This window comes from Zea mays, chromosome 5 (genome assembly GCF_902167145.1).
Source record: "Zea mays cultivar B73 chromosome 5, Zm-B73-REFERENCE-NAM-5.0, whole genome shotgun sequence".
NCBI classification, from domain to species: domain Eukaryota; kingdom Viridiplantae; phylum Streptophyta; class Magnoliopsida; order Poales; family Poaceae; genus Zea; species Zea mays.
The window spans coordinates 1,516,561-1,577,508 of record NC_050100.1 but is presented as its reverse complement, the minus strand read 5'-3'; the positions used below and the strand labels follow the sequence as shown (position 1 = coordinate 1,577,508).

Below are 60,948 nucleotides of genomic sequence, written 5' to 3'. Positions count from 1 at the left end.
TTGGTATGTGTGGTTTCTACAAATGTTTGAGAACAGGCGCAGAGGAGCGAGACATGCTCAGCCATAACAGCAGACACCCCAAGAGGAGGCAGCCCACAGCAGCATTTGCCACCGCCACCCCCGATGACCATTGAGCAGATGTTCCTGATGAAGACGCAAGCAGTTTAGGCAATTGGTCAGACCTTAGCAGCAATGCAGCAGGTGCAGCAGCAGCCACCACAGCCTCTAGTGCAAGTCCAGATGCCACAGGTGCCCAGAGACAAGCGGGCAAAGTTCACGAGGGGCCATCCCCCTGTCTTTGCCCACTCTACTGATCCCATGGACGCGGAAGATTACCTGCGTACCGTGGAGCATGAGTTGCACACTGCCCAGTGCAACGACCGTGAGAAGGTGTTGTATGGTCCCCGACGGCTGAGGGGAGCAACACAGTCTTGGTGGGAGTCTTACCTCGCCACCCATGCCAACCCTGAAGCCATTATTTGGGAGGAGTTCAGGGACAACTTCCGTTGCTACCATGTGCCCGAAGGACTAATGATAGTGAGGAAGGAGGAGTTTCTCGCCCTGAAGCAAGGTCCCCTGTCCGTCAGTGAGTACAGGGATAAGTTTTTGCAGCTGTCACGTTATGCCCTAGAGGACATTAACTCGGATGCTAAGAGGCAGTACCTCTTTCTGGGAGGATTGGTTGATCCCCTCCATTATCAGCTGATGAATCATACTTTCCCCACCTTCCAGCATTTGATTGACAAAGCAATCATGACTGAAAGGAAGTGTCGGGAGATGGAGGATAGGAAGCGCAAGATTGGTGGTCCTCAGGCCGGGAGTAGCAGTCGTCCCCGCTACTCAGGCAACTCACCCCAGCAATTCAAGCAAGGTCACCAGCATCAGCGTCAACACCAGCACCAGCACCAGCACCAGTACCAAAGGCAGTTTCCTCAGCAGTAGCAGCAGTAGTATCGTTAGAGCACCCAACCTAGAGGAAATCAGTACCAGCGTCAGAACAACTAGGCAGCTCGTCTTTCTGTCCCAGCAACCAACCAGAATGGCCAAGTAGCCCCAGCACAAGTAGGAGGTCATGCATGCTTATACTGTGGAGAACAAAATCATTGGGCGAAGAATTGTCCCAAGAAAGCAGCTCAGCAGCCGTCAGCAGCCAATGCCCCAGCAAGACAAGGAGCGCCACAGCAGGCATCAGGAGTCCGTGGTCAGGCCTACAACTGTGGAAAGGTGAACCACCTGGAGGCCGAAGCAATCCAGGATGCTCAGGACATGGCAGTAGGTATGTTTCCAGTCGAATCCTACCCAACAAAAGTACTATTTGATATTGATGCCACACATTTTTTTATTTTTGCATCTTGGGTAGAATCATATAACATCCCCATAGAACCAATGATTCCACCTTTAAGAGTTAATTCAGTTAGGGGAAAAGTTCAGTCCAATAGGATTTGTCCGAACCTAATGATTGAAATAAGGGGGGTAGACTTCCCCGCTAGCCTAGTAGTAATGGGAGCTCAAGGGTTATATGTCATCCTATGGATGAATTGGCTACACAGAAATCAAGCCACTGTCAGTTGCGACAAGAGAACAATTAAGTTGGTGTCACCATTTATCAGTAGATGACAAAGAGTCCAATTCGATTGAGGCAATTAGAATTGTGTCAGAATTCTCCGATGTATTCCCCGAAGAGTTACCAGGCATGCCACCTGAAAGGACAGTTGAATTTGCCATAGAGCTTATCCCCGGCACCGCCCCTATTTCCAAGAGAGCTTATCGAGTGTCCGGACCAGAGTTGGTAGAACTCAAGAAGCAAATTGATGAGTTGTTGGAGAAAGGCTACATCAGACCAAGTACCTCACCTTGGGCAGCCCCAGTATTATTTGTGGAGAAGAAGGATGGCACGAAGAGGATGTGCATTGATTACAGAGCTTTGAATGAAGTCACTGTCAAGAACAAGTACCCCCTACCTCGAATTGAAGACTTATTTGATCAGTTGAGAGGAGTCAGTGTATTCTCAAAGATAGATTTGAGGTAAGGTTACTGAAGGGAAATAGGGTCAAACCTTTTCCTAAATGTTTTTGGTGGTTGAAACGCCCAACACAAATAATTTGACTAACTAGTTTGCTCTATATTATATATTCTACAGGTGCCAAAGGTTCAACACAAACCAATAAAAAGATCTAAGTTAGGGTTCAAAAGAAAGGAGCAAAAGAAACCGAAGAGAACCCTGGTCTGGCGCACCAGACTGTCCGGTGTGCCACCGGACAGTGTCCGGTGACCAGGGCCGTACTCCTTCAAACTTGCCACCTTCGGGAATTTGGAAAGTCACTCCGCTATAATTCACCGGACTGTCCGGTGTGCCAGCGGAGCAACGACTAAGAAGCGCAACGGTCGACTCCAAAGGTCGCCTGCAACGTGAACAGTGCGTGGACAGTTCGCACAGAGTTATAGCAGCGCTAGAAGGCGCACCGGACAGTGAACAGTGACTGTCCGGTGCGTCACCGGACTGTCCGGTGTCCCAAGCTGTCAGAGCTCCAACGGTCGAAACCGTCAGAACCCTAACAGTTGGGTGACGTGGCTGGTGCACCGGACAGTGTCTGGTGGCGCACCGGACTGTCCGGTGCTCCCATCGACAGACAGCCTCCCCAACGGTTGGTTTGGTGGTTGGGGCTATAAATACCCCAACCACCACCACTTCAAGCATCCAAGTTTTTCAGACTTCACATTCAATACAAGAGCTAGTGCAATCAATACAAGACACAATTCAATAGAATCAAAGCCTCTCCGAGTCCCAAATCCACTCCGACCAATTAGTGACTAGAGAGAGAGTTTTGCTCGTGTTCTTTGAGCTCTTATTCTTGGATCGCTTTCTTCTTTCCCATTCTTGTTCTTCAAACACTTGTAATCAAGGGAAGAGACACCAAGTTGTGGTGGTCCTTGTGAGGGGTCTAAGTGACCCATTTGATTGAGAAGAAAGCTCACTCGGTCTAAGTGACCATTTGAGAGAGGGAAAGGGTTGAAAGAGACCCGGTCTTTGTGACCACCTCAACGGGAACTAGGTTCTTTGGAACCGAACCTCGGTAAAACAAATCACCGTGTTCATCCGCTTTATTTCTTGGTTGATTTGTTTTCCCTCTCTTTCGGACTCGGATTTAACTCTAACATTAACCCCAGCTATATGGCCTACGGACATTATAGCGCTCGGAGATCGTCTAAGCGACACTGGCATTGGATACCTCTATATGTATTTCCTCCGTTATGCCCCTGGGCCCACATGTCGGGGCTCAAGACCCTTGTACGTGCTCCCCTTGAGCTATAAAAGGGAGAGCATACGACATTACAAGGCTCACTCAGACCCAACTTAGGCTCAAGCACACTTGGACTCTCAGACTCACAAGTTTATACAAGCTCTCAAGCTCAATACAACACATAGTGGAGTAGGGTATTACGCTCCGGCGGCCCAAACCACTCTAACCCTTGTGTGTTGTTGTGTTCTTCCCGATTCTATCTAGCAGGCAAAACGATTAGCCCCCTCCTCATTTTAGGATTTAGGGCGGATGCGTTCCGCCACCCGCTGATTTGGCAAAGTCCACCAAGGTTTCCAAGACGGGCGCCAAATCTGAGGCTAACATCGCGGCTGAGAAGGCGAAGAAACCGTTGGCGGCCAATTCGACCGCGGATGTCGGTGCCAAGCCGACCAAATCAGGCAAGAAGGCGCCGGTGCTTGGCGACGCTAAGGCAAAAGCCCATGCGACTGTCGTCAGCAAGGAGGAGTTGGCGGCGGAGGTGGAGGTTAAGGAGGACGTGGTGTTGACCAAGCAGGCAGAGGAAGGCACCGACGACCTCATCTCTGAGTTCCAGGACCTGCCCAGTCGGCTGCAGGAGACGCTGATGTCGGACCTAGCACGCCTCTCGCAGCACTCCAAGGCGTACCTGTTTGCGGCGAACGCCGGGATCACCGACGGCGTGCGCCCGATCCTCGACAGCCGGTGGGCGGCGGTGGCCGCCTCCACAATATCAGTGGCGGTGCTGCTGCTACTGCCGCTCTTCATGTTCATCGCGTTGGTGCGGCGCATGGGCCCGTACCTGCCGCTCCTCCACCACACGCTGCTGCTGGCGCAGGCGTACCTCGCCATCTACTTCGCGACGCTCGCACTCACCGCGGTCGCTGCGCTTCGTCCACGCGATCTCCCCCGCCGCCTACGCCTGGACGCAGGCCACACAGTCACTCGGCTTCATGGCCTACCTCGTGCTCTAGATGGTAGACCTCGTCGCCGTCTTCTCGGGCACCACCTCCCCCGAGGACGACGACAACGGGGATGCCGCCAAGGCCTTCGGGCTCGTGCAGATGGTGGTCGGCCTCGCCGTCGGCGTGCACTACTACGTCGTCGTCTTCCACCGTGCCGCGGCAAGGGCCGCGCCCCGCGCCAACTGACGCGTGTACGCCATGTACGCGGTCTGCTTCGCAATCGTGTGCGCCTGCGCGCGCCGAGAGGAGGAAGAAGGCCTACCTCGCGGGCACCGACCGCGCTGCCGAGGAGTGGAAGAAGAGCTGAGCTGATCGCGTCGGGAACAGAGAGAGGGAACTACTCTGGGAGAAAAAAAAAAATCCCAATACGGTGGTCGGTGGAAGCCCAACTGCCCATGTGCGTGAACGCAACCCAGAATTTAGGAAGAAAAAGGAGGGTATAAAAGTAAAAGAATACGGGAGCAAGTTGTGATTTTCCTTTTGTTTCTTCCCTTTTTTACATTTATTATTTATATAACATATTCCCCTTAAATGCATCGATAGGGTGTTTGACCGAGGAAAGAGGTTGTCCATCATTTTCTTACTCCTCATCTTGCTCATCAACCATGGTTGTTCTTTTTTCCTACTTTTCGCGCTCGCGCAGTTCGACTACCTCATCCCACCGATGGGGATGGACAAATGCAGCGCGAATGGACATGTGTAGCGCGAACAGCGTGGACAGCGACAACGTACACAAGGTGGCCATGGTGATGAACGGGTTGCCCATCAGTGTGTACGCATCGGAGACGTTAGGGTGTGCGGCGGTAATGTCCACAGACGACTGATGAGCAAGATGCTTGGGCGCATTGGAAATTCATCGCTGATCAGGTTCGGCACATACACATGTGGCGCGTGCGCCGTGTTGGACACGCTCAAGTGGGACATGACCACTGTCATGGAGTACAAGGGTCTACCCCTGCAGCAGGCAGTCGACTACTATGTCAGGAGCACGATGCAGAATATCCGAAGACAACTATCATCAATAATTAGCCAATATAAACTATTTACAAATATTTACTAATGTTTACAAAATAACATATCCCTATATCTTTGTTTTTTAGGAAAAAATGGCGTATTAGTATTGACACATCGCGTATCCATATGAAATCTCGTAATTGATTAATAACATCTTATTGACCACAAGTGTAGTTATTAGACAATATATAAGTTTGATATATGAACATGTATGGTGTTTAGTTGATTCTTCTATTTTGTTCTAATTGATGAATAAAAAATGAATATGACTTTTCTCCTTTTCCTCCTGTCGAGAGAGCACATCTCATAAAGGGTGTGTTTGGTTTGACTTTTGGCTTTGGCTTTTGCCCCCCTAAAAGCCAAAAGTCAACCAAAGAGTTGGATCTAGGAAGCAGTTTTTTCTAAAAGCCGACTTTCTCGTAGTGCAAATCTGAAAGCACCCCTGGACTTGCTTTTAGTGGCTTTTCAGATGGAACTATGAAAACATATATCGAAGAATTTTTAACGACTTTTAGTGGTTTCCACCAAACGGTTTTTAGCTTTTTAACAGCTTACAGCCTACAGCAGCTTTTTCCACAGCTCACAGTCCGCAACAACTTTTTTCACAGCCACAGCCCAACCAAACAGACCCAAAGTGATCCTTACTACTAATGCTTTTATCAGCGGTATTCGTGTACCGTCGCAAGACACGGACAACTAACCAGTAATTAATATTATGTGACATGTCCTAATAATTTGACGGACACCGACAAGCAACCACGCGCGAAGAAACGCAGACATTCCCCTCGTCGTCTCAGGCTCTCCGCAGTCCCCACACATCAGCTGCCGTAGCAACGTTCCCGGGAATTCCCCAAAATGCCCCTCGACCCCGACTCCTCGTCGCCGCCGCCGCCACACCGCGACTGGTTCTTCCCGCCGGCGCCGCCGTTCCTCGCCTCCTCCAGGTCCCGGACCCCCAGTGCGCCCTTCCCCTCCACCTACCGCTCCTCCAAGCCCTACTCAGCCTACCCCCTCGCCGACCGCCGACCGCCTCCTACCCCACGCTCCCGCTCCCGCTCTCCGCACCCACCGCCGGAGCAGCAGCAGAAGACGCCGACGCCGCCTACTCCTACGTCCGCGCCGCGCCGCCGTGACCCTCGGTACGCCGGCGTCCGCCGCGAAGATGCCCGTACGGCTGCCTCCGAGCAAGCGGCGGCCCCGATGGCCGCGCCAGTGCACGGGAGGAAGCCCGCAGCGTCGGCGATCGCTCCACGGTGGTCGGGGGTGCTCTCCGTGGCGGTGAGGAACGGGTGAACTCGCTGGGGTTTTCGTGTCTGACTTTTGTTGGCTCGGCTTGTTTAATCGTGGATTCTGTTCGCTCCAGGTTATTTTACTGTGCCTGGCCTCCCTTCTCCGCAGGAACTTCTCTTTGCACGACCAGGTTTACCTTCTGCAGGTACATGACCACGCTTAGTTACCTTGCAGTACGCGAATTCGCGTGAAACACTGTACATTCCTTTGACTGATTTTATTACCCTGTTTCATTGTGATTATTTCAGGAGCAGCTGGCTGTAGCTACTGCAAAACTTCAGTCCTGCACTGTAGATTCTTCATTGAATACAAGCATCATTAATCTGTTCTATCAGGATGCTGCTAACAGTACCACGCAGAGCAGAAGCCTTAAGAACCTTTCCTTGCTTATCTCGCTTTCGGTATTATACGCACCACTCCTCATTCTCAAGTACGTGGACCTTGTGTCAAAGATAAGGAGGTCACGTGACTCTGAACAAGTTCCAATAAACAAGCGGTTCGCATACAGGGTCGATATATTTTTGTCACTTCATCCGTATGCTAAACCATTGGTCCTACTTGTTGCTACGTTGTTACTAATTGCTCTTGGTGGACTGGCTCTGTATGGTGTGACGGATGATAGCTTATCTGATTGTCTTTGGCTGTCCTGGACCTTCGTCGCTGACTCAGGGAACCATGCCAATGCTGTGGGTCTTGGACCCAAGCTGGTTTCAGTTTCAATTAGTATTGGTGGAATGTTGGTTTTTGCTATGATGCTTGGTCTTGTCACTGATTCAATCTCTGAGAAGTTTGATTCTTTGAGGAAAGGAAGAAGTGAAGTCATAGAACAGAGCCACACTCTAATTCTTGGGTGGAGTGATAAATTGGTAATCTTCGAATGAACCTTTGTTAATATTTTGATGCATTTTTTTTGTATGTTTGATGTATTGCTGTTCTTGTTCTAATTCTTCGAATGTTGTAGTACTCGCTAATTTGTTTATTAAGAGGTCTGTAAGGTTGCTTCACAGTTATCCTAAAATGGCAAAACCATACAGTAGTTGTCATAGTATCGTGCATATTCTGAGAATTCGATCCACACTTTTGGCAACTTTAGTGCTCTGAAGCTAACTTACATAATGGCTTTGTTACATGTCATCTTGTTGTAAGAACAAAATGTTGTGCATATCTTATGTTGTAATCCCTTTCATTGGATGGCAATAGGGATCTTTGCTGAACCAAATTGCCATTGCTAATGAAAGCTTGAGAGGTGGGACCATTGTAGTGATGGCTGAGAGAGACAAAGAAGAAATGGAAGCAGATATTGCTAAAATGGAGTTTGACATGAAAGGAACAGCTGTAATATGTAGAAGTGGAAGCCCTTTGATACTTGCTGATTTGAAAAAGGTAAATACATGCATTGAAACATACTTTTTCTCAGTTTTGAATTTTGATCTTTTGCGACCCGTTGTGGTCTATTGACAGTTGATAGGGTGACTGCAATGTACATGTTAGTTAGTGCTTGAATAGCACTTCACCTTTTCCCTATATGTGCCTATTTTCAACTAATAAACCTTCATGCACAAGGTCTCAGTTTCAAAGGCGCGGGCAATTGTTGTTTTAGCTGAAGAAGGAAATGCTGACCAGGTAAGTGTCGCTGATCAAGCTATGCTGTTCTTGAAATCTGTTCCTTACATCATTGCACACTTTTTGTAGAGTGATGCACGAGCACTGCGAACAGTCCTGAGTTTAACTGGAGTTAAAGAGGGACTAAGTGGTCACATAGTAGTGGAGCTTAGTGATCTTGACAATGAAGTTCTAGTCAAACTTGTTGGTGGAGATCTTGTGGAAACAGTTGTGGCACATGATGTGATTGGACGATTGATGATACAGTGTGCACGTCAACCAGGCCTTGCACAGGTTTCCTTCTAACCAACAACGATTATTAAATGCTGTCACTTAGTTTAAATAAGACCCCTCACTAGATTTCCACATCCTTCTTTTGCATTTGCACCAGCACAAAATCAACACACTAAGCTTTGGGTGTCGTGCATGCTCACTTTGACCATCTGGTTGTGCTTATGACATTAAACTAATTAAAATAAACTTCCTTTGGGGCATTCTGTTGGATTCTACTTCCCTAATTCCAAATTATAAGACATTTTGTCTCTTCTAGATACATTGCTTTTATTATGCATCTAGACATAGTGGGAGACTATGTATCTAGGAAAGCCAAAACATCTTATAATTTGGAATAGTAGAGGCTATGTATCTAGAAAAGCCAAAACATCTTATAATTTGGGATAGAGGGACTAGTTACTATTCTGTTGCAAACTAATGTATCATGTGCATCTAGAAGACCATTTAGTAAAGTCTGTTTACTAAGTTTAAAAAGTTACACATGCTATAGAAAAATTTATATGCTAAACTTATAATCTTTCATTCAAAATTTCTAGACATACATGACCGCATGAGCTACTATACATTTTACCCATTGCTGGTCACAGTTTTTATATCCTTCATGCAAACTTTTTTTTCCATTTTTTTTCTATACTTATTTTCTTTAGCTTAGATCCACATATTTTTTTTGTGAAACTAAAGCTAGTGGATATAAATTTTAGTCATACCTACATCTGTAGGATTCTTACTATGATTATCTGCCTGATCAAATGCTAGTCTTTGTAGTCAATAATTTCTTCATGCTATTTGAAAGATCATTTGAGTTTAATATACAGATATGGGAAGACATTCTTGGTTTTGAGAACTGTGAATTCTACATTAAAAGATGGCCTAAATTGGATGGAATGCGATTTGAAGATGTGCTGATTAGCTTTCCTGAAGCTGTTCCATGTGGCATAAAAGTGGCATCTTATGGGGGCAAGATTATTTTAAACCCTGATGATTGTTATGTTTTGCAAGAGGGTGATGAGGTGATAGTAATTGCAGAGGATGATGATACATATGCTCCAGCACCATTGCCCAAGGTAATTCTTTTGAGATGTAATGTTCTTTTTTCTGTTACACTGATCTGCAAGCAGTCGGTTCGATATTTTCACTGTTGGTATTAAATCCTGTGACCTTTAGAATTTTGCAAGTTTTCCTTGGCAATGTCGGTAGTTGTTAGTCCACTCATTGCATTCCACAAACTATACTGTAGTACCATTGTTATGGTCAGCCTCCAGGTTCTGTTATATAATCTGTCAATTATATATCTAAATTCTTCCATTGATCTATTCTTATATTTGGAACTTACTGCATCAACTGTTTTCAAGACTACAATTTGCTTTTTAAAAATACTTAGATTTGCGAGTGTTTTTTTTATATTTTTTAATATTTTGTTGACAATTGGTATCTCAGTCATTGCACATGGACTTTAATTTGTTTACCAATTCCATAGTGTTAGAGTCTCTTCACTAGTGTCCAGGAGGTCCTGGGTTCTTTGAGCACCTTCTGGAATTACTTCCATCCCTAGTAAAATTCAATCAGTAGGATCATATACTTAATAACAGCAGTCAGCACACAGCAGTAGATTGTCTGTATCTTCTGCTCGAATGAAGCTTTATTTCCTTGGTGTTGAGATTTGCAATTTATCCATTCCCTTCCCATTTTGATCATTGAGTAATGTTGGTGCAGCCACCTTTTTGCTGTTTATGTTTTACAGATGACAGTCTAATGCTTGTTATCACTTGAAACCATAAGAACTAGAATAGAAATAGACACTGCACATATGTGTAACACCCCGTAAGCAAAGTCAATCTTATTATTCAGGTTAAAGAGGCTGTTTACATAGACATTGTTCATCCTGAAAGAAAGCCTCAGAAGATTCTTCTTTGTGGATGGCGACGGGATATAGATGATATGATTGCGGTAAGTTCTTACTTTGAAGCTCCTAATTTCTTTTCTCTGTTAAATTGTGCAGGTTAGGAGAGGGTATCTGCCTAAAGATTTTGTTGTTCCAAAGTCTCCAGAAAGAATATTGTTTTGTGGTTGGCGCCGTGATATAGAAGATATGATAATGGTAACTTGATGGCAGATCTAAACTGAGTTCATTTGCATGTAATGGAGACATTTGTGGCAAAGGGATTTGGTGGCAGAACTTACCTGTGCCAATGCTTCTTAATATATAGTATAGTATTTATTCCTGTTTTGAATTTGATTATGTTTAATTAATATCACAGCAGCGATGTTGATAGAAGGTGGTATTCACTATTCAGGCCTTCATTTGTTTTGGTTGAGAACATGTTTTAAACATTGGTTGTTGATTTCCAGGTACTTGATGCTTTCCTTGCGCCAGGATCAGAGTTGTGGATGTTTAATGACGTCCCTGAGGTTGACAGAGAAAGAAAGCTAATTGATGGAGGTTTGGACTTCAGTCGCCTCGATAATATTACTTTGGTGCATCGTGAGGGAAATGCTGTTATTCGCCGTCACTTGGAGAGCCTTCCTTTAGAATCATTCGATTCTGTAAGTTATGAGATATTATGTTGTACCCTGCTAATTCCAATGACTAGTTGGTTGGCCTTTCCTGACTGATGCTTGAAAACCAAATGCAGATCCTGATTTTGGCAGATGAATCTGTAGAAGATTCAGCAATCCAAGCTGACTCAAGGTCACTTGCAACTTTGCTGCTGATAAGAGATATTCAGGTTTCTTTCTAGAACAGAGAATTGTGAAATCATCTTCAGATCACATGCAATCATCTTTGATCATGTTTTTTTAATAAATATATTCCACGCTGTCTTTCCTCATGACTAGAACTGAAGATTGTTCTCACTTTCTTAACTACTGCAGGCAAAACGTCTTCCATGCAAGGAATCATTGATTTCACATGTTCCCCGAGGGACCTTTTCTGAAGGTTCTTGGATAGGGGAGATGCAACAAGCATCTGATAAATCTGTCATAATCAGTGAAATTTTGGACCCCAGGACAAAAAATTTGTTGTCAGTGTCAAAAATTAGTGACTACGTTCTTTCAAATGAATTAGTGAGCATGGCATTGGCAATGGTCGCAGAAGATCGGCAGATAAATAATGTCTTGGAGGAGCTCTTCGCTGAACAAGTATAATTCTCAAAGCTTATAGTTGCATGTTCAATCACTTTTTACTGACCTAGAAATTACGTCTCAAAAGTTACAAGTATGATTCTGCATTCAATCAGATATACTTATTATATTTCAACCCCCTAGTAAATTAACTGAACTATTAGAGCTTTATATTTGACATGGATATTGTTTACTAGGTTAACCTTACCTATGAAATCCCATCTGCAGACTGAAGGACTATGTGAATAGCTCTGGACTATTATGATTAGACAGTTCTGTTCAAGTTCACTTTTTTTTCCCCTTTTGTTCTTTAGAAATATGATTCTTCTCATGCTCCGCTTTGCCTGATTATATTTCTAAGTTAGCAGCTTGGCTGCTTTTGAATCATGCGTCTTCTCATGTTTCTGTCTGGTTAATCTGTATTTGCAACTGCACCCTTTACAGGGAAATGAAATGCAAATACGACCTTCTGATATGTACCTTAGAGAAGAAGAGGAATTAAATTTCTTTGAGGTCATTCTGCGAGCTAGGCAGAGGAAAGAGATTGTCATTGGGTACCGTCTTGAGGCAGCTGAGCGTGCCATAATCAATCCAATAGACAAAGTTTCAAGGCGAAGGTGGTCACCCAAGGATGTTTTTGTTGTTATATCCGAGAAAGAATGAGGTTTATCAGATCACAGTTGACACAAAAGCAAGCTCCTGACCAGTGACCACACCTAATGAAGAACAGGCAGCTGCGCCGCAGCACACACACACACACCGACCAGCGCAGAGAGCTATTTGATTCAGATGCGCATTTGGCTGATTCAGATGCGCATTTGGCAGAAGGCAATCGCTGAGCGCGAAGGAGTAAAAGCATGATCAGATATTCAGATCTTGGATCAGTCTAGACTGACACCTTAGGTCGCCCTTTACAAATATGACTTAAAAAGGATGTGAACAGAGTAGTACAGCACATGCTTTGGAAGTTTGGATATTCTTGTCCGTGTAACTTCCCACATGAACAACGAGCAAAGCATCGCCTGCATGCATCAATTAATGGCTTAAAGCTATTGAGTGCTGATACTGAGCAGTTTTCCAGTGAGCCTGTTACACCCTCCCATAGAGCGTAGACGACAGCGATAGTTCAGCATTCTGTACATTGCATAGGCGCATTCTGTTGCCAGTCCATGTAAACAACATGAGATGTCGGCCAGTCCATGTAAATATGTAATCTGGAAGATCATCTGTAGGTACTGTTGCGGTGTTGGATCTTGTGAAGAATGCAGAGAGCAATGCCGAAGCGTGTCACCTTGCCTCATTGTACTTGAGCAGATATATATTATGTCCAACAAGTCTATGCTTCACAACGAATACTCAAAATCTTTGATTCATAAACTCAACAAAAGATCTGCTGTTGTGATTTATGCACACTTCCATGGATATCATCCCAACTGATTCTAGCTGGGGTTTTCATGATAAAAATGTAGGTGTAACTCCAAAATCCTACTTACTGCTGGGCCCCAAGAATTCGATGCAGCCCAGCCCAACCACCTCCCAGCTTATCCTTCTCCCGGTCTCCCTCGGCTCCGCTCTGCCGCAGCCGCGGGAAATGGTCGCGCTCCACCTCCACGCCAAGCAACCCACGCCTCGTCTCCTCCCCGTTCCACCGAGCCATGCCCGTACCCGTACGCCCACGGCGGCGGCGGTCAACGTGAGCCACGCTGCGCCTCCGCCCGACGTCGTCCTCGACTGCAAACGGCTGGACGGGCTGATGAAGTCCGGGAGGCTGGGGGACGCCCTGGACCTGTTCGATCGGATGCCTCGCAAGAACGTCGTCGCGTGGACCACGGCCATCTCCGGGTGCACGCGGAACGGGCGCCCCGAGGCGGCTGCGACCATGTTCGCGGACATGCTGGAGTCCGGCGTCGCGCCCAACGACTTCGCGTGCAACGCGGCGCTGGCGGCGTGCGCGGCCGCTGGCGCGCTCGGCCTCGGCGAGCAGGTGCACTCGCTCGCCGTGCGGGCGGGCTTCGCGGCCGACGCCTGGATCGGAAGCTGCCTCATCGAGCTCTACTCGAGGTGCGGCTCCCTGCGGGCGGCCGAGGAGGTCTTTCGCCGGATGGAGGCGCCGGACGTCGTGGGGTACACCTCGCTCGTCTCGGCGCTCTGCCGGAACGGAGAGCTCGCACGGGCTGTGGATGTGCTCTGCCAGATGACGAGGCAGGGGTTGCAGCCGAACGAGCACACGATGACGAGCATGCTGGCAGAGTGCCCTCGTGGAATTGGTGAGCAGATACATGGATATATGCTCAAGGTAATGGGTTCGCAGAGCGTCTATGCATCCACTGCACTGATCGACTTCTACTCGAGGTACGGTGACTTTGGCACGGCGAAAACGGTCTTTGAAAATCTTGAGTCCAAGAACGTGGTGTCGTGGTGCTCCATGATGCAGCTGTGCATTAGGGATGGAAGGTTGGACGATGCGCTGCGAGTGTTCAGTGAGATGATTTCAGAGGGCGTCCAGCCAAATGAATTTGCGTTCTCAATCGCTCTTAGTGCCTGTGGGTCTGTTTGTCTGGGGCGTCAAATTCACTGCTCAGCCATCAAGCGTGACTTAATGACTGACATCCGAGTATCTAATGCTTTACTCTCTATGTATGGTAGGAGTGGTTTTGTTTCAGAACTCGAGGCTGTGCTTGGCAAGATTGAAAATCCTGATCTTGTTAGCTGGACAGCTGCCATTTCTGCGAACTTCCAGAATGGTTTCAGTGAGAAGGCTGTAGCATTGCTTCTTCAGATGCATTCAGAGGGTTTTACACCGAATGACTATGCCTTCTCTAGTGGTCTGAGTTCTTGTGCAGACCTGGCATTGCTGCATCAAGGAAGGCAGCTTCATTGCCTGGCACTGAAACTGGGGTGTGACTTCAAAGTTTGTACTGGGAACGCACTAATTAACATGTATTCCAAGTGTGGTAGAATTGGATCTGCAAGGCTTGCATTTGACGTCATGGATACTCATGATGTCATGTCTTGGAACTCATTGATTCACGGTCTCGCACAGCATGGTGACGCAAACTTGGCACTGGAGACATTCAGTGAGATGTGCTCAAGCGATTGGCGGCCAGACGATTCAACATTTCTGTCAGTCTTGGTAGGGTGCAATCATGCAGGTCTGGTAAAGGAAGGGGAGACCTTTTTCAGACAAATGACTGACCGGTATGGTCTCACACCGACCCCTTCTCACTACGCATGCATGATCGACATGCTGGGTCGAAATGGCAGGTTCGCCGAGGCGCTACGCATGATCGAGAATATGCCATTCGAGCCTGATGTTTTGATTTGGAAGACACTATTAGCATCATGCAAGCTGCACAGGAATCTTGACATCGGGAAGCTCGCAGCAGATAAGCTGATGGAGCTTTCAGAAAGAGACTCCGCGAGCTACGTGCTCATGTCAAACCTCTATGCGATGCATGAAGAATGGCGGGATGCCGAGAGGGTGCGTCGGAGGATGGATGAAATTGGGGTGAAGAAGGATGCCGGTTGGAGCTGGATTGAGGTCAAGAACGAGGTCAACACCTTTGTTGCAGGAGACATGTCTCATCCAGACTCCACATCCATCTATCAGATGCTTGCAGAGCTCCTTGTTGTGATGCAAGATACAGATTTAGATGTTCATATGCAGATTTAGATGTCCAAAAAGAGAACATACCACTTGCAGACATTACATGTACAGGGTACAACAGCACATAGCGCCTGATTGGTTGCTCATCTGGGTGGAGCCTGGTCCAAACCTGGATGCAGGCTGAGACCAGCCTATATGTGTGGATGCAAGTGCCAAGTTTGCTTGCATGTTTGGTTGGATGTACCAAAGCAGCCATGATTTAATGGGCACATGTTTGGTTAAACAACACCAAGTCGGCGAATGTTTTTTACAAGAGGTATACCATATACATGTTTCTTATCTCCTCCCTCTGCGAAATAGGGAGAAAGCATTAGGCATAAGTCAAACACATCACACCCACTGACTCATAAGTTGATACACTATAGTCCTGTCTTTTACCATGTCCATGTTCAGTCATTTGCTTTCAGATTCCTAGTAATTCATGAAATGTAGTTATATAGCATTATATGGAAATAAATGTATGGAGAAACTCATTCTAGGTGTTCACATCACATTAGAACCTCCACTCCCCTATCGTGACCTCTCTTAATTCGTGGGCCGGGTATTGTCCTATTAACATTTAAAAGACGCTAATAAGATCATAGAATGGTAATTAGTCCTTGTGTATCTCAATTTGTTGATTCCGCAAATCACAAGAAAAGCCACCAACTGCACTTTAGCCAGCCGGGATGCAGGGGCATAATCGGGAATCCACCAAGCTGAAGCAGGCAGGCGGAACTTTCCTGTCCGCGGCCGTGTACGCTGCCGGAGACGTCACGCACCGAGCCAGGCGGATTTATTTTCTGCGTGGTGCATGTGAATCTGAGCTAGTTCGATTAGGCTGTTCCTATCCTTCAGCGCGCGAGATTACTCGAACTAAGATGCGGCTGCAGTTTATTTTCTAGAATTTTGGGCTCGACTGATCTGTTGCTCTGTGATCTTACGGGCAGCATATTTCTTTCTTTCTTGCTGAGATGCGATATTCTTGATTTTTTTTTTTTGACTTGTCAGCTTGAATCTTGCAGGTTGAAGCGGCTCGATTTGTTCACCAGAAATTCAGATTTTCGAGTGGAACGGAGGGAGTAACTGATAGCATCTATTCTTGTCCAGGTTGCGGAGCGGGCGTTATTTTTGTGGAATAATGACCATATCGAGAGTCTGATCAAACAGAATAGTAGGGTTATACATCTAAGTGGCTTTTCCTTGCCATCTGGGATGGCCTATGGTGGTGCAACAACAGTCAAAATCTTCTATCAACGGCGTCGAAAAACCACTGCTGGAAATAATATTGCTACAATTAATGATGATGATATTGCGGAGGCTCATGCTTGGGATTGGGCTTGGATGTTGATGTGACAGCGGTTACTCCGTCTGACCCCCCCTCGGACGTGGAAGGCGCTGCTGATACTCCGTCTGAGACCATCTCAAGATTTCAGGGGCCATTATTATTAGAGTACAATGGAACAGCGAGGAGGGCTGACGCAGACTCAACTGTTCCACTCAGGCATGAGGTGGTAGCCTTTGATGACAGTTCCAGGCAGAATTTTGGGGATTCATGTGACTCCTCATTGGATCCATTATCTTCTATGGAATCTAGAAGAAGATCATTCATGGCTAAGATAACAATGGCACATTCACAGCTCCTTGCTGCTCCTGTCCTCCCCAAGCGGTCAAGGGGTGCCACAAAACATGGTACTGCGCTACGACGGAGCCGACGGGTTGCAGGGGCAGGGGTGGAATTTAACATGCAGGATCTGGAGAACAGAGCCACAAAACAAGTAATGCGGACTCTGAGAGTCATCACAGAGAATGCAAGCATCAACCAGCAAGCTGTTAAGGATTATGAGAATCTTTTTCAGCATCCCTTAACTCAAAGTCATGTTGAAGCGTTAGCGGCTCTCTTTGGATGGGAGACTCCGGGGAATCTCTTCCCGTAGTGTGTTTTTCTTTCTGGGTTGTAATTTATAATTGTTGTAATGGATCCTAGCAAAATTATATGTTGGAATGTGAGAGGTTTAAATTCAGCTGATCGTCAAAATTCAGTCCGGAATCTAGTTCTGTCCTCTAAAGCTGATGTGGTCTGTCTCCAGGAAACTAAAATGACTGTCATTTCTACAAGAACCATTCTTGCAGCCTTGGGTTCGGATTTCTGCCAGTTCTCCTTTCTACCATCTTGTGGTGCTAGTGGTGGTGTGCTGGTTGCTTGGAAGCGACATCTGGGAGTGACTGGGTTGTCTAGGATTGACAGATACAGCATTTCAATCCAATTCTGCAATGCGCATAATCGCTGTTGGTGGTTAACTTGTGTTTATGGTCCTCAAAGTAACAGTGATAAGATGTTGTTTCTTCAAGAACTGAGAGACATCAGGGCTGCTTGCACTGGACCCTGGTTGATTGCTGGTGACTTCAATCTCATCTACAGGGCTTCAGATAAAAATAATTCAAATATTAACAGAGCTATGATGGGGAGATTTAGGAAGTTGGTTGAGGACTTGAGTCTCAATGAGGTTCCACTTTTTGGGCGTAAATACACGTGGTCAAATCAGCAAGACAGTCCTGTTCTTGTTAAGCTTGACAGGGTCCTCTGTTCAGTGGAGTGGGAAGACAATTTTCCAAATGTCCTTCTTCAAAGTGCTGCCTCTGAAGGCTCCGACCATTGCCCCTTGCTGCTTGGCATTAGAGATAATAAAATGGGTAAAAGACGTTTCTGTTTTGAAGCTTTTTGGCCCAAATTGGAAGGATTCCAGGATGTCATCCAGGAGGTTTGGGATTCTGTGGCAGCTGTAAACTGCCCTTTCATGACTCTGAATTTGAAACTAAAAGCCACAGCTAGGAGGCTGCAATCTTGGAGTGGGAAGCATGTGGGACATGTGAGGACTCAGTTGGCTTTGGCAAAGGAAATTCTGCATAGACTAGAAATAGCGCAGGACTGCAGAGCTTTATCCTTGGCTGAAATCTGGTTAAGTAATTTGCTGAAAAAGCACTCCCTGTTTTTATCTTCACTTCAACGGACCATTGCTAGATCGAGATCGAGGATCTCTTGGCTTAAAGAGGGGATGCTAATACCAAACTCTTTCATATGCACTCTCGACATCGAAAAAGGAGGAATTTTGTTGCACAACTGGTGAATGGAGACCAGATTCTCACTAGTCATGATGATAAAGCAGTTTTGGTGGACAATTTCTACGCCCGACTTATTGGTGAATGTGGGGATAGGGAGCAGACTATTAATCTGGAGGCGTTGTACATGCCAACTTTCAATCTTGCACACCTTGATGAGCCTGTTACAGAGCTTGAACTTTGGAATACAATTAAGAGTTTACCTAATGACAAAGCCCCAGGTCCCGATGGTTTCACTGGGCGCTTCTATAAATCTTGTTGGAACATTATCAAGATGGATCTTATGGCTGTAGTTGCGGCGGTTTGGAACAGGAAGTTTGACAATTTTTGCTTGCTGAACTCGGCCTACATTACTTTAATCCCAAAGCATGATGGGGCTGTGCATGTCAAAGACTTTAGGCCAATCAGTTTGGTGCATAGTGCTGCAAAGTTGATCACAAAATTATTGGCCAATCGGTTAAGTCAAAAGCTGAATGATATGGTGTCTCCAATCCAGAGTGCCTTCATTAAGGGACGTTTCATTCAGGATAATTTTATGTTGGTCCAACAAACGGCTAGACTTTTCCATCAACAGAAAAGGCCACGTCTTCTCCTCAAGGTTGATATTACTAAAGCTTTTGATTCGGTTTCTTGGCCTTTCCTCATCGAAGTTATGAAGTATCTTGGCTTTGGACAAATTTGGAGAGACATCATTTGTGGGCTTCTTTCCTCCTCTAGCACTCAGGTGCTTTTGAATGGCATTCCAGGAGGACATATTGAATATAGAAGAGGTCTCCGACAAGGGGATCCTCTCTCCCCCATGCTCTTTAGTCTAGTTATGGATGTTCTTGGTCTATTGTTTTCTAAAGCTGAACACGCTGGTCTGCTCTTGGATCTTTCTCCCAGAAGACCTCTGCATCGGGTCTCTATGTATGCAGATGATGTGGCACTCTTCTTACACCCTTCGGCAGCGGATATTGCTATAACTCTAGATATTTTACATCTATTTGGGGAAGCTTCAGGTCTCCGCAACAACGAACAAAAGTCTAATGTTTATCCCATTCAGTGTGGGGGTGTGGAGCTGGAAATGGTTCAGGATCTTCTCCCTTGTGGCATCTCGACCTTTCCGTGTAAATACCTGGGGCTGCCTCTGTCCCTGAAAAATCTCACCAAGGATCAGGTGCAGCCTATTGTGGATAGAATTGCTGATCAGCTGCCAGGCTGGAAAGCAGATTTGATGACAAGAGCAGGCCGTAAAGTGCAAGTTCAGCATATGCTTACCAGAATGCTTATTTATCTTGTTATGGCAGTAAATATTCCCTCTTGGGCTATTAAGGCCATTGATAAAATTAGAAGAAGTTTCCTTTGGAGAGGGCGCAAGGAGGCCAGAGGTGGTCACTGCCTGGTGGCCTTTGGCAGAGTCTGTAGACCCCTACAACTGGGCGGTCTTGGCATTTCTAGTCTTAAAGAACTTATCTGGGCCCTGCGCATGAGATGGCTTTGGCTCCAAAAGACTGAACCTAACCGACATTGGTGCAGCCTTCCTATCCAGGTTCCGGATAATGCAAGGGCTTTCTTCTCGATGGTGTTGACTTCAAAGGTTGGTAATGGGGCTAATACTTTGTTCTGGACTGATAAATGGATTCATGGGCAGAAAATTGCAGATTTGGTTCCTAGATTATTTGATATCATTCCGAAAAAAATCACTAACATAAGGACGGTTCAGGAAGCATTGACAGATAGAAGATGGATTGCTGATATCACAGGATCACTCTCGGTGGGAGTATTATTGGATTATCTTCATCTTTGGAATTTAATTTCAGATTTTGAGCTGCTGCCAGATATAGAAGATAAACATACTTTTAGTATTGCTGCAAATGGGACTTATTCTACTAAGGCTGCATATGATGGGTTGTTCATCGGGGCTGTGCATTTCGGTCACTATGAAAGAGTTTGGAAAACTTGGGCCCCCTCTAAATGCCACTTCTTCCTCTGGTTATCGGTGCTAAATAAATGCTGGACAGCAGATAGGTTGGCAAAGAGAGGACTTGATCATCCGGAGAAGTGTCCGCTTTGTGACCAAGAGTCTGAATCTTTGGATCATATTTTGGTTTCTTGTGTTTTTGCGAGAGAATTCTGGTTCCGGCTGATGTGCATTTTCAGACTACAAAATCTGGCTCCTACACCTAGTACGGTGTCTTTTACGGGTTGGTGGGAGATGATAGACATTGGCTCTGGAGATATGATTATGAAGGGTGTCAACTCCCTTATTGTCTTGGGAGCCTGGATTATTTGGAATCATCGGAACCGAATTGTCTTTGATGGAATCTCCCCTAGTGTTTCTGCAGCTCTTTGTCAGGCAAGGGAGGAACAACAGTTGTGGGAAATGGCAGGAGCTAAGGGTCTCTCCTTTCTTGCCGCAACCATCAGGGGCACCTAGCTGCCTGGTTTATCGCTGATGGGCTGGTTTTGTTTTTCAGGATCTGTTTGCTCTTGTTTTTGTTTTTTTCTCTTCTTTTTTCTTTGGTTTTTTTATCCCCTCCGGGGAGATCTTTTGTACTATGGTCTATTTTGGACCCTCTTTTCCTTCTATTTAATATAATGATGCGCAGTTCTCCTGCGCTTTCGAGAAAAAAAAAGGTTATACTGCCTGTCATCTTCCCTGCACCGGAGAAAAATACAAGCGGGCACTGGAACCAAGCTGTGCGAAGCCTTACTCTAAATGTTCACCAGCCATGATCCTGGACTATTTACCGAGTGCCTGCGGAAATACTGAGGAAGAGAAAGCGAAAGAGAAGGAGATTAAGTTGAAGCAAGAATCCACATGGAAACGCCTTGAAGAGATTGCATCAGCGCAAGCGACGAGCGGTGCAGCAGTTCTCGTCTCTCTCTACCCTTATCCCGTCAATCTTCAGCTGTGTAGCAAAACCATATCGTTTCACTTTGTTAGTTTCCAAGTTTGGGATCTCGAATTTCTAGGTGTTCATGAAACATTGTACAGGATTGAGTTGTATATAGTATACGAGGTATATTAAGCTGGGCAAATTTACAAATGATCGAGAAGCCATTTGGCATCGTCTTTTGGCGATCTGCAGTCTTCGGTATCTCGTGTCTGTTTCTGTAGGCGAAATTGGCGGTAGCCGGTGGGTAGAAACACTGCTAGTCGAGAGCATGCAAATGAATCATGTTCTTGAGCCTGAGATTGTTGTGTACAATTCATGTGAGCAAGCATAGCATCGTTGCATGGGACATGCAAACTCATCGTTGTAGATGCTTAGCTCCAATTCAATTATGCCTGACAAATGGCATCACCGCCACCGTCCTGTCCATGTCCAGCAGATCCTAGAACGCCGGGCAGCAGTAGGCGGCGCCGCCACCGTCCTGTCCATGTCCCAGGTGACGACGTCCTCACCTCATGCCCGGTGTCCTACATCTGTGACTGTGTGATCTCCGTGCACCCCACTGGGATTATTCTGTGAACAGATTCAGGTTGTTTATGGATTTTATTTATTTACATGAGGTAAAATATCGAATTGCACGGTCAAAACCAGGTGTACATTTATCTACTAATATATATATATATATATATATATATATATATATATATATATATATATATATATATATATATATATATATATATATATATATATATATATATATATATATATATGCCATATGCTTCACATAACCTAAAGCACAGCCACAAAAATAAATAAATGAGCCTAGACCTAGACCATGGTTTGCACAATTTTGCCTCCTGTTTGCATCTTCTTCGTGTTGATTCTCAACTCTCCTGTAGTAGCTGTTCGTGAAACTGTTGGTCACTATCTCCCAGCTATACGTCGATGAAGCAGATACGATACTCACTGATCTTCAGAGAGCAGTAGATCGCTAACATCCACTCTATACCGCGTCATTGCCATTCTCTCGGTCCGTTAATTTGTGGACATCAGGTGAGTGATCGTCAGCTGCTTCCTGAAACTCATAAACAACCGAACAGCTGCTGTGAGATTTCCTTATAATAGAGCGGGGAGGGAATCTCGTCGCTCGCTGCGTCCACGTCGGTCTCTTTTTTCTAGGCCGTGCGATCGCATTCTGACGGCAGCGAATGCTTGGTGGTGGACGAACGACTCGGCTTCTACTCGATAATTCCAGAATCCAGTCTATGAGTCAACTTATCCTCTATGCAGCAAAAAAATAAGCGGTCGTCAGGCGCCGGGCGAGGGAAGCAGGGAAACAAGGAGCGAGCGAGCCTGCGCCGCTAAGACGGGCGCCGACCGGCGAGCGATGCAGTCCCCTTCACCTTTTCTTCATTCTTCCGCATCGTAAGAGGATTAGGAATTTAGGATCGGGGCCGACAGAGCCCGACGACCAGCATGGACCACTCGCCCGATGATCTGTCGTTGATGGCGCTCGGCGAGGACGGGGATCACGGCGCCGCCCTGCCCCTCATTGCGGACTAGGCAAAGCATGACGACGATGGCATCATCCGAAAATGTGAGCCCCCTCCCCTTTCCTCTTCTCTATCGGCATCCATGACCGCTCGCCATTGGAGGCGGATTAGCCAGCCATATATCCCTATGTCGTGAGCGGGCTGACGGAACTGACGTCTTCTGTTGGGTGGCAAGGAGCATGTTGATGGCGTCAGCGCACATGGTCACGGAGGTGAAGGCGACCACGTCAGCCATGGCAGATGAGGAGCATCCGGAGAGAAGAGAGGAGGCCTCAGAAGTGAGCTGTGTATTCTCCATCGTTGCGCTGATAGTGTTTCTGATAATTATAGTGTTGTTCGCCTGTTCGGTTGCTTGCCTTGATTCATAGCGGTTCCAGCTAGGGTTGAGCTTGCGAGTTGTGGGTTACATTTAAGGTTCTATTCCACTACATGTTCATGTATCTATATTTTTTCTTCTCCTACGACTTGCCCCCTTTTGATCCGACAAGAAGAAGAAAATTAAGGAGGTCGTCATCCAAAAACCTTCTGATGGAATGGACAACTTTGCAGAGAAGACAGAAAAAACACTGGCAGTCACAGAATCCGGTGTACTTAACTTCACTAGAATGAGGAAGATAAACAGGCACAACAGATACACTCATTGGGAGCTAGACTAGACAAGTTTAAGAATCAGAAAATGAATCGAGGCTTTACATTTAGTCATTGTGCAAGTTTAAAAATCAACCAGTGAATTAAGGCTTTACATTTGTTCATCCTACAAAAATTTCAGGTGGATTTTAATTCAACTTGAGTACTTTTGCAATATCTGGCTCTCCCTGCTTTTCAGATGATCAAGTTGTACAGGAACTAGGGGAAGGCATTATGCTTTGAAGTGTCCCAACATACCCTTGGGAGGGAACTGGCCGAGATTATAACTATGAACAGGTGCTTAAATATTTTTTTGCCAATTATTTTGTCCACGTAAACATGGATCCATGTGCATTGGCCGTTAGTAAACATGTGACTATTTGGTGGCCTTTTGGCTGATATATGATATGTCACAATTGCCTCATAGCTTTACACCTTGGTGGTTCTAATGTTCTGTGACATTACAACCATATTTTGTTGTTACGAGTTTACTACTTGCATGCTACCTAGACCTGTTTCTGTGGGAGCATTCATATACTTTTGGTTAATATGTGATATGTCAATATTCTTTATCAATACTTCTTCTGTTGTGGATCTTCAATATATAACTACATTGGACGAACCAAATCACCACACCGTTATGTTACCTTTTTTGTGAAATTTGACCTTGAGCTTTTCTGTTGCGGCTGTTGGGCAGGGTGTTCAACATTATTCGCGACAACAACCAGGTCTTGCTGGGATAGGTGTAGGACCATTATGAGGCCACCACATGTTCTTAGGAAGGGAACAAGGAAGATAATTTTTTGTTACTTTTATAAATTTGTGTAAAATGTAAGTTTCAACATAATTGTGACAACATATTTTTAATTGGTAGTCCCTCACCTTTTTAAGTGCTCTCTGCTACTTCATTGATAAATTTACAATAAATTAACTTTGAAATTTGTATCTCCATGATGCATAGACAACCTGAGCATGTGATGATGTTTTTACTTGCTGAAATGGGAACAAGTGGGTCACTTCATGGGCATCTAAGGTTGGTGATCAAAGCAAGATTTGCCCCCAAAAACTTTGAAGCAATCCTAAGGAGACACATCATTAAGTTATCCAATTTGATTGTGTCCATGCCGTCTTTTTTATTTGAGCCATACAATCACGTTTCAATAGAGATGTTGCAGCTTACTACCTCCTCGCGCGTGCAGCGGATGCTCTGTGATTCGATAGCTCACGATTATTCTAGAGGACACCAAATGAACTGAAGATAAAAATCACGTAGAGCAGTGGTGGGTGGCAGGAAGCAACCATGGGTTGGTCAACGAACGGAAGCGGGAAGACATAAAGCAGCACGACGACGGTGAGAAAGGAAGAGCAAGAACGTCGTCGCCAACAGTGCAATATGGCGCAATCCCCTATAATTACCGTTGCGTCTCCGCGACTAGACCATGTCTCGCGGTCAGAGGGCGTACCTCAACGAAGCTGCGAGTGGGCGCCATGGTGACGACGCTGGACAGGTGGTCCTAGAGGGTGGCAACGTGTATGTCCTCGTCTCGCGACCTTCGCATAGTTGCAAACCTTCCAAATGTTGCCGTTTAAAACCGATAGATAGACTCGCGCGCGGCGCGAGCAATTTACTAGTAAACTTTTAGTCCTTCGATGGAAGAACATCCTTTTTGTGTTTTCATGCTGGAACTGGAAGACATGTTAACAGAAACAACAGGCATACCTTTTCTGAGGATAAGTTCTGAGTCTTTTCATTTCGAATATGGTTGACTCCACCATTTATACTAGCTACAACCGGTCCATTTTCATGAGACCCCTGTTAAATTAATATCCGTAATCAGTCGAGTTAAAGTGGACTTCACCTGCTGAAACAAAACCATATACCAAGCAACAAAATATACTCTTACCTGTTGGTCTTTTTGGTCTCCAGAAGACACATCCGAATTTTGTGTTCCATCCGTGACTCTAGATTCAGAACTTGACTGTTCTGATTGTTTACCTTGTCCCATAACCTCTTTTCTCATAGATTCTTCCTCCTTCAGTTTCCTAAATCTGAACACAAAAAACACAGAAGAATGGACAACTGAAGGCTTTCGGGTTAAATACAACTTAACTTATCCATTAATCCTTCCAAGGACACAAGACAAAAGGCATGACAAGATAAAAAAAAACTTTTTTATCAACTTACATTTTTTCTCTTCCTGTCAGATGCAACACCCTTATTTTAGACTAGAAATGAAATGTATAGGTGTCCATCGTAAATAAGCACAACCACAAGTTAAACGTGGCACAGCATAAATTAAGGGCGTGTTCGGCATTATGGCTCTGCTCCACTTCAAAACTCGGGTGGAGCAGCTTTGTTCCAGATTTAAATGGTTTTCTTATAACCAGTGGCAGTGGTGAGTAAATAACTCCAGACTCCATGTCTAGGTTGTTTTTTTAGAGTTTCCGGAGCAGCAAAAGAGGTACTCCAAAAATATGTACTGCAGCTCTGAAAACTCCATAGAGTTTGCAACTGTGGAGTTAGGGTGTTATGGTCGAGCAGACATACAAGAGAAGGGATAAGGATGGCGAGTCCTAGGCTGCCTGAAGGGATAAATCTGCTATAGGATAGTTTGTTAAGATAGGGGTTCAAGCTGATTAGATCAGCCTATTTGTTAGGAGATTTCAGTTGGCTATAAGGCCTATATAAGTAGCACTTTTGTAATCTGCCGGGTAGGCAAGAAGTAATAAAGATATTGCTCCCTGCCCCTTGTTCACATACCTGCATCTCCTCTCTGGTAGTCACGGCGCCTGGACCATCTTCCAGGCGACGAGCCACCACGCCCAGGCCCCCAGTTTCCCACCAATACATGCCATAGGGTGTTTGGCAGGGTCTTGCCTTAGAGTTCTGCTCTGGAGCCAATGCCAAACACGCCCTAAATACCCATGACACTACATTGTCAAAATGTCACTAGCAGCATGCATCTGACCCTATGTTTTAGTCAACCATTGGGTCCCCACATTATCACCAAACATTGGATTCTGCATCTGTCCGTAGTAAATGGAATTTCATTTCATAATATTCCAATCAGATTTATCCTAGCGTGCATTGTTGCAAGGATCCTGCTCTCATGGATCCAATAATTCACCGACCATGACTTTTGCTGCAACAGTACAGGCATTACCTTTCACCACGTTGTGGCCCACTTGGTTTCGGCTCTTGGCTAGGCTGGGGTTTACTATGTTTAGAGAGAGGTTCACTCTGAACAGTAGAATCATTCTTCTGAACAGTAGTCGTTTCTTCTCTTGAAAGCTTGTCAATATATTCTTTGACAGGATTTTTTGCACCTCCAAGCTTTTGAAGCCACACTTGTTGTGCAGTACTGAGGATATTATTTGTAAGCCTGCAGGAAAGCAATAACTTATGAAAGTCATAGATTAACATAAAAATTAAACAAAGTCAAGCGACATTTGGTAAAAGCTACCACATAAGTTAATATGCTGCTGTCCTATTATTAAGTCAGATGTTTTGGCAGCCCTAGTGGCTTTCTAGTGTGATAAAGTTCGGAATCCTTGGATAGTTGGATGCTTAATTCAGCCTTCCTCACTCTCATTCCAAAAAGTGAAGATGCTGATCAAGTTAAAGATTTCCATCCAATTAGCTTGATCCACAGTTTTGCGAAGCTTGTTGCCAAGATCTTAGCCAACCGTCTCGCAGAGAAGCTGGACATTCTAATAGCTCTGAACCAAAGTGCCTTCTTCAAAGGAAGATGCACAAGACAACTTCATGCTTGTTCAGCAAACCACCAAATTTCTCCATCAACAAAAGCTCCCTCACATACTGCTTAAATTTTCATTAACCATCGGGAATCGAGCAACGGCTCAGTTGGTAGAGCCTCAAGTTGAGAGACCACCCACCTAAGCATGGACCCATGCTGCTCACAGGTTGTATGAGTACCTCCCTAAAGGGATTGGTGCTCTCCTCTCATAAGATAAGGGGATGTTTGGTTTCTAGGGACTAATTAGTCCCTCTATTTATTCCATTTGAGTCCCTAAATTGCCAAACATGGAAATTAAAATACCGTATTTGGCAATTTAGGGAAAAATGGAATAAAATAGAGGGACTAAAAATTAGTCCCTAGAAACCAAACACCCCCTAAAGCCAAGGGGTCATCTTCTCCGCAAGGCTGAGTTTTGTTTTCATACGTGTCAAATTGGGATAGCAGGCCAAGTCACTCAAGCAGCCACAGCAGAAGGGTATGCAGTACCAGGACTCTGATCATTTGAATAAATAGCAGTTTCAATTTGTAAAACGCACTTACCAGTACAGCCTTAGTCCTGAAGGCACGGAAAGAGCAAAATAACCAATTAGCAATGGTAAGAACTTTGTTACAGCCTGAGCACCTTGTTGGTTAGGATCATTGCTCTACAAAACAATAACATGCCAAACAGTATGTTAGGGACTTCAAAATAGCAGAAGTTGGGCTAATGATGTATGCTTGTGTCAAGCATAAAAAAATGTAAGCCCTCAATATTCAAGCTGTCTCAATTCCCCAGTTCTTTTCCATGAATGATGAGAATCAAAGTTTTGGAAAAAAATACTACAATACAGATCTTTAATAGTGTGTTTGATTTGAGGTGTCAACAATACAGGATGGGGCAGTCCATCATGGGCCATTCTACAGATTTTGCTGGGGTCACATGTCCTTATTTTACACTAATCATTTGCTTATCACGATGAGTGGGTAACAGATCTACCAATTTCATTCCTCAAACCAAACAAGTAGGTCAGATGCAGCGCTAGGATTGGACGATCCATCATTATGCCACTCCTACCAGACTCAAAGCAAACGGAAAAAACAAAGCTATCTGATCTACCAAAGAATCATGTGGGTTGAACATATATGGATATTTGTTAGCAAGTATGCTAGTTTGTATAGAAGGGAACATTGCTCCTGCTCTTTATCATATAACCATTAGTCATTAGTTCGGGCACACACCAAGATAGTTACAATGCCGAATCACTGTGGGTAGCCGGAATACAAGTTATCAATTTTTAGAACCATGACAAATAGATACAATTCAATCAGAAACAAAATTTCCATACAAAATATTGAAGGCTGGGATGCATGTGCTCCTAGAGTAGAATAGTATCTTCAGGGAATAAACATGTTCAAAAGTTGCTCAAACTAACCTGTGGTGGCTGCATTACTTGAGTAGATATGTACTGTGAAATGACAAGAAGAACTGGTAACACAATGTATGCCAAAGTATCTGACCAGCCAAGAGGTGGATGGCCATCCTACAATATCAGTAATCATACTTATGTCAGAAATATAAAATGGACCCCACCTTCTCCAAAAGTGTTGATTATCATTTTGAAATAGTCCTATCCAATTAAATACTTATTGACAACCGTAAGGCGTAAGGCAGCATTAACAGGTTCTGTAGTTCTGTTGCACTGTGCTGCTGTGAACAATGTAACATATCCTATGGTATGGAACATCAAATTATTCGTGATCAGTGCTTACAGTAAAAGGAAAAAGCCATGATATCCCCTGGCCGTTTTGTCGAGCAGCAATTGTTGTAGGACCAGCCAGAGAAGGTATCCAAAAAAAGCCTTCAGTCAGAAGTCCCTTTTTAATGAAGACAAGTAAACATCAGTCGTAGTAAATGTTTACTGTTTGATAATAAAGAATTGACAACGACAGAATAGATGTTTCAGCATATCAACCTCATTAGCTACATTTGAGAGAGCTCTGTATAGACCAATCCAAACTGGTATTGTCACAAGGGTAGGCAAGCATCCTATTGCAGGAAAATGCCAAAGGAAGTACATGTGAATAACTAACAGAAGGATGTATGAGAAACGGAAAAGGTAGCAATAGATAGTAAAAGTCTGAACCCAAATGACAAGACTTTCTAATAAGACTTGCTATCCAGTGAGGATTGAGGAGCATCCACTGATAGGAAAAACATCGTGCATGGTAATTCAGAGCTAACCTGCAAGTGGGTCAACACCAGATAACTTGTATAAGCGAGCAGTTTCAAGTTGTATCCTTTCCTGGTAGAGCAAATAGATGTTTTACAAACTCAGAGTTGTAAGCAAAATCCATTGTGTGGTATAACATTGCACTTTATAACATCAGTGCACTCTACCACAATTCTTAAGTGAGAGCTCTTCCAAGAAAGGTGAGCTTTTGTAAGTATAGTCTATTTTAAATAGGGTTTCAATAAGATGTAGTACACTTGACCTGTGGGGGGTAAGACAGCCCCCGGGCATTGTATTAAGAAGAAGACCTTCTCACACAGGTCGAGAAAACCCCCGAACCTCTGCCCCACCCATACACAGCGGCATCGAAGCCCATGTGAGAACGACCACAACCGGGGCTGAGCCTTAGACCTGTGCTTTGGCGTGGGACAGACGAGGAGATTTTTTTAACCACAGCCTGAAATTCGCTCCCACAGGGAGTCGAACCAGGACCTGAGGAGTGCTACTCAGACCACCTAACCAACTCAGCTAGAGGCCCTTTCGCAAAATGTAGTACACTTGTACCCCATAGGCAAAAACACCCATGTTAGATTGACGTCATAATGAACTTTATGATAAGCTAACACTACATCAAGATCTAATAACAACATTTCTTAAAAGCATTGTGACAGCTTTGTGAGGGGAAAACTGAGCAAGGTGAGAAAAGTAGATTTACGCTTGATAAAGACCTCAGATTATAGTGATATAATATTTCAACCACTGGTGATAAAATGAGAGTAAGGTTTACCCTTAGGCGCCATGCTTAGCAGAGAGCGTGCATATAGCCATGCAAAACACTATTTTACACTGTAGACTGCACTGTCTACAGAGTGGAGTTTGAAATAAGGAGTGGGATTGGGGTTAGGATAGGAAGGCTGCTTGAGACAGCCTTGCTGCCATACAGTGAGCATTGAAGGATACAGTATTGTGTAAGAACATGCGAAGTGGACACAAGGACATGTGGAGCGATAAAAAAAGGGCCACACGAGTGGGATCTAGGGAAGGGATACCGAGGCAAGCCCCCCCCCTCAAATGTGGAGAAGTTGCATCGAAACCCGCGGTCCAATGCTATATTATTTTATAGGTCAATGGCTGTGCTCGGAAGAGAAGCAGCAACAACTCAGAAACACCTAGAGCTGCTAAACACTAATCAACAGCAGTTGCTGCAGCAGCCACTGTGGAAAAATCACAGCTGAGCATAGCCAATGTGTAAAATATATTAATATAATCACCTGATCACCAGCATATCGTTGTTGAATGGCCTTCACTTGAGGTTGCAGTGACCTCATTGCAAGTGCAGACTCAACCTATAAGAAAATGACATAATATGCTATCTTCAATACTGGATTCGAAATGAAGATATAAAGCACAAGTGCTGCTGCAAGCAGCAAATCTGCATAACTTGAGGGCACATCTGAGCATTGTCCAGAGAATTTAAAAAAAATCAGTTGCAAAGATCTTCGTAGGAAAAATGAAATGTTCTCATTTCAAAACGAAATGTTCTCATTTCAAAACAAGTGCTGCAAGACATGATGATACTAAGAAACCAACAGTGTAATACCCTACTCAAATGTTAATGAACATGGAACTTGTTAAAGTAATTCTCTTTTGCATCCTTCAAAGGAAACCAGTAACTGTTAGCAACCAAAACACTTGCGTCAAAGGACAGCAACTAATGACTAGACAAGTGGTATGTCCATAATTTTCAGAAAGTTAAAAACAAGTAAACGATAGGTTTTTGAAAGGAGAACGCTTTAAATGGTTGGTACTTGCAAGTGTGTTTTATATTATTTATCGATATTAGGTAATGCTTGAATGCTGAATTTAACCCATAGGACCCAGTCCCATTAATTGTCTCTGGATCATAGAGTAAACAATTCTCCCCAAGGAAAACCATGTGTTTCACATTTCTATACCCACAGTTCCAGCATTAAATCCTTTGCCTTTGTTTCCCTTTTCTGTTCTTTGGGGGTTGAGCTCTGAGGTTTTCATACGGGGTTTCATCTCTAGCCTACCCCAACGTGCTTGGGACAAAAAAGGCTTTGTTGTTGTTGTTGTTGTTGTATTGTTAGACAGTGTGTTCTCTCTGTGTGTGGGCCGGCACTACTGTTGGGCTGCTGACCCATTAGGGTTAGGGTTCTGAGTCTATATATATGTACCCCATCTCCTATGCAATACAACAAGGGTTTCCATTTTTTACATGGTATCAGAGGGGTTTTCTCCCACAGCCATCACCCCTTCTTCTACCTCCAGCAGCCGCCCCCTACCGTTTCCGCGTCGCCGTCCCCATCCACGTCGCCGTCCCCAGAAGACTCCCGGGGGCAGCACCCCAGGGTTCAGCCGCCGGCCACCTCCTCCCTAGCCGTCGGCTCCTGTGCCCGTGCTCTCCCAGGCCGGCATCGCTCACCCAAGCCGCCAGGGCACTGCCCTATTACCCTCCCCCGCCAACACAAGGCAGGAGCAGCCCCCCTCCCCCCCCCCCCCCCCACCCCGAGCTCTCCGATACGAGCCTCCCATGGCCGGAGCCTTGTCCCCAGTTTGCCGGGACGTCGGACGCACCAGGCTCGCGCGCATGGTCCCTTCGCCCTCTCCTATGTCTAGCATGGTGGAGCCGGACACCCCCTGTTCTCCCTAGCGAACAACCTCACTGCTCCGACAGCCGCGCAGCAGCCGACGACGAATCTCCTCCACCGCACCCAGGCCTTCTTCAACCTCGCGGTCAACCTCGCCTCCACTCCAAGGCCGCCGCCGTCGGATTAGAAGCCAGTCACCCTCTGCTCGACTTCACGTCACTCGACGACCTCTGCGTCACGCCCTCATGTGCTCACCAGGGCGCCAGCGTCCAACCCAACTCGGCCCCTCTGACGCCGCGTGCTCCTAGGCGCGCACCCGACCTTCGCCCTGGTCCAGCGGCTGGTGACCTCGACGGCGTGCAAGCTTCCTTCCTCTTTCTTGGCCTAGGGCAGCTGTCCCCTGCTCCCTGGCAGCGTGGCTGCCCTGCACGCCTCTCCCTATGCCGGCATCATCGCCCGTGCAGCCCCTCGTCATCGCGCTCGCTACCTCCTAACTGCCCGTGCTGACACCCAACAACGCCAACTTTTCGAGCTTCTCACGTTGTCGGTGTCAACCCCTCTGCCAGGTCCGACACAGGCCCCTACCCGGTTGGACGTGACCCGCCACCCACCCCTTCATCGCCTCCACAGAAGGATCCATCGCTGCCACGACTTTCCCGGCCGAATCCACCGTTGTCGTGAGCTTCCCGGCTAGATCCACCGTCCCTTTGGCCGGATCACCGTCTTCATGGTTGGATCCGTCGTTGTCGTGGCCTTCCTGGCCAGATCCGCCGATACCCCTTCTATTATGTCGCGGGCGCGACCACCTTGATCGACGCAGGCGCGTGCGTTGCCGCCGGCCTCCTCGTCTTCTTGGAGTGCACACCGGTCTCTATTCCAGCCGCAACATTTGCACCCTCACAACGCTGCGACTGCGATGGGATTTCAACCCGTCAGTTCCTACCTTCGGCTTCTACTCCATTCTCATCGTGTGTGGTGTCCCCGTTGCGACTGCGGGGGATGCTAGACAGTGTGTTCTCTGTGTGTGTGGGCCTGCACCACTGTTGAGTTGCCGGCCCATTAGGGTTAGGGTTCTGAGTCTATATATATATATATGTACCCCATCTCCTATGCAATACAAGCTTCACAATCTTACATTCATTAAACTTTCTACCATAAAGCAGCAATACAAAAAATGAAGTCGGTTAACTACTTGATCAAATGAGGTCTCGAACGGTACCATTTTCTAGGATATCTTTGAAAATAATCGGGTAGTCAGAAGAAAGAAAATATTGAGTACTGACACCACCAGATATTTAGGCCACACGTGTAATAAAAAATCGATAAATATCTCAATAAATTTTGCTGAGCTGCAGTTGAGAAGTGCCCAATAAGAGCAGCCATGCCCAGAAAAAGAAAGTATTCTTCACTATTAAACTTTGAAGAGTATTTATGGCATCCTACATTCAACTACCTCAAAATGAATCCTGACTGTACATTCTCCTAGTGTTTTTTTGGGGGAGGGGGGGGCATATCCCAACTTTAGAAACATAGCATAGATACAGCACCTGCTTCTTTGTTAGAGGAAATGTAGCTGCCTTGACAAGAACAGTGAGGAGAATGATTGCAAAGCCATATGAATAAGGAACATGGAGAGCTGATAGACCATCTTTCAGAACCTGGCAATGGGGGAAATGTGTTCAAGTGTGATACAAACTCTATAAACATATAAGAAGGCACAGGCTGAGAATAAGCATATGTCTATATATGCACGTAATGAAAATATGTGTATTATAATAATTATCAGCAAGTTCATAATATAATTTCAGAAGAAAAAAGTTCATAAAAAACTACTAGAGGGGTCACTTATACAGTTATATGATCAGACATGAAGGAAAATGGGGTGCAAATACTGATTCTCTCTTCAGTCTTCACATTCTTTCTCAACAGCAGCTAAAAGTACTATCTAATTAAGATTTGGAAGGATCAAATTTTGTAAGTTTTGATTAACAGTTAATCAAAGTACATGCATTTTTAGTGGACAGAAGTCGCATCAATAGATGAATAGATTAGTATATGTAAGAGAGATAAATGTTCAAAGCGTACATCTAGCAAATGTTTTTTTAATTGGCAATTACAACAGCAAACACATGGCATTTCCATTCTCAAGAGTCAAAAGAAGCATGAGCATATAAATTATTGTGTGCTTCACAGTAATCAGCAACAGATGCAATTAACTGAACACCAATTGTGGCATGCAGTCACTTCTTTTTTTTCAGAAATATAATTGAGCCTTATCCTTCAGTTCCTGCCTAATGTACGCTGGGCAACTTCATCTCAACTAATGTGCATGAGGCATGGATGTCAGTGGAACCCTTTTTTTTAAGTCAAACAAGTTAGTTCTCATAAATCCCTGGAGGCCCTCAAGGACTGCAGCAATTACCAGTAGCAGTATCAACACTGTGTATCTGCAGGAGTGCAGGTCTACATCAGAGTCATTGAAAACATGTTGTCAATCTATCTTCAAAGCTAAATATATAGGTAGGAGTTTGAGCAAGTTTTTTTAGTAGGTTCCAGCTAACACTCGTACTGTCGTGCCATAACATTTAGTAAGGATGGAAGTGGATGCTTGTTAGGATGTTAAATTTTTGGTCTTTTTTTCTTCGATTGCGAATAAATAGGATATAGAATCTGCTATGCAAATCTGTATTCTTATTTTTAGCATTGAACTTAAGCACACCACCATCTAAAACCAATGTTCATGAAAATCAGAACCGAAACCGACACCGAGAACCGAAAAAAACGAAACTTTGGTTCGGTTTCCGGAGAAAATGTGTCCACCCCTAGTTGTGGAAGCAGATCCTCTGACGTACTGCACGGGGCAGTAGGGTCACTGCACGCGGGCCCTGTCGCACGCGGGGCCACGCGGCAGTGCCCCTCTCCCCACGTTTATTTGTGTTTTTCATAATGTGCTTAACAACATAACTAAGATTAGTACCAAATTATATGAACATCTATTTTAAAAACATTAAATCTGTCCTAATAATTTGGATGTCTACTTCCACCCAGGGCATTTAGAGCACCAAAAATGGGGTGGGTGTCACCGCCACCTCACAGTCACGGTTACCCAAAATCCCAAAACAAAAAATGAGAAATAAACAGAACAGAGGAGACGCGTCCGCACACGGCACGGGGAAGCCGCAGCAACTCACGTAACCGTGGCATAAACCTCTGAGCCAATTGCAGCTGAACCGAGGCACGGAACCGCAAGCGAAGCGGCGGCGGCCGAGAACGCACCTTGAGCACGGTCTCCATGGAGTTGGTGATGCCGGAGAGCCAGTCCCCGGCGGCGGCCTCCTTGGTCCCGGTGTCCGCGGCTGCCGCGACGGGCTCCGCGTTAACGGCGGCGTCCGCAACGGTGTAGAGGAACGCCTCAACGCGGCCGAGCAGGTCGCCGGCGTCGGCGGGTCCGAGCGCGGCGACCGGGCGGATGCGGGGCTGGCGGGAGCGGGAGCAGGAGCGGAGGCCGGGCCAAGCGGAGAAACCCCCCGGGGAGGGCAGGGGCAGGGCTAGGGTTTGGGGGCAGCCCGGGAGGTGGAGGTGGAGGTGGGAGGGCGCGGCCATAGGAGTTGGAGGGGGGCGCACGCGGGCGGCGAGGCGGTGTTCAGAGGCGGGGTAGGCCGGCTCGGACACAGGCCACAGCAAGCGAGCGGCGGCGAGTCCAACTGCAAGTGGGGCAGCACACGACACGACACAGCAAAGCGAGCACGGATTTAGTAGCAGGAGCCGCCGCAAGGCAAGCAGCGGAGGGAGCAGAGTTTCGATACGGAAGGCGACCCGATTCACGCGTGCGCGGGCCGGTGGCGGCTGCAGCGCGTCGGGCCCGCGGTTGACGGGTGGGGCTGGTCAACCTAAAGTAGGCCTTTTCTTCTATATGGATAAATGAATTGGAGCGTAAGCCCGTACGACAATTGAGATATTGGGCCGCCCGAGTGGCATTAAAATTCTACATGGCGCCGAGTGGGATTAAAATTCTGTTTCAGAAAGCAAAGTGTATGTTTATAGATAAAATAAAATTAAGGGGGTGTTTGAATACACTATAACTAATAGTTAGTTGGCTAAAAATTGGTGATAAAATTAGCTAACTAACAAATAGCTACCTAACTATTAACTAATTTACCAAAAATAGCTAATAGTTGAACTATTAGCTAGGGCGTTTGGATGTTTCAACTAATTTTAGCCACTAACTATTAGTTTTAGTGCATTCAAACACCCCCCTAAGAAAGTGTTTGGTTTGAGGGCCTAGTTAGACAGAGTGGCTTTGTTCCAGATTGTAAAGGGGTGTTTGGTTCCAAGGGGATGTTTGGTTCCTCTGACTAAAGTTTATCGTGTCATATTAAGGCCCCCTTTGGCAGGGCTCTCTCGGTGGCTCTTTTTCTGGCTCTTCGTGAAGTCATACCAAACGGTCTTAAAAAATGGCTCCTCACCAAGAGCCATCAAAGAGTTAGAGCCGTTTTGCTATTGGGAGACGAAGCACGAGAAAACAAGCTTCTATTGGCTCCTTCTATCCGGCACACAATAATGTTTCACGAAATTACAGTCTCTGCCACCGTCTCCTCGTGAGAAGCTGTTTTGCCAAATGAATTACAAAACGGCTCTGGCTCCTCTAGAGAAACCAAGAAACCAGAGGAGCCAGAGCCGAAGCCGTTAGGAGCCCTGCCAAAGGGGGCCTAAATATTTAAATATCATTATAAGTATTAAATATATATTTAATTAGTTTTAATAAATCGTCTCGTCTTTTAATCTTTATTTGTGTAGTTAATTTTATAATTAAAATATATTTAATACCCGTAATTATCATTTAAATATTCGATGTGATATGGACTAAATATTATTGATGAAACCAAACACCCCTAAGGATAGAAGGTATAATTACTAATTAGAACGGTGTCGCTCTAACTTTTATTTGGTTCGAGAGTGAAAAATAGAACGGAGCAACTCTATTCTACCTTTAGTTCTAGATTAAGAGCCTACTGACAGGAATGAGGAGTGGAGCACATAGATTCAATCATTTTTGTGAAGCCCAAGAATACAACATATTGAAGAAATGTTCTACTTTTGGAGTGGCTCCATTTCATCTAATCTAAAACTGAACCAAACATGTTATACGTTGAAATCAGTTCCAACTCTGCAATCAAACACTACCTAATTTCACTATGCAAGGATGGTTGATGGAGATAAAAAAAATAAGCATACATGTCAGGCATGGGGGCTCTAATTAAAACTCACAAGCAAAGAGCAATATAGTACATGGACATCCTAAACAACATCAGACAATTTTTTTGACATGAGGATACCCCCATTTTGATGGGACCCAATAGGTCACAGGGATATCTTTTTGAATTACTGTGTATAAGAAATTCTCTCGCTCTGATTTTTTCCAATGTCCCAATTTTTGTATTTCTGAGAATCACCCATCTCTATGCTAGTGATAAAGGTTTCCCCTAGCAAGTCACTTTCTTTCGCTTCTTCACTGTCTGTAATATGAACTTTCTCCTCTCTGTGTCTTTTATCTATGGACACTTCATTTCTATCTCTGTCTTCATTGATTTAAGGGATAAAGTCAGGTGCGTCTCATATATGCGCCAAAGAAGAGCATCACATATAATGACAAAATGTATAGAAATAAATGTCACAAATATCATAAATGTCATTATTACACAACAGAAGTCTTACAAAAATAAATGGTAATAATAAAGCGAACTAAGTATTATTCCTTGGCGCCACAAAGCTGACTAGGAGACGCCACCTAGATCAACTTGTACTCCTCATTGTACGGCTCCTCATATTCCACCTGTTCTTCTCCTGTGGGGGGTTTATATATCGCAGGGTGAGCTCACAAAAGATTATAGCTCAACAAGTTGTGAGGAATAATGTGCATGAACTCACCAAAGGTGGGAGTTCATGTGAAGTGTAAGGCTGACTAATAAATAAGGGTGAAAGCTGAGCATTGCTTTTAATAAGTTGGTCAACTTTTATTAGTAGTTACTAAATATAAGTAGATACCGAACCAGAGTAATAGTATATCAAAATTAATAATAAATCCCAATGCGATGCAAATGACAAATTGAATTTAGTTCTATAAATTAATCATGCAAGAGTCCTGAGCTGCTCATGATCGTGAGCACGACTATTATACCAGTTTTACACTCTGCAGAGGTTGTACCATGTACCCACAAGTCGTGTATCCCATGTAGCCTGGGTTTGCAAGGCCCTTAAACACTACCGAGGTGAATGGCTAGGGATCCACTATGAGGCCTTTACAAAGTTTCACTAGCTTCAGAAAACCCGCTACAGTTTTTAGGAAGAGCAATACAGGAATCCCCCGTCTGAGTGCCATCGCAGCAAAATCAACCCGAGAACCTCCCTACACGCCTATTCCCCTACTCCCCTTGCCCCTTTCGGGTAAGGTAGTCCTTCACTAGCTTTTCTAGTTAGTCAGCCAAGGGCGTCCCATTCCACCCTTGTGGTGGCACATGTTTCTCAAGTTAAACTCGATGTTCCAATTAACATAGTTGTCTTATCATGAACAGAAATAGAACAGTAATAAAGAATAATCATGTGTAATAGTTATCTCAACACCCAAAACCATATATAGCAATAGCAAAGACTACCCAAAAGTTTAGGGGTATACAAGGTGAAAAGATAACCAAATTAGGGTGACCTATTGGGTCCCATCAAAATTAAGCTTATGCATGATAAAATGATTATAAAGAACATTATTGGATAAGTAAAAGTGGTCAAGGACACTGAGAGCACCTAGAGGGGGGTGAATAGGTGATCCTGTGAAACTTGAAACTTAATCCACAAAAACTTGATTAGGCGTTAGCACAATAATGCCAAGTGGCTAGAGAGGAGTCTCAACAAAACACAATAACCACAAGAGATCAATCACAGAGATGGCATAGTGGTTTATCCCGTGGTTCGGTCAAGACCAACGCTTGCCTACTCCACGTTGTGGCGTCCCAACGGACAAGGGTTGCAATCAACCCCTCTCAAGCGGTCCAAAGACTCACTTGAATACCACGGTGTTTTGCTTGCTTTACTATATCCCGTTTGCGAGGAATCTCCACACTTTGGAGCCTCTCGCCCTTACACTTTGATGATCACAAAGAAGCACGGAGTAAGGGAGGGATAAGCAACACACTCAAGACAAGAAATCACAGCAACACCACGCACACAAGTCGCAACAAGAGCTCACAACACAACTCAATGAGTTCACAACTCAACTAGAGCTCTAATTGCTATTGCAAGGAATCAGAAGCGCGGAATCGATGTCTTAGTGCTTAGGAATGCTTAGAGAATGCTTGGTGTGCTCCTCCATGCGCCTAGGGGTCCCTTTTATAGCCCCAAGGCAGCTAGGAGCCGTTGAGTGCATTCCAGGAAGGCAATTCTTGCCTTCTGTCGCCTGGTGCACCGGACAGTCCGATGCACCACCGAACACTGTCCGGTGCGGATTTCCTTCCTTAATTGGCGAAGCCGACCGTTGGCGCCTTGGAGCCGTTGGCGCACCGGACACTGTCCGGTGCACACCGGACTGTCCGGTGCACACAGGACAGTCCGGTTCCCCCTCCCGACCGTTGGCTCGGCCACGTGTCTCGCGCAGATCGCACAGCCGGCCGTTGGCCCGGCCGACCGTTGGCTCACTGGACAGTCCGGTGCACACCGGACAGTCCAGTGAATTATAGTCGTACGCCGTTAATTCCTTCCCGAGAGCGGCAAGTTCGCCTGAGCCAGCCTGGCGCACCGGACACTGTCCGGTGCACCACCGGACAGTCCGGTGCACCCAGACAGAGTTGGCTTTGGCTGAAACAAAGCTATCTCTCTCCAATTTGTTTTCTCCTGTTTCCAGCACTTAGACACAATACATTAGTCTCTAAAACAATGTACTAAGTCTGAGAAACATACCTTTATACTTGATTTGTACTTTGTCCACCATTTTACACTTAGGCACTTGTGTTGGGCACTAAATCACCAAAACACTTAGAAATAGCCCAAGGGCACATTTCCCTTTCAATCTCCCCCTTTTTGGTGATTAATGCCAACACAACATAAAGTAAGTAGAACAAGTACAAAATCAATTCAAATAAGAACTCAAATTTGTTTTGAATCAAATTTGGCATATATGGATCATTCTTTGCCACCACTTTGTTTGTTTTTGCAAATCAAACTCAATTTCCTATCTCTAAGTCAAAAACACTCGTTGAGACATAGCAAGAGTTGTTCCAAGAGAAATTGATCAACGATTTCAAAAACTCCCCCTTTTTGCCATAATTAAATCTTCTCCCCACAAGAGACCAACTTTTGACAATAAGAGGCAAATAAGAGTATTTTGACAAACAAAAACTCTAACTCTACTATTTTTCAAAATTCACAAGTGGTAGCTGATCCATTTATTGCTTTGGCCTTATTTTCTCCCCCTTTGGCATCAAGCACCAAAACGGGATCAACTTTGGCCCTTTAACCCCATTGCCTCACCAAAATCTTCAACTTAGAGTAAAAAGGCAATAAGAGCATGGAGATGAACTTGGAGTTAGTTACTCTCTCATCGGAGTGCAGTGGAAGTCTTGCATGGTCCAAGTCCACCTTTCCCTTTCAATCCACCCTTGAGACTAGATCAGGCAAACTCAAGCATATGGTTAGTCTCAAAGGGTCAAGTTGTAATACATCTCCCCCTAAATATGTGCATCACTTGCAAAAGGACTTGTGAGGTCCGGGGAGTGTTTGTACAACTTGAGCACCATAAATAAGCAACAAAATGCATAAGGAACATGATCAAATGCATAAACACATATATGCTATAAATCAATCCAAGTTCCACGAATCTAAGACATTTAGCTCACTACACAACTTGCAAAAAGTCTGCTCATCTAAAGGCTTGGTAAAGATATCGGCTAGCTGGTTCTCGGAGCTAACATGAAACACTTCGATATCTCCCTTTTGTTGGTGGTCTCTTAAAAAGTGATGCCGGATGTCTATATGCTTTGTGCGGCTGTGTTCAACAGGATTATCCGCCATGCGGATAGCACTCTCATTATCATATAGGAGTGGGACTTTGCTCAAATTGTAGCCAAAGTCCCTGAGGGTTTGCCTCATCCAAAGTAGTTGCGCGCAACACTGTCTTGTGGCAACGTACTCGGCCTCAGCGGTGGATAGGGCAACAGAAGTTTGTTTCTTAGAACTCCATGACACCAGGGACCTTCCTAAGAATTGGCACGTCCCAGATGTACTCTTCCTATCGACCTTACATCCAGCATAGTCGGAGTCTGAATATCCAATCAAGTCAAAGGTAGACCCCTTTGGATACCAGATCCCGAAGCAAGGCGTAGCGACTAAATATCTAAGAATTCGCTTTACCGCCACTAAGTGACAATCCCTTGGATCAGATTGAAATCTAGCACACATGCATACGCTAAGCATAATATCCGGTCTACTTGCACATAAATAAAGTAAAGACCCTATCATAGACCGGTATGCCTTTTGATCAACGGACTTACCTCCTTTGTTGAGGTCGGTGTGTCCGTCGGTTCCCATTGGAGTCTTTGCGGGCTTGGCGTCCTTCATCCCAAACCGCTTGATCAAGTCTTGCGTGTACTTGGTTTGAGAGATGAAGGTCCCATCCTTGAGTTGCTTCACTTGGAACCCAAGGAAGTAGCTTAACTCGCCCATCATCGACATCTCGAACTTTTGAGTCATCACCCTGCTAAACTCTTCACAAGACTTTTGATTAGTAGAACCAAATATTATGTCATCGACATAAATTTGGCATACAAAAAGATCACCATCACATGTCTTAGTGAAAAGAGTTGGATCGGCTTTCCCGACCTTGAAAGCATTAGCAATTAGAAAGTCTCTAAGGCATTCATACCATGCTCTTGGGGCTTGCTTAAGTCCATAGAGCGCCTTAGAGAGCTTACACACGTGGTCGGGGTACCGTTCATCCTCGAAGCCAGGGGGTTGCTCCACGTACACCTCCTCCTTGATTGGCCCGTTGAGGAAAGCGCTCTTCACATCCATTTGGAACAACCTGAAGGAATGGTGAGCGGCATATGCTAGCAAGATACAAATGGACTCTAGCCTAGCCACAGGAGCAAAAGTCTCCTCAAAGTCCAAACCTGTGACTTGGGCATAACCTTTTGCCACAAGTCGTGCCTTGTTCCTTGTCACCACCCCGTGCTCGTGTTGTTTGTTGCGGAACACCCACTTGGTTCCCACAACATTTTGCTTGGGACGAGGCACCAGTGTCCATACTTCATTTCTTTTGAAGTTGTTGAGCTCCTCCTGCATGGCTAACACCCAGTCCGGATCTAGCAAGGCCTCTTCTACCCTGAAAGGCTCAATAGAAGAGACAAAGGAGTAATGCTCACAAAAATTAACTAATCGAGACCGAGTAGTTACTCCCTTGCTAATATCACCCAAAATTTGGTCGACGGGATGATCCCTTTGAATCATCGCTCGAACTTGGGTTGGAGGTGCCGGTTGCGTTTCTTCCTCCATTTCATGATCATCTTGTGCTCCCCCTTGATCACACGCCTCTTGTTCATCATCTTGAGTTGGGGGTTGCACCATTGTTGAGGAAGAAGGTTGATCTCGTTCATCTTGTTCCTGTGGCCGCACATCTCCAATCGCCATGGTGCGTATTGCGGTCGTTGGAACTTCTTCTTCATCTACATCATCAAAATCAACAACTTGCTCTCTTGGAGAGCCATTAGTTTCATCAAATACAACGTCGCTAGAGACTTCAACCAAACCCGATGATTTGTTGAAGACTCTATACGCCTTTGTATTTGAGTCATAACCTAACAAAAACCCTTCTACGGCTTTGGAAGCAAATTTGGAATTCCTACCCTTCTTCACTAGAATGTAGCATTTACTCCCAAAAACTCAAAAATACGAAACATTGGGTTTGTTACCGGTTAGTAGCTCATACGACGTCTTCTTGAGGAGGCGATGAAGGTAGACCCTGTTGATGGCGTGGCAAGCCGTGTTTATGGCTTCCGACCAAAAGCGCTCGGGGGTCTTGAACTTTCCAAGCATCGTCCTCGCCATGTCTATAAGTGTCCTGTTCTTCCTCTTTACCACACCATTTTGCTGTGGTGTGTAGGGAGCGGAGAACTCGTGCTTGATCCCTTCCTCCTCAAGGTACTCCTCCACTTGAAGGTTCTTGAACTCGGACCCATTGTCGCTCCTTATCTTTTTCACCTTGAGCTCAAACTCGTTTTGAGCTCTCCTTAGGAAGCGCTTGAGGGTCCCTTGGGTTTCAGATTTATCCTGCAAAAAGAACACCCAAGTGAAGCGGGAAAAGTCATCAACAATAACTAGACCATACTTACTTCCTCCTATGCTTAGATAGGCGACGGGTCCAAAGAGGTCCATATGTAGCAGCTCCAGAGGTCTTGACGTGGTCATCACATTCTTGTTGTGATGCGCTCCTCCCACTTGTTTACCTGCTTGACAAGCTGCACAAGGTCTATCTTTTTCGAAAGTAACATTGGTTAGACCTATCACGTGTTCTCCCTTTAGAAGCTTGTGAAGGTTCTTCATCCCCACATGTGCTAAGCGGCGATGCCACAACCAGCCCATGCTAGTCTTAGCAATTAAGCATGCATCTAGACCGGCCTCCTCTTTTGCAAAATCAACTAAATAAAGTTTGCCGTCTAATACACCCTTAAAAGCTAATGAACCATCACTTCTTCTAAAGACAGACACATCTACATTTGTGAATAGACAATTATATCCCATATTGCATAATTGACTAACAGATAACAAATTATATCCAAGAGACTCAACTAAAAACACATTAGATATAGAGTGCTCGGATGAAATAGCAATTTTACCTAACCCTTTTACCTTGCCTTGATTCCCATCACCGAATATTATTGAATCTTGGGAATCCTTGTTTTTGACGTAGGAGGTGAACATCTTCTTCTCCCCCATCATATGGTTTGTGCATCCGCTGTCGATAATCCAGCTTGAACCCCCGGATGCATAAACCTGCAAGGCAAATTTAGGCTTGGGTCTTAGGTACCCAACTCATGTTGGGTCCTACAAGGTTAGTACAAATATCCTTAGGGACCCAAATGCAAGTTTTGTCTCCCTTGCATTTTGCCCCTAACTTTCTAGCAACTATCTGCTTGGCATTGTCCAAGCCGCTCACCTTATGATACTCGTCCCTGCACAAAGAGGCTAACAACACAGTAGTAGCTTGTGCATTTTTATGAATCTATTCATTAATAAATACAGGACTATCCGAGCTATCAAATTTCATTCCATTCTCAACAATCTCCCATATACTTGGATGGAGAGAGAACAGATGACTACACATTTTGTGACTCCAAAATCTGTAGTCCTCCCCATCAAAGTGTGGAGGTTTGCCAAGAGGGATGGAAAGCAAATGTGCATTTGAGCTATGTGGAATACGAGAGTAATCGAAAGAAAAGTTCGAATTAACCGTCTTTCTTTTGTCGTAGTCGTTGTCGTCGTCGTCCTATTGGGAAGAAGTGGACTCATCGCTGTCGTCGTAGTAGACGATCTCCTTGATGCGTCTTGTCTTCTTATTTCCATCTTTGCGTTTGTGGCCCGAGCCCGAGTCGGTAGGCTTGTCATCTTTGGGCTCGTTGACGAAGGACTCCTTCTCCTTATCATTGATCACAATCCCCTTGCCCTTAGGATCCATCTCTTCGGGCGGTTAGTCCCTTTCTTGAAGAGAACGGCTCTGATACCAATTGAGAGCACCTAGAGGGGGGTGAATAGGTGATCCTGTGAAACTTGAAACTTAATCCACAGAAACTTGATTAGGCGTTAGCACAATAATGCCAAGTGGCTAGAGAGGAGTCTCAACAAAACACAATAACCACAAGAGATCAATCACAGAGATGGCACAATGGTTTATCCCGTGGTTCGGCCAAGACCAACGCTTGCCTACTCCACGTTGTGGCGTCCCAACGGACAAGGGTTGCAATCAACCCCTCTCAAGCGGTCCAAATACCCACTTGAATACCACGGTGTTTTGTTTGCTTTACTATATCCCGTTTGCGAGGAATCTCCACACTTTGGAGCCTCTCGCCCTTACACTTTGATGATCACAAAGAAGCACGGAGTAAGGGAGGGATAAGCAACACACTCAAGACAAGAAATCACAGCAACACCACGCACACAAGTCGCAACAAGAGCTCACAACACAACTCAATGAGTTCACAACTCAACTAAAGCTCTAATTGCTATTGCAAGGAATCAGAAGCGCGGAATCGATGTCTTAGTGCTTAGGAATGCTTAGAGAATGCTTGGTGTGCTCCTCCATGCGCCTAGGGGTCCCTTTTATATCCCCAAGGCAGCTAGGAGCCGTTGAGTGCATTCCAGGAAGGCAATTCTTGCCTTCTGTCGCCTGGTGCACCGGATAGTCCGGTGCGGATTTCCTTCCTTAATTGGCGAAGCCGACCGTTGGCACCTTGGAGCCGTTGGCGCACCGGACATTGTCCGGTGCACACCGGATAGTCCGGTGCCCCCTCCCGACCGTTGGCTCGGCCACGTGTCTCGTGCAGATCGCGCAGCCGACCGTTGGCCCGGCCGACCGTTGGCTCACCGGACAGTCCGGTGCATACCGGACAGTCTGGTGAATTATAGCCGTACGCCGTTAATTCCTTCCCGAGAGCGGCAAGTTCGCCTGAGCCAGCCTGGCGCACCGGACACTGTCCGGCGCACCCAGACAGAGCTGGCTTTGGCTGAAACAAAGCTATCTCTCTCCAATTTGTTTTCTCCTGTTTCCAGCACTTAGACACAATACATTAGTCTCTAAAACAATGTACTAAGTCTGAGAAACATACCTTTATACTTGATTTGTACTTTGTCCACCATTTTACACTTAGGCACTTGTGTTGGGCACTAAATCACCAAAACACTTAGAAATAGCCCAAGGGCACATTTCCCTTTCAGACACAACTTGCCTTCAATGAGCTCCTGCTTAGCAACTTCTACCTGCTGAACACCAGAATCCTCGCCCACTAGCTCTTGTACTCGCCACAATACAAACAAACATGGTACAAGGGATAAATTAACATCACACCAAACATGTATACAAAATACATAATAATAATCTACGCGTCAAAACGAGATCATAGGAACAAGAATCACTAAATTCGGAGTTACGAATTTCGAGTTATGAATTTCCGAAGGTTTTATGTGTTTGGTACAAGATTAATTAAGTGATCAAATTTAATATGGGTTTATGCTAAAAAAAAGTGGCACTAAGTGATAAACAATATTATTACAAAATTATAGGAACTGAAATGGATTAAAAATGAGTTAAACTGAATTTTCTAGGAATTAAACAAGTTTCTGCAATTATTTTTATACTAAAAATCATTTTCTTATTGATTTTCTCAGGTTTTCTATCTCCCTGGACTATGTGCACTATTAACCAGGAAGTTCAGGGGCTTCTGCGCAAAAGATTCTAAGACTCAGAACGCCTCTATCGTGGACTGTAGGTTCATAACCCAGAATCCCGAGGACTCTTAAACAAAAATGCCCCTGCGAAGGGGGTACGGGCTGGCTAGGCCGTCTGATCAGATTTGGACGGTCCCGGACATATCCAGTAAAGATTAAGCCGGAGCCAAATCGAAGCCGTTGGATCACAATCTACGGCCAAGATTCTAAATTAGTACGATTCATTCACGTCCATAGGATCATAGATCCACAGCTAGGGCTCTATCAAACAAAAAGGTAGGCTATCTTCTAATCCCAATCGTTTGCCGTCGGATCAACGGCTGGCGGCCTTTCCTCACCAACCGGCCCCAAGACACGGCGGCGCCGTCCGCGCCGTGGCGGAGGATACGCCGGCGAGCGGCGCCAACCCCACGCGCAAGCCCCAAAACCCAAACTGAGACGCGCTACATGCATAGAATGCCTTGGTAAGCACAGGGAGGTATACATACCGTCGATGGCGCAGCGCAGAGCACTGACGGCGGGAAAATGAGATCCACGGCGGTCCTTAGTACACCGACGAACAATTCCCTGGACTCCCGTTGCTCACGCGTCCGATGAACCGAACGTGCACGATTACTACCCAATGGCGAGTCCTCGCGACCCTACACCGAGCACCAACCAGCGGCTAGGCGAGGAGTCAAGTGCGGTGGCCTCAGCTTTTCTCTTCTCTCCTGCGGACGACGACTTCTCTCACTCTCGGTTGATCGGGGCGGTTAGACGAGGCGGAGGGGGGAACCAAGGGGTGTTTGGTCCGCTTTTGAAGCCGAGACGAGGTGGAGCCGTGGGTAGCGAAGATGTCGGGCGGGCGCAACAACCTGCGCAGAGGTCCTCAGCCAGGAAGAGAAACAGGAGCGGGTGAGGGTCCCATGCGCCAGAGAGAAGGAAGAGCTGGCAAGTGGACCCCGCACGACAGCGAGTGGGTGGTTGGTTCATGGGTCCCACGTAGAGATGTCCAAATGGGCCGCCCGGCCCGGCCCCGCCCGGGCCCGGTGAAGCCCGACCCGTTTTGGGCCCGGCCCGCCAGGCACGGTTAGAAAACCGGGCCGGGCCGTCTAGGCACGCGGGCCCAATTCCCTGTCCGAACCCGACCCGCAGCGGGCCTAAACGGGCCCGGCCGGGCCGTTTATCACGAAAAAAACGGGCCAAAAAACGGGCTATGCGGGTCGGTAAGTACGTTTTAGTGTAAAAAAGCGGGCTTAACGGGCTTAGAGGTAAACGGGCCGTGCCGGGCTAGCCCACCGTGCCTAGTTTCTTGTCCGAGCCTGGCCCGCTTATTCGTGCCGGCCCGGCCCGGGCCCGCATAGAACCGGGTCGTGCCCTGCTCGGACCGGGCCCAAACAACGGGCTTCGTGCCGGGCTCACGGGCCTCGTGCTTATTGGACATCTATAGTCCCACGCGGCAGCCAGATTGCCAGTGCGCACGCAGAGGTGGGAGACTGGCAGACCCGGCCCACACGTCGGTGCCATCCCCCGCACTGGGACGCACACGTGGTATCGTCGACCTAGGCCGAAATGGTACCGAGGCCAACCTAGGTCCTTAGAGCATATGAGGGCAAACAAACAACACTGCTAAAAGAGTGGCATTCTCAAATACAAAATGCAAATACGACTGAACGTCGTATTCAAGTTGTAAACTATAAAATATAAACAAATAAGAATGATACTTCTTATGAATGATTTTTTAAGTAATGATGTAAACAATTGTACCATGAAAAGAGTGTGGACAACATAGAGAAGTACAAGGTAGAAAAGAGACTGTAAAGTGAGCTGTAATTGTGGCAGAGGATAGGCATATGAGGATCTTTAAGCCTCAAGCTGAACTCATTAAGGACATGTACAACAATGTTGTAACTAGTGTTCAAACAAGTGATGAAGATACAGAAGGCAGAATAGGACTACATCAATGGTCAGCTTTAAGCCTTACCTTTTTGCCTTGGTGATGGATGAGGTCACAAGGAACAAACAAGAGGATACCCCTTGGTTTTTGCTTTTTGCGAACGATATAGTGCTAGTTGATGAAAGTCGGACAGAAGTAAATAGAAAACTAGAGTTGTGGCGAGAGACTCTAGAGTTCGAAGGTTTTAGACTCAATAAAACTAAAACCAAATATATGAGATGTGACTTTGGCACTACTACACATGAAGGAGATGTTAGTTTGGAAGGTCCAATAGTGTCCAAAAAAATATCTTTCGATATTTAGGATCAATGCTATAAAGTGACGGGGACATTGATAAAGATGTTAGCCATAGAATCAAAACTAGGTGGATAAAATGGCATCAAGTGTCTAGTGTTCTATGTGACAAGGTACCACAAAAGCTAAAAATCAAGTTTTGTAGGATGGCGATTAGACGTGCTATGTTGTATGGTGCAGAATGTTGGCCTACAAAAACATGTACACCATATAAGTGTTGCGAAAATGTGTATGTTGTGTTGGATTTGTGACCATACAAAAAGGGATCAAGTCTGGGATGACAATATACATGATATGCTAGTGGTAGCACCAATTAAAGAAAAGCTTGTCCAACACTAGATGAGATGGGGCCATAGTTATTAAGGTGTTAAGGCGACCAACCCCTTTTTTATCTTTTAGGCGGTAAAGCGTAAGGTGAGGCGTCACTTTAATAATATATACTAATTGAAAGATAATGAGCAAGTTAGCACAACTATAAAACATATTAGGTCCATTTCAGTCTAGTCAGAAGAGGGAAACCGAAAAGAAAAAAAAGCCCAACAGTGAATATTTGTTTTACCGAGGTTCGGCCCTCGAAGGCCTAGTCCCCGTTGAGGAGTCCACTTAAGGACGGGTCTTTTTCAACCCTTTCCCTCTCTCCACCGATCACTCAAGGATCGGCGAGCTCTTCTTCTTCTCAAGGATCACTCTCGACCCCGCAAGGACCACCACACTCTTTGCTGTCTCTTGCTAGCTTTTACAAGCCTCCAAAACTTTGGAGGAAGTTCGATGGGAGTCAAAACTCCACGCACAAATGAACACAAAGATGTAGCACACACTATCTCTCAATGAATCTCACAAGGCACTAATGCTAAACACAAATGAGTAGCTCTCTTTTGCTTGCTCTCTCTTTTGTAGCACTTGTGTTGGTTGTAGTGGTCTAAATCTTGTGTATAGGATGGATCAATGAATATATGTGGTTGGGAGGGCTTGAGTATGTCAACTAGATGACTTGTAATGTTGCTTGGGCTCCCACCCCTTGAAGTGGCCGGTTGGGGTGGTATTTATAGCCACCAACCAAAATCTAGCCGTTGGTGAAGTGTGCTGGCGAAGGGCGCACCGGACAGTGTCCGGTGCGCCACCGGACAGTGTCCGGTGCGCCGCCACGTCATCCTGCCGTTAGGTCTTGAAGCTGGTCGACCGTTGGAGGCTCTGTCCTCATGTGGCACCGGACAGTCCGGTGTCGCACTGGACAGTCCGGTGCCCCTCTAACCGCTGCTCTGACTTCTGCCGCGGTACTGTTCACTTTGCAGAGTCGACCGTTGCGCGCAGATAGTCGTTGCTCCGCTGGTGCACCGGACAGTCCGGTGGCACACCGGACAGTCCGGTGAATTATAGCGGAGCTGCGCCTGGGAAACCCGAAGGTGAAGAGTTTGAGCTGAAGCACCCTGATGCACCGGACACTGTTCGGTGGTGCACCGGACTGTCCGATGCGCCAGACCAGGGCAGCCTTCGGTTCCCTTTTTGCTCCTTCCTTTTGAGACCTAACTTGTTCTTTTGATTGGTTTGTGTTGAACCTTTGGCACCTGTAGAATATATAATCTTGAACAAACTAGTTAGTCCAATTATTTGTGTTGGGCAATTCAACCACCAAAATCAATTAGAGAAAAGGTTTGACCCTATTTCCCTTTCAATCTCCCCCTTTTTGGTGATTGATGCCAACACAAACCAAAGCAAATATATAAGTGCATAATTGAACTAGTTTGCATAATATATGTGCAAAGATTGCTTGGAATTTAAACTAATCTATATTTCATAAGATATGCATGGATGCTTTCTTTATTTTAATGTTTTAGACCATGCTTGCACCAATTGTTTTGTTTTTGCAAACTCTTTTGGAAATTCTTTTCAAAGTGTTTTTGCAAAAGAGTCAAAGGATAAATGAATAAGATTTTGAGAAGCATTTTCAAGATTTGAAATTTTCTCCCCCTGTTTCAAATGCTTTTCCTTTGACTAAACAAAACTCCCCCTCAATGAAGTCCTCCTCTTAGTGTTCAAGAGGGTTTTAAGATATCAATTTTGAAAATACTACTTTCTCTCCCTTTTGAACACAATGAGATACCAATTTGAAAATCATTTTAAAATTAGGTGGTGGTGCGGTCCTTTTGCTTTGGGCTAATACTTTCTCCCCCTTTGGCATGAATCGCCAAAAACAGATACTTGAGTGAAATATAAGCCCTTTTATTTTCTCTTCCCTTTTGGCAAATAATATATGAGTGAAGATTATACCAAATTGGAGAGCTGGCGGAATACCGGCAAGGAAGGATAATACCATTGGAGTTGAGTGGAAGCGATGTCTTTGCCGAATACTCCATTTCCCTTTCAATCTAAGACTTAATACATGAGATGCTCATGAAAACATATTAGTCTTAGCCTTGGCATAAATAGAGAGGAGAAATGTATAAATGTACCAAGGGAAAGAGACATGATTAAAAGGATATGGCAATTAAGCTTAAACAATTCTATATGATATAGATTTCTCCCCCTAAATATGTGCATTGAGAGGAATACAAATTTTTGGTCTTAAATGCCAAGTGCACATAATTAGGTTAATGAGATCATGTCTATATCATAGAGAATGTGAAGTGCATTGTGTCATAGTATAAGTGTTGATCATGACAGTTTATGCACTTATGAAAACATGTTATAAATATCTCATGCATTTACCCTTAAGGATTTCAAAGAGGCTTAAGGACCATCCGTTCCAAAGGCAGCTTATCCTCGTTACAAGGTTAAGCTTTAAGCTCTTTGACAATGAAATTACTTCACCCAGTTTAAACAAAGATGTAAGAATTAATGTTTGAGAAGTTAAACTAGGTATGAAGCAGGGTTAATGCATTAACATGCTTTCTCTTCCTTTTATACAAGATATGCAAGGAATGTAGGAAGTTTTAGGTACATGTATGAATAGGATTGAGTAGTTTTACCCTTTTGTACCTTTACATAGTGATGCTCTCTTCATTGTGCTTTGTCCTTAGTCTTATTGAATTTGCCTAAGACCTGTACTCAAGACAATGTATGGAAATATTTTGCACAAGAGAGAGTTCTACAACTAGTGATCCTTTTCTAAGTCATTGTTTAGCATATATCAAATGGATCACAAATTGCATAAATGTATCATTAATTCTCCTTTTAACTTAGTGCATATCAAGAGAGATGTCGTTTGAAATTAATTGAAATTTCATGAGGCACTAAGAAGCATAAGTGATAATTGAAGTTATTCAATGATCAAACAACAGATGCGATCAAAAGAACAACATAGGCATTGGATTTTCAATCAAGCTCAAAAATAGGAGAATCCAATAAATATGCTACTTTAACATTGAAAGCTACAATCCTTGATACAGGTGACATTATTTTACCAAGTTGGATTGAAATGTAGTAGCATGCCTTATGAGAAGCTTGTTCTCATATAAGAGACTATATGAGATTACTAAGATAACGTGCTAGTCTTAATATAATCAAGATATAGAAATAGACTCCCCCTAAAGATATGCATCAAGAATGAAAGAAATGGGTGGATGCACTCATTTTTAAAGGCAAGATAGAGAGAAGCACTATTTATCTTGATCAAGGCTTAAAAGATTTGCAATAAGCATTTTTTGCCTAGCATTCTCATAATAAAAAGATTTAGAATACTTACAACAACACCGTTGAATGTTTTGAAGATCTCATTATCCAAGTAGGTGTTGTTGCTCTTTGATGTCTTCCTTTTTTTATTTTGAGTGACCTCCCTTTATAGTCGACCCTTTTTCCTTTCAAACTTATTGAAAATACTTTAAGAGAGATGTTAATAGCACAAGGGAGTAAATGATGAATGATGGTTTCTTTAGATAGAAAATAAGAACACTTCATCATCCATAAGTCACATATACATGAAGTAAATTTCTTAACATTAGTGCACATCAAAAGAAATATGCAATCTTTAAACATTTTGATCAATCACAGGAAATTTACTTCTTCATATTGAACTTATTAATCATTACTTGGAAGCAAATCAATATGAGAACAAATATAGCAAAGGCATGAAATAGATTCTCATGGACAAGTGCATTTTATTAGAATGAGATTGAATGCACATCTATTTGACTTTGGTCCAATAAAGAATCTATTCTTTACATGGGTAGAATATGATAAGTTAGAGAGAACAACCATTGATGGGAACTATATTTGATTGAGAGGATGAGTTCCCATACCTTTGCTTTTACCTTTCTTCCTTTGGGTGAAGAGCAACCCTTTGCAGCTTGTGGCTTTAAACTTGCACTTACTCTCTTGTAGATTTTCATAAGTGAGCTCAAGAGAAATGTTAATAGCAACACAAGCACTAGTTTCCCTTTTTGTAATTATTTTGATAAGGAATGAAAAGTGGATTACTAAGGCATGGAAACTTTAAAATATAAACTAGATTATTCCTAGAAGTATGCTCAGTTTTATAATATGGAACAAGCATAGTTAGATTTTTTAAGATTATGGGAACAAATCTAATTCATAACATGGAGAGCGATAGATGTAGAAGAATCAATTCCAATATAGGCAAGAAGCAAAACAACATAAATCATTGGATTGACTTTTCTTTTTATGTTAAATTACGCATCTCCAAAGAGAAACATATTCTCTACTAGTGAGACTACATGGGTTACTTAGATAAAAGCATTAGTCTCACTATTCTAGTTATAGAGAGAATCTTCCTTTTGTAGGCGTCGTAGGGATTTGAATTCCTCACATGACACCCTATTCTTTTTAGGAACTTGGAATATCTCTCTATATCTAGAATCATGGCAATAATAAGATAATAAGTGTAAAACATGCCATGAGTTGCTTAATAATTTAAAAACATGTAGATTGCCATAGTATAGAAATGATGAATGTACAATCTACCATATGGGAGGAATTTCTTCAAAGAATGGTGACATAATTTAAGAACATTTTAAGTGCTTCTTTTTTCTATGTGACTACACAAGACACATAAGAAATGATAATTTTAAGATATTTGCACTTAAAAGCATAATTGTTACCATCCTTTGACTTTCCTCCATGTTGTAGGTCTTGACTTTTCGGCGTAGGATTAATTCTTTATTTCCTACAACATCAATATTTTCCCTCGAGATGATATGAGTTTAAGATATAAAAATTCAAAAATAACCTTGAGTCAATCTTGGATATAGATCATTAAAGATTGATAGCTTGAGTTAATGAAAATTGAATTGACTCTCTCAAGTACCCCAAGGCTTCATACCATCTCTTTTTCCTGCAAAGCTTGTCAAACATATTTTGGTACCCACCTCTTGATGGGTCCATCAAGGTTAGTCAACAAAGATCTAGGAACCCAAAAGTCCATTGTGTTAGCACTAGGTAAACTCATTACCTTTCTAGCACAAGTTGCAATTTTGGGTTGCCTAGTTACATGAGAATTAATTGACAAGCTAGGAGTGGGATTGTTACCAATGGGACAATCCTTGCATTGATGTCCCTTCTTTCGGCATATGTAGCAAAGGCGATCTTCAAGCCTTGAAGATTTCTTCCTTCCTTGTTTCTTGCTTGCTACATGGTTAGTAAATATTTTCTTTTCTAGCCCTATGCCTTTTTGTTTCAAATGGGGACAAGATTTAATAAAGTGTCCCTTCTTTGAACATTTAAAACAAAGTTTATCATCCTTGTTAATAATCAAGTCATTTTTAATATAGGGACATGATCTAATCAAGTGCCCCTCTTCAAAGAATTCACTACACCTCTTATTTCTATGTGTAAGAAGTGTGACTTGATTATTACCTTGGATGTTACCTTTTATGGAGGCATGGTTGAGGCTTTTGGAGGCGGTATTGATTTTCTTCTTTTGCTTTCTCCTCTTGGCAATCCTCAAGTCCTTGACATTTTCTTCAAGGGATTTAGTGCATGCCTCGGTTGTTCCCGTCTCAAGCTTCTTCACCATGTGATCACGGTTATCTTGAGAAGGTTCAGCAATGCATTTCCCTTTTAGTTGTGTCAAGCTCCTTGTTAGCCTCTCATTTTCTTCTTTGAGCTTTTGATATGTATCATCTTTTGTTCCTGTAAATTCTAGCTCAAAGGAAGATTTGCTTGTCGACGTACAACAAGCATTAGCACATGGTAATGTAGTTTCAATTTGAACACATGTGCAAGAGTGAGGTTGTTGAGATTTTAAGTTTTCTATCACAACCTCATGAGTAATATTCAATATGATATGATCATCCATAAGATTTTCATGAGAGCATAAGAGCATATCATATTTTTCTTGAAAAGCTAGATTTTCAACTTTTAGCTTTTCTATTTGGTCCTTAAGCAAGGTATTACTATTTGCTAATTGAGCGATACAATGTGAAGCGTTATCTTGCTCAATTGAAATAGTTTCATACCTTTGGACCAAATCAACATGAGAGCACTTTAGCTCCTCATGTTCTTTAGTCAACTCGTCAAAGTATTGCATTTTGATGGAGAGAATATCTTCTAGCATTTGACGAGCTTTGCTTTCCTCTTTCGCTCTTTCTAGAAGTTTGAGCATGACCGCCTTATCTTCTTGGCTTAGGCGAGCGTAGAGTTGCACGGAGCTTCCTTCTTCCTCCTCACCCTCATTTGTGCTTCCGCTATCATTTTCATTAGCCACACAACACATGAGGGAATCAAAATGGGAAGACAAACCTTTTGGAGAGGTGGATTCATCGTTTGGTCTCCATCGGTCATTTTCTTCTTCTTCCTTGCAAGGGTTAGTATCACAAATACCAAAGGAAGTAGAAGTACAAAATGAACTATCATTTTTGGACTCATCAAATTTATTTCTAATTCTAGTCCAAATATCATGCGCATTAGGAATATGTTCATCATAATTTGTAATGAAGGCATGATAATCTTCTTCGTTAAGAGAATTACCTAAGATGTCAATAGCTAGATGATTTAAGCGTATACATCTTTGATCTTCCTCGGAAGCATCATAATCAAAGGGAATGATACTCTTGTCTATAATTTGTTCTAATCGAGGATCTAGAGTTCTAAAAGCATTTAGTACACTAGATGACCATGAATCATAGTTAGAACAATCGGAAAATAATATCTCAAGAGTTACCTCCTTTCGAGTTGTGTTCTTGTTCTTTTGGGATCTTCTTTGAGCCATCACTTCGAGTTGTTAGACTCAATATGAAGTGCCTAGCTTTGATACCAATTGATAGTCGCCTAGAGGGGGGGGTGGATAGGCGAAACCTGAAAATTAAAACTTTATCCCCCAACTAGATCCCTTGATTAGTGGTTAGAACAAGATATATAATAATCGGAGTATAAAAACTAAGTTCTTGCTTGTAAAGAGTATTGCTTTTAAATAATGCGGAATTGATAAATCACTACTACTAATAAGTCTATGAGAATAAAGCAAGAAGGTTTTAGGCGAGAAGAGCAATAACACAAGTTCTCTCTTGCAATGTGTTGCTTCACTAAATGAGAGTTTAACTTAAAGCAACACTAAATGGAATTAGCAAAGAGTAGTGCAAGAGAAGCTTAGAAAGGGAAGGGACAAACAAATCACAAGCAATAAGCACACAAGACACGGGTGATTTGTTTTACCGAGGTTCGGCCCTCGAAGGCCTAGTCCCCGTTGAGGAGTCCACTTAAGGACGGGTCTTTTTCAACCCTTTCCCTCTCTCCACCGATCACTCAAGGATCGGCGAGCTCTTCTTCTTCTCAAGGATCACTCTCGATCCCGCAAGGACCACCACACTCTTTGGTGTCTCTTGCTAGCTTTTACAAGCCTCCAAAACTTTGGAGGAAGTTCGATGGGAGTCAAAACTCCACGCACAAATGAACACAAAGATGTAGCACACACTATCTCTCAATGAATCTCACAAGGCACTAATGCTAAACACAAATGAGTAGCTCTCTTTTGCTTGCTCTCTCTTTTGTAGCACTTGTGTTGGTTGTAGTGGTCTAAATCTTGTGTATAGGATGGATCAATGAATATATGTGGTTGGGAGGGCTTGAGTATGTCAACTAGATGACTTGGAATGTTGCTTGGGCTCCCACCCCTTGAAGTGGCCGGTTGGGGTGGTATTTATAGCCACCAACCAAAATCTAGCCGTTGGTGAAGTGTGCTGGCGAAGGGCGCACCGGACAGTGTCCGGTGCGCCGCCACGTCATCCTGCCGTTAGGTCTTGAAGCTGGTCGACCGTTGGAGGCTCTGTCCTCATGTGGCACCGGATAGTCCGGTGTCGCACTGGACAGTCCGGTGCCCCTCTAACCGCTGCTCTGACTTCTGCTGCGGTACTGTTCACTTTGCAGAGTCGACCGTTGCGCGCAGATAGTCGTTGCTCCGCTGGTGCATCGGACAGTCCGGTGGCACACCGGACAGTCCGGTGAATTATAGCGGAGCTGCGCCTGGGAAACCCGAAGGTGAAGAGTTTGAGCTGAAGCACCCTGATGCACCGGACACTGTCCGGTGGCACACCGGACTGTCCGGTGGCACACCGGACTGTTCGGTGCGCCAGACCAGGGCAGCCTTCGGTTCCCTTTTTGCTCCTTCCTTTTGAGACCTAACTTGTTCTTTTGATTGGTTTGTGTTGAACCTTTGGCACCTGTAGAATGTATAATCTTGAACAAACTAGTTAGTCCAATTATTTGTGTTGGGCAATTCAACCACCAAAATCAATTAGAGAAAATGTTTGACCCTATTTCCCTTTCACTCTCTCCCTCTCTCCTACGCCGTTGTCGCATGGCCCTACGGGCCGCCGCCACCTCGTGGTCCTACGTTGTACCATTGCGGGCGCCCTGCGCGCCGTCGTTGTGCCTTGCCTTACTCTCGGCCAATGCGAGAGGATGCCTTACGGGTCCAAGCACGCCTTACCACTTAGACGTCGCTAAAGCGATGCTTTAATAATCATGGATGGGGCACCACTATGTAGTAGGATTCTAAAGCACGACAGCAATGTAAACAGAGGAAGGAGAATACTGAAGTCGACATAGGAAAAACAGTAAATGAAAACTTGAAACGATGAAATATCTTCAAATATATAGCCTTGAATGGGAGTACATGCAAAACAGTTATCCATGTGTGTGAACATTGACTTATGGTTTATGTTGGGTTTCAACTCTAACCTACCCTAACTTGCTTGGAATTAAGAGCATCTCCAAGAACAAGTCCTATATTTGAGTCCTCAAAATTAAAACATGACTTGATTTGAAGTGTTTAGGGCCACAAAAACGTTTGCAACTCCAGCAGTTTAGCCCTATATCATAATATTAAGAAATAAACCATGTTATTTATGAAATAAAAGATTAGAAATAGTGTAAAAAATGAGGATGGGGCTCCGGTATATGGGGTACTATGTTTAGGACCCGAGAGACCGAGCCCTGTAGTTGTTTGATGAATTTTTTGTAAAATAGGGCCCCTCTTGGAGCATGTTGTTGGTGTTAGAGTCCTATATTTAAAAATAGGACATAGTTTAGAGTTCATGTTGGAGATGCTCTAAAAGGTTTTAATTTTGTTGTATTGTTTACATACTGCAAACAAAAATAAGTGATATATTAAAAAATATTGAATTCAATAAAGAACACATGTAAAACTAGGAATATACATATCAGTAATTAGTTTTAAGCTGTAATAAAATAAATGAATGCTATATTTGCATGTTATCTCCAGCAAATTTCCCATCCTCATACTCATATTCAAATTCCACTCTGCCAACAATGCAGTCTACAGTGCAAAACAGTGTTTTAGGTGACCATATAGGTGAAGTGCTAGGCACGGTCTAACCTTGAGTTGGCAAACACTACATTCGGTTATAGATTGTCTTAAATTTCCTTAGAGCACTAAATTGTCTTAATTCCAAGTGACATCTTTTGGGGATGGAGGGAGTAGAAAGCAAATGGCAATGGCTCAAATTCCTTGTTGGGACTTAAAAGTTGGAATTCAATCTCACTTTGATTTTCTTCCCTGCATTGACATTGTATATGAAGTCACCCTTACGTATAACGCTATCATAGATTCTGGAATGAAAAATCATAACTTCTTAGTTTATAAATAAAATATCAGAGTAATCATCTACTCCAGAGTTAAATCAGCGATAATACAATAGATCAGTAATTAGAATAGCAAGAATCACCTTAGATAGGTCAGCTGACCAAATCGACCTTCCTCTAGCTTAAACGCTAATGCTACAAGTCGTTCAGCTGGAGTTCAGCCAATAGTACCTGAATTTAAACAAAAATAGTAACACTAGCAAAGTTATCGTATAATTCAAGATGCAGCAAGACGAGCCATGCAGGCTTCCCTAGAAAGAACCATATGTCAAGATTTGAATAAGTTATTCCCGGGGGTATCAATGTCTGTAGATGATGTTAATGGTGAGGTCATGCGACGTGCTGAAGCATTTGCACAATGGCCAGAGTATCAAGAGTGGGTAAAGAGAAACCCACAATGCAAAAAGTATGTCAGACAAGCTGCTAATGTGCGCGCTAGTCGTGCTACCAACTGAAAGTCACCTAGAGGGGGGTGAATAGGCAAATCTGAAAATTATAAGCTTTAAGCACAACTACAAGCCGGGGTTAGCATTAGAAATAAAATCGAGTCCAAAAGAGAGGGCGAAAACAAATCACAAGCAAATGAAGAGTGTGACACGGTGATTTGTTTTACCGAGGTTCGGTTCTTGCAAACCTACTCCCCGTTGAGGTGGTCACAAAGACCGGGTCTCTTTCAACCCTTTCCCTCTCTCAAACAGCCACTTAGACCGAGTGAGCTTCTCTTCTCAATCAATTGGGACACTTAGTCCCCACAAGGACCACCACACAATTGGTGTCTCTTGCTTTGATTACAAAGAACTTGGGAACAAGAATAGAGGAAGAAGAAAAGTGATCCAAGCACAAGAGCTCAAAAGAACATGGCAAAACTCTCTCTTCTAGTCACTATTGCTTTGAGTGGAATTGGGACTTGGAGAGATTTTGATTCACTCTATTTGTGTCTTGTATTGAATGCACTAGCTCTTGTATTGAGTGTGTTGGCTGAAAACTTGGATGCCTTGAAGTGTGGTGGTTGGGGGGTATTTATAGCCCAAACCACCAAAGTGGCCGTTGGGGAAGGCTGCTATCGAAGGGCGCACCGGACAGTCCGGTGCACCACCGGGCACTGTCCGGTGCGCCAGCCACGTCACCCAACCGTTAGTGTTCGACCGTTGGAGCTCTGATAAGTGGCACCACCGGACAATCACTATTCACTGTCCGGTGCACCTTCTACCGCCTGCTCTGACTCTACGCACGTAGTCGCGCACTGTTCACTGTTGCTTTTGCAGACGACCGTTGGCGCAGTAGCCGTTGCTCCGCATGGCACATCGGACAGTCCGGTGCTACACCAGACAGTCCGGTGAATTATAGCGGAGAGACTCCTCGAAAACCTGAAGCTAGCAAGTTGAAGTTGATCCACCCTGGTGCACCGAACACTGTTCGGTGGTGCACCGGACACTGTCGGGTGGCACACCAGACAGTCCGATGCGCCAGACCAGGGCAGCCTTCAGTTGTCTTTTGCTCTTTTTATTTGAACCCTTTCTTGGACTTTTTATTGGTTTGTGTTGAACCTTTGGCACCTGTAGAACTTATAATCTAGAGCAAACTAGTTAGTCCAATTATTTATGTTGGGCAATTCAACCACCAAAATTATTTAAGAAAAGGTGTAAGCCTATTTCCCTTTCACCAACAAACGAAGAGAGTTGGCAATTCTAGCTGACTCTAAGGCTATAGGGTGGGGTGTATTGGTAACTCTGACATCCAACCATGTTAGTGAAAGGGAAATAGGGCTTAAACCTTTTCCTAATTGATTTTGGTGGTTGAATGTCCAACATAAATAATTGGACTAACTAGTTTGCTCTAGATTATATATTCTACAGGTGCTAAAGGTTCAACACAAACTAATAAAAAGATCAAAGTTAGGGTTCAAAAGAAAGGAGTAAAAGAAACCGAAGAGAACCCTAGACTAGCGCACCGGATTGTCCGGTGTGCCACCGGACAGTGTCCGGTGCCTAGGGCCGTACGTCTTCAAACTTGCCACCTTCGGTTTCTGGAGAGCCGCTCCGCTATAATTCACCGGACTATCCGGTGTGCAAGCGAAGCAACGGCTAGCGAGCGCAACGGTCGACTCCAACGTGAACAGTGCGGGGACAGTTCGCGCAGAGTCAGAGCAGCCACCAGAAGGCGCACCGGACAATGAATAGTGCCTATCCGGTGCGGCACCGGACTGTTCG

At 44.5% G+C, this 60,948-nt stretch overlaps 3 protein-coding genes and 2 pseudogenes across 11 annotated transcripts; 4 read left to right on the top strand and 1 right to left on the bottom strand.

Moving 5' to 3' along the window:
- The first annotated feature begins 1,072 nt into the window (after window positions 1-1,072).
- Window positions 1,073-4,550, top strand: LOC103627943 (uncharacterized; annotated as a pseudogene).
- Window positions 4,551-5,997: 1,447 nt separating this feature from the next.
- Window positions 5,998-12,940, top strand: LOC732836 (probable ion channel CASTOR). 2 transcript variants are annotated; one of them, XM_008646117.4, is made up of 12 exons: window positions 5,998-6,535; window positions 6,621-6,692; window positions 6,796-7,413; window positions 7,748-7,930; window positions 8,111-8,170; window positions 8,240-8,443; window positions 9,259-9,507; window positions 10,443-10,541; window positions 10,793-10,987; window positions 11,077-11,169; window positions 11,315-11,581; window positions 12,008-12,936. In XM_008646117.4, exons 1-12 carry the CDS (start codon window positions 6,113-6,115, stop codon window positions 12,224-12,226), a joined length of 2,682 nt encoding a protein of 893 aa, XP_008644339.1. In that variant the 5' UTR covers window positions 5,998-6,112; the 3' UTR covers window positions 12,227-12,936. The 2 variants fall into 2 exon arrangements, with proteins under 2 accessions (XP_008644339.1, XP_008644340.1); XM_008646118.4 differs by lacking the exon at window positions 10,443-10,541 and adding an exon at window positions 10,292-10,390 and having other exon boundaries at window positions 6,000-6,535; window positions 12,008-12,940.
- Window positions 12,864-20,770, top strand: LOC103625722 (putative pentatricopeptide repeat-containing protein At1g56570). Of its 2 annotated transcripts, none has more exons than XM_020537816.3 (2): window positions 12,864-15,486; window positions 16,235-20,742. In XM_020537816.3, the coding sequence occupies exon 1, from the start codon at window positions 12,969-12,971 to the stop codon at window positions 15,234-15,236; it is 2,268 nt and encodes a 755-aa protein (XP_020393405.1). In that variant the 5' UTR covers window positions 12,864-12,968; the 3' UTR covers window positions 15,237-15,486; window positions 16,235-20,742. The 2 variants fall into 2 exon arrangements, with proteins under 2 accessions (XP_020393405.1, XP_008644338.1); XM_008646116.4 differs by having other exon boundaries at window positions 12,966-15,486; window positions 16,320-20,770.
- On the bottom strand, window positions 16,199-35,734 carry LOC103625721 (inner membrane protein PPF-1, chloroplastic). 6 transcript variants are annotated; one of them, XM_020537817.3, is made up of 13 exons: window positions 35,251-35,734; window positions 33,522-33,632; window positions 30,634-30,708; window positions 29,374-29,434; window positions 29,105-29,178; window positions 28,902-29,006; window positions 28,565-28,672; window positions 27,693-27,796; window positions 26,556-26,774; window positions 25,296-25,440; window positions 25,112-25,204; window positions 24,855-24,960; window positions 21,702-21,781 (listed from the first exon to the last, which is right to left on the bottom strand). In XM_020537817.3, exons 1-12 carry the CDS (start codon window positions 35,575-35,577, stop codon window positions 24,856-24,858), a joined length of 1,527 nt encoding a protein of 508 aa, XP_020393406.1. In that variant the 5' UTR covers window positions 35,578-35,734; the 3' UTR covers window positions 21,702-21,781; window position 24,855. The 6 variants fall into 6 exon arrangements, with proteins under 6 accessions (XP_008644336.1, XP_008644337.1, XP_020393406.1 ...); XM_008646111.4 differs by lacking the exon at window positions 21,702-21,781 and adding an exon at window positions 22,073-22,286; XM_008646112.4 differs by lacking the exon at window positions 21,702-21,781 and adding an exon at window positions 22,073-22,286 and having other exon boundaries at window positions 24,855-24,942.
- Window positions 22,504-24,279, top strand: LOC100501082 (uncharacterized; annotated as a pseudogene). Its single transcript, NR_169057.1, has 3 exons — window positions 22,504-22,808; window positions 22,940-23,688; window positions 24,089-24,279. The product of NR_169057.1 is annotated as an uncharacterized protein (transcript).
- Window positions 35,735-60,948: the final 25,214 nt, after the last annotated feature.

Bases quoted from the DNA above. Each gene is read 5' to 3' on its own strand.
- LOC732836 (XM_008646118.4), top strand. From the start codon at position 6,113: ATGCCCCTCGACCCCGACTCCTCGTCGCCGCCGCCGCCACACCGCGAC. The intron at 7,414-7,747 runs GTAATCTTCGAA...GGATGGCAATAG, and splicing joins TTGGGTGGAGTGATAAATTG to GGATCTTTGCTGAACCAAAT. The intron at 10,988-11,076 runs GTAAGTTATGAG...AACCAAATGCAG, and splicing joins CTTTAGAATCATTCGATTCT to ATCCTGATTTTGGCAGATGA.
- LOC103625722 (XM_008646116.4), top strand. From the start codon at position 12,969: ATGCACACTTCCATGGATATCATCCCAACTGATTCTAGCTGGGGTTTT.
- LOC103625721 (XM_020537817.3), bottom strand. From the start codon at position 35,577: ATGGCCGCGCCCTCCCACCTCCACCTCCACCTCCCGGGCTGCCCCCAA. The intron at 33,633-35,250 runs GTGCGTTCTCGG...CCCCATTGCCAG, and splicing joins CCATGGAGACCGTGCTCAAG to GTTCTGAAAGATGGTCTATC. The intron at 25,441-26,555 runs GTAATGCCTGTA...TTTTGTGTTCAG, and splicing joins GGGCCACAACGTGGTGAAAG to ATTTAGGAAACTGAAGGAGG.